At 39.2% G+C, this 72,089-nt stretch overlaps 1 long non-coding RNA gene across 3 annotated transcripts; it reads right to left on the bottom strand.

Moving 5' to 3' along the window:
- Window positions 1–15,267: 15,267 nt before the first annotated feature.
- On the bottom strand, window positions 15,268–66,316 carry LOC114233719 (uncharacterized). Of its 3 annotated transcripts, none has more exons than XR_003619874.2 (4): window positions 66,227–66,316; window positions 65,321–65,407; window positions 36,784–36,935; window positions 15,268–15,397 (listed from the first exon to the last, which is right to left on the bottom strand). It is a non-coding gene; the product is annotated as an uncharacterized LOC114233719 (long non-coding RNA). The 3 variants fall into 3 exon arrangements; XR_008558567.1 differs by having other exon boundaries at window positions 36,876–36,935; XR_008558566.1 differs by lacking the exon at window positions 15,268–15,397 and adding an exon at window positions 31,725–31,879 and having other exon boundaries at window positions 36,876–36,935.
- Window positions 66,317–72,089: the final 5,773 nt, after the last annotated feature.

The raw sequence follows: 72,089 nt of genomic DNA, 5'->3' as shown, positions 1-72,089 counted from the left end.
AGGTCCTGGCCATCCTTCTTACATCCAGACCCCATTTGGTTCCAAAAATGGGTCGGCCAAGGTTGCTGTCAAAGGTGCCATTTTCTCATCTTGAATGACGAGAGAAAACTCTGTCCCAGAAAAAGTAGATGGGGGCTTTGAAAACTGGGGTGTGTAGAATGACTGTAGGAGCCTTCTTCTTTCCTTCCTTTCCCCCCCCCGCTTTTACCTTGAATAAATGATCTTCTCTACAAAAGAGCTTTGAGTTTCTCACACAAGGGAAGCAAAAGACAGCTTACACAGCAATGGCATTGAAAAACTCCTTAGCCGCTCCCATCTGTCTTGGTTAGTATGAATACTTAGGCATTAAGTGGAGAAAAGGAGAATCCATCAATAGTTAATAACTGACCTTAAGATGGGAATTCAAAGTTCACCACAATTACACCCAAGTGTCAGAGAACACACATGGGACATTATCAATATATTTGACTACAAGAGCCTGGGATGGCAAATTTAAATACCATCAGAAAAAGAACTGGACATTCCTTTTAATGAGAAAATATTGCTACCATACTCGGCAGCCCATACTAAGATAGTCAAAACCAAAATTCTCCGATGAGAATGGATGGGGAAAGGTAAGCATAATCTAAAAGAGCAAATAAGAGTCAGGCTGAAATTCTATCATGTAGTCAGTTTGTAAACAAATTGTTTCCTAGGTTCAAAGGGAGACTGTATTTTACAGGTGGAAATGAGGTTAGGCAAAAGACTAAAAGAAAATATGTTTGGCCCTGGTCGGTGTGGCTCAGTTGGTTGGAGAGTCATCCAGTGCACCGGAAGGTCACAGGTTCAATTCCCAGTCAGAGCACATACTTGGTTTCAGGTTCTGTCCCCCATCAGGGCATGTGTAGGGGGCAACTGATTGATGTATCTCTCTCGCATCCATGTTTCTATCTCTCGCTTTCTCCCTCTCTAAAATCAATGCAAAAAAATAAGTGAGATTTAAAGAAAAGAAATATAGTGTGTACCAAAAAATGTATACACATAATTTGAATAATTATAAAGGCTGTGTTTTTTAAAATACATTTTATTTTCAAAATTGAGCTATCAGCTATTGAAGTGTGTATACATTTTTGGGGGCACTCTATCTGTATATTTGTGCAGGGATGCTTAACATGGATTTTCATCAGAGGAATGCAACTTAAAATCACTACACTAAAATGGCTAAACACACATGGGACATTATCAATATATTTGACTACAAGAGCCTGGGATGGCAAATTTAAATACCATCAGAAAAAGAACTGGACATTCCTTTTAATGAGAAAATATTGTTACCATACTCAGCAGCCCATACTTTAAAAGGCTGCCAACCCCAAATGCAGGACAACTGGAATTCTCTCATACACTGCTGGTGGGAGTATAAAATGGTACAACCTGTATGGAGAGCTATTTGTCAGCTTCTTAAAAAGTTAAACACACATATACCTTATGACCCAGCTATTTTATTTCTTGTTATTTATTTTGAAGAAATAAAAAAAATCCATATGTTTATCAAGAGATTTGCACAAGGATATTCATAGTAGCTTTATCCAGAATGGCAAAACTTTAGCAACAACTTAAATGCTCATCAAAAGGAGTGATAAACTTTTATGTCACATTCCTAGAATGGAATACTGATCAACAATAAAAATAAATGAATCACAGGTACTTATGAGTACATGAATCTCATAAATATGTTGAGCAAAATAAGCTGCACTTATATAAAATTCAAGAACAGGCAAGACTAGTCAATGGGAATAGGAATCAGAATAGTGATTTCCTTTTGGTGAGGAGTGGGACAAAAGAAAGACATGAGAACATTTTCCAGGGAGAAAGTCATGCTTGGTGTTGGTTGTTAGCTGCATGGGTGTGTACACACAAACTCAACTTTAGACTAATTTCTGCTCATTTGATATATGTAATTATAGCTCAATTAAATAAAAAGAAAATATGTGTAGATTAAGAACTATGAGGCTAATTATCTTCCTGATATTTGCTGTTCTAAATCTTTACTACTCAAAGGGGGGTCCACAGGGTAGCTGCGTCAACTGAGTGATGCAGGATTCAGTTCAGCTGTGTCAACTGAAGCCACAGCCCAGAATATGCAATCCAGTGTGAAGCCCAGAAGAGTTATATACACTAGTCTCCCCTTAATTACAAGGAATATGTTCCCTGGTAGGTATCAAAATTGATAGGACTCAACCATCCATCATCATAGCCATGGTTACAAAATGAAAATGAATTATTTCTATATGTTAGAGGGGGTCTTTTTTAAAAACAAGAAGCAAGGTACAAAAATATTCTCAATGAAAGGGAAAAATGATTGCATGGCAGATACTACCAGTTGCCTATCCAGAACCCAGTCTTCTTTTCTTTCTTACCAATAGAACCTGGGTTTATTCTTGCCCACAATGCATCCAGCTAAAATACTCTACTTTCCTGTCTCTCTCACAACTACTGATGTGAGTGAGATGTGAAGAGATTATGTGGGGGTTCCTGGAAAGTTCCTTAAAGTTCTGAGTATGTAGGTAGTTCACACATTTGTCTACAGCCCCCATTTCTCCTTCTGGGCAGAACATGGATGTGATGGCCTGAGTGCCAACTGCCATCTTGAACAATGTGGAGCTTTTAAGGCCTACCAACCCTGGACAAAATTATGAATTTCTATTCTGTGTGGGGCTCTTCTGTTAGATACAGCTTAATCTAATTATAAGTGGCACTGGTAGGTTAAAAATAAGCAACTATTTAGATAGATTTACAAGTCTTTAACATTTCTCTCTGTCATAGCTCCTGGTTTAGAGGTTTGCCCCTTAGAATCATACAAGTTTAGAGCTGAAAGAAACTTTAGAGAACATCTAGGCAAAATGTCTCATATTATAAGTAAATCAAGAGAGAGTTTCAGTGATTTGGCCAAGACTTTGCCAGAAGCTACTTATCAAATATTCATTACTATTAACATTTATTAAATACACATTGTTATGCCTGTCAGTGAGACACTTTCCAGTATCCAGAAGGTTAGTCTTCTTTCTAGGATACCTCATGTGCCCCTCAATGCATTGCCTTTTTTTTTTTTTGGTTTAAATCTTAAAGAAGCAGAGATTAATATATACTTTAATAATAAAAATATTAGGGAGAGAACCTTGTCTTTTAAAGCTCTCCCATATCTCCCATAATAAATATGGGCTGACAGAGAGTCAATGATCATTTTTTTCCGTGTGTGTGTGTGTGTGTGTGTGTGTGTGTGTGTGCGCGCGCGCGTTTCCTGGAGAGAGTGATAGTGTGAAAGCCATTTTTTAGAGAAAGCATCTCAAACTGCTGAAGGAGAATGATGCCTGACAAGCATTTCCTTTATTGAATAATCCAGTTTACAAATGCTTCCAGACAGACTGAGGGGATTTGACTAGGTTAAAAATATGACAACCACAATCAAAGCCCAGATGAAAAGTGTGCTGTGAATCATAAAAGTAGGGACAAGAAGTTTCTCCTCAATGAACTCAGCTATTTGAGTAGATCTTCTGGTCTAGATATACAACTATTCTCCTTTATAACAAAATCCCATTCAGGAAAAAAAAAGGAGAGGGTTGAATTGTTCTAAGTACTTTGCAAGATCTGCTACTTGGGTGTGTTTGGAAGATTCTAAAGCATTGCAACCTGTGCAGACTGACAGCTGAAAGTAAATCAAGGCAGCATTTGGGGAAAAGGCACTTGAGTAGCCAACTTGGCTGTTTCATAGATCCTTACAGGGAATATAGGCAGGCTGGGGCATTTTTGTCTTAGCAATTACTACTGAGATTCACCATTGCAGTGATCCATGGGGATTCGATGAAAAGGTTAATGGCATCTATCAGATTTACAGGGTACAACAAGGAAGTTGGCACATTCCCCCGTGCGAGGTGTAATGTCACCTGTGTGGGCTGAGCAGTCCACATTCATTACCATTCATTGGCCAAACGGCCCAGGTTTTAACCAGCCTTGGAATGCAATCCATCAACAGTTGAGCATTCAGAGCAAGACAAGTGGCAAGGGAGATTGGGAGAGAGATGACAATAGAACAGGCATATTCCACTATCAGCTGATGGACCTTCTGAGAAAGTTAAGAGAGATCGGTGCCTGCAATGAAAAGTTGAGACAGTGTAAGATCAAGGAGAAAATAAATATCCAGACCTGTAACGCAACTCTTTTAAAAATAACTCCGTTAATGCACCCACAGGCATCCCACTAGAGCTCCATGTAAAGCCGTTGTTTCCCATCCATTCGTTCTACACTGAGTTTTCAAAAAGCTGTTTATATGTGACTCTAATTGGCTTTCCAATTTCACAGCTTATCAAAGGCAGAAAGGGGGGCTCACCGACATTGCAAAGACAATGAGAACATTTGATGCAATGGTCTATGATTCTCAATGTTTTTAACCCACGATTGGAGAAACAGATGGTTAGGTCTTCAAGGAAGCTTAAAACAGAAACTGAGCTTATACAAAACTGCTCAGCTATCAGACGGGGCAAATCTATGCTGTCTTCTTTTTTTTCCACCCCAAATCACAACCCATCAGAGGAAGGATTTAGCTCCACAAAAAGATATTTACCAGGAAGCCTTCTGCAGAAGAGGACATGCTTTGTTAAACCAGATGCATGTTATTTTTCCTGAATCCAAGATTTATGAAAGCAGTATGCTCATATTTCTCCATATACAGTAATTGGAACTCATTATGCTAATTGTATTTCCATTATCACTAATTAACAATCAGAGTGACCTGGCCCACAGTCTAATTTGTCTTTAATCTGTTTTTGTATAGGGAGTTTTACCCTGTAATTTCAAGGTGATAATTCTATTCAGTGCAACATTATGAATTGCAGAAGGTAACACTTTTTTGATGCTTGATGCTATCTTCTTGGAACTGTTCAGGGTAAAACGGAAAAGCAAATGGATATACTTGCATATGCCCTCTCACTGATGAAGTAGATGCTTAACCCATGACATTAGGAGTATACTTCATAATTTTTGCTCAGATTGTATGTCTGATCAAAGTAATGGGATAGTTGCCCATACTCAAACTCTAGCTCTCAATTTAAAATATGTAGTACTGAGTCTAAGAAGCAGTTGACATTTGCTGTCATCAAGAAGGAAAAAGCGTGTTTCAAATAACTTTTAATGATTAGTTAACACCTTATAAATATTTTCATGTGTCAAATCTCTTGTAAAGAGAAAAATAAGAGAGCCGGATCATCCAGAAACTTGCTTCTCATAAAAATGAGATATTGAAGGGAGAGATGAGATACATTTATAGTACCCCCTCTCAGAGAATATGTTTATTTATTTTTTTATCAGGCAGATTTATAGTAGTGGGATGGTATGGGGGAAGGGAGCTGAATTTGGACCCCAAGGTTCTGAGTTCAAGTTCACTTTCAATGCTTAATAGAAAGCACCACTCTTTCTCTGAATTTTTGTTTCCTCATCTTTAAAATTGAGATAATACATTTGAGGTAAATCATTGGGACATCATTAAGCAGGTTTAAGAGTGAGGACTTGGGAATTAGACTGATTCAAATTTGGACTCCACCACATATTAGTTTGTAGCCTTAGTAAAAGCCTCAGTTTTCAAAATATATTTAAAATCAAGCCCAATAATAGTTCTCTCTTCATATAGATGCTTTGAGATTAAACTAATAAAGATTAATCTGTATAAAATGCTTTGGCCAATCCTGACTCATGGTTAGCATATAACAAAGGCTAGCTCTGATTTGGGGGATGCAGTCATACTAAAGTGATTGGTAAACAAGAGAACATTCTACAGGGGTTGGTGGGCTTGTGATGATTCTGATGTGTTACTTTATTCTGGGGAGTGAAGTGAACATTATCACTTTAATCACTGATCCATTGTGAATAAAAGACTTCTTTTGGGAATGAATGAAAATCATATTGGGAGAGGGAGGGATAAAAGAGAGAGAGAGCACTAAGAAAAAGGCACATGAGAAATTAATTTTAGAAAATATCCCTCTACTTATCCTAAAAAAACCTCAGAAATTTCAGATTTACCTTCTCATAAGCTGATTTTTAATCTGAGTGAGCAATGCCCTAAATGACCTCTAGTCCTGTGGGTTCCACCAGGTCTATCTTCTTAGCCTGATTGACATGGTTTACCTTTGGGTGTCTTTCAGAGAACCACTGAAGTAGCAACTTTGAGGTGTTTTTGAAAACAAATAAAAAAAGAAGTGCTTCTGTGATATTCTACTCCCATGGCCTCCCAGCCCTCTGCAAATACTTGGGAACCAGTTGGATCACCATGCTTCTTCTTACGCATTGAGTTTTCAAATTCTCAGGAAGTTCTATTCCTTGATTTGGCCTCTTCTTCTACTTGACAGGGAGATTTTTCCGAATCCCAAGGTCAGATATAATTGTAGCTCTATGGCTTATCCTGGTTTCACAGGCTCATAAAAAACGTATTTGCTCTTCCTTGTCCATAGTATAAATCACAGAATATCACCTAATCAACAAAATAATCTTAATCAATGCTTTACCGTCTGGCTTTCCAGAACAATTCCAAATCCCTGTCGGTGTTTTCTATCTTCCCTTCTGTTAGACCAGATGGTGCTTGTTCTAGCCTCTTTTTAAAAAATCTTTTTCTGACCATAGTACTCTGTCCAAGGATCATTGTAGGAAACCCGTCCTGCTATCTGTAGCCGTAGCCCTGTCCCACCTGTTAAATATTGCAGCCTTTGCTAATGACTATCACTTCTAAACCTGAGCTTTCTTCCAAAGTCACTGACTGGCTAGTCCATAATTATTTGATAACACAACCACTTTGGTCTTCACAAGTCCAGTATGAGCTCTCTTCTTCAGGTAGAAGCAAAGTCCAACTGGAGTCTTTCCCATAAGGCACGAAGCTCTCCAACAAGGAGAGTATGCAATCAGCACCCAGCAGTAGTCAGGACGTCTTCCACCCTATTGTATTAAAAGGGAAAGGGATCATCACTCTACACTGAAGTAGCTGGACCATTATGTTTTCCTCACATACAACATCATCACTTTAATTATTTTAATCTTTTTGGAAAACCGTCTTTCATTTATCTTTCTGTATAAACCATAAAGCAAATTTAAAGAGGAAAAAGCAAACAAAATAATTGACATATCTGAGCATCAGTGGCTCCGTGACTTGAAAAGAAGACAAGAATCAATTAAATCTATGGATCATTTTAAATAGTGGTCATCAAATCTCTCCTTATCTTGTTGTGTGTTTGTGTGTGTGTGTGAGAGTGGGTATGTGAAAATAGCAGCACCAACAACATTTCAAGATAGCAATACCTTCTTTATGGAAATAAATTTATTTATTTATTTATTTATTTATTTATTTATTTTTTAAATATATTTTATTGATTTTTTACAGAGAGGAAGGGAGAGGGACAGAGAGCCAGAAACATCGATGAGAGAGAAACATCGATCAGTTGCCTCCTGCACACCCCCTACTGGGGATGTGCCCGCAACCAAGGTACATGCCCTTGACCAGAATCGAACCTGGGACCTTTCAGTCCATAGGCCGACACTCTATCCACTGAGCCAAACCGGTTTTGGCTATGGAAATCATTTTAGAAATCACATCCTCAAACAAGCTGTTTTTCTGGATGTTATTCTGAACTTTCCAAAAAACACACTCTCATAATAAAATGAATAGGAAACATAGCAGATACACAGAGTAGGAAGAAAGCATTAGTATCTAATTTCCAAAATATACACATCAGTCACTTAGTTGATAGATATACTAACTTGGCACCATTTTTCGATGGTATCTGACAGAACTGAAAATCAGCACACAGACTTTGTCACAAAGGATTTTCAATTTGTTGTTTAAGAAGATAGATCTACAAGTTTCCTCTTTATCCCTAATGACTATAGAATGTAAATAATCTCATCATAACCCTTTTTCATGTAAGTTATATTTCTGGATGAGGTAGACTTCCTTTATTTTCTTTTTATTTTTTTTCTCTGACCAGCAAATACAATGTGTGTTTGGTCCATTGGTTAAAATGGAGCCGAGTAAACTCAAAGCTTTGCTCATTGTGGGCCACCTGACCATGGACACATCAACTGTATTGTCTTTTCAGAATAAGTCTCTTACATTTCCATCCTCACTACATGTAAAGGATTTCCTAGAGCACACATAATCCACATTTAACTCTTAAAGCATCTTCCAAACCACAACAAAAGATATAGTCATTAGGCCATTGCTAAAGCTTCCCATTTTCCACTTACCTTCATGACCATAATTCAGTTACCTAAGAAAAAAAAGCAACAAACTTTGTTTTTTTCCTCTCCAGAAATTTAGGCCAATATCATAGAACACAAATTTTACCCCAAGCACTCTATCAGTAGAGGCGAATGTGGCTAACTTCTTCCTTGAGCCTTCAAGAAGACTACATAAGTCTCACTTTACTGGTGAGGTTTCTAGTGTTTGGGACACTTTCAGTTCCTCCTTTTCTATTTACGAGGAGGAAAGGAAGTGTGTCATTCTGCTATTGTTGAGTGTATTACTGTTCTCCATTTGCATGCTATCTCATGATTTGCTTGTGGAGGCAGCCAAACTTATTTTTGTAAATAAAGTTTTATTAGAATACAGCCACATTCAATGGTTCATGGACTGTTTATGACCTCTCCCTAGTTACAACAGTAGAGGTCACTAGTTGCAATAGGAACCTTATAACCCACAAGTCTCCAATATTATCCCTGTTCAAAAGTAGTGGTTAAATTCTAACAGACAGAAATATTATCTTAGATCCCATGTTCATGTCCTTGACCTGCTTTTGGAAGTGTACAGGTATGTTTAAATGTTCAATTAATTAATATTGCTGAAGTCTGAAACTAAAATACACACTTTGAAAACAAATTCCCAGATTATATAAATTATGCACACATCAACCTAACCTAAGTAGGGTCCCAAGGCACCCACCTATAATTGAGTCAATTAAGTTCATTGTTCTTAGGGTTAAATGGGCAATAATAAATGTAATCAAAAGTGGTAGTTGGAGGAATAAAGTTGTAATTTCACTGAGATATTAAAGTGGCCAGAGCAAGGAATGCTACCAAATCCAGCCCATTTTTCTTCTTGGACCATATCCTCAGGTTTCTTTTCCTCTTTCCTTTTCAATCCACTCCTAAGGCCACTTTAAATCCATTTTCCTCAACTGAAAGAGGTGGAGGCTAAAGTCTCACTTTCTCAATCTCTTTTATCACTTCCTTGGTGATCATACTTGTCAAATCATTTTGCTCCCCTGACATTAGTTGTTAACTGATAATTTCCTACAAGTTGAATGCCCTGAGGATGCCTACATTATCCTCAGAAATCATTTCCAGGTCTAAGATCTCCATTTACTAGTATAAGGCTATTGCCTTATTTTGACATCTCACAACTATACCTTATATAGTGGGTTGAATGTGTCCCCCAAAAGATATGTGGAGGATGGGATCTTATTTGGAATAAGAGTCTTTGCAAATGTAATTAAACTAAATATCTCAAGATGAGATCAGCCTACGTTAGGGTGGAATCTAAACCTAATGGTGATGTCCAGAGAAGAGGCAGGAAAGGAGACATAGACATGCCCAGGGAAGAAGGCCATGTGAAGACAGAAGCAGAGATCGGAGCGATGCATCTGTAAGCCAAGAAACATGAAGGATTGTCAACAGCCACCAGAAGCTAAAGACATGAAACAGATTCTCCCCCAGAGACTTCACGAAGGAACCATCCATGCCAATATCTTGGAATCTGTCTTCTGGCCTCCAGAATTGTGAAAAAAATAAATTTCTGTTGTTTTAAGCCACTATGTTTGAAGTAATTTGTTATGATAATCCTAGAAAATTAATACACCTAATTAAATAATTAATTCTCTATGCCACTGAAAATGGAGCATTGTTACCTGCTTTATTTTTTCTGGGGTTGATATAATATTTTGGGATTATTTGTTAAATCATAAGTCACAGACCTTGAGGAAACACTATTTCCCCCAAAGATTATTTTTATTTCTTACTAGAAAACATATTTTTTTCAATTAAAAATGTTTTTTGGAAAACACATCCCCAACTTCTATTAGAAGCTTTTAGACTTACCTGCCAAAAAATTAGCTGTGTACCAAGATATAATTGTTTTTCAAAATCCTATTCTGGTGCATGAAACACACACTTACTTCTCAATATAGACAATTAATGCCATCTGCTTGGTTTCTGGACTCTAAAACCAAATCACTCGTGTGTTCAGACAAACTTTCCCCTTTGGAATTAAGGTTTTAAAATAAGGTGTCTTTCTTTTAAAAAGAGGCCAAGTGTCTGGCTTTATTTTAGAATTTAAAATGCCCTGTTTATGGATGTTAACTCACATTTATGAGCAAGATTTCATCAATTATGAATGGATTGCTAAATGTCACTCTTGTGCTTTATTCCTAAAGTAACTACAGTCTATATGCTTAGGAAAATACCATATAATTATAAAGTAATTCTATGTTCTAGTAGATTACTTAGTAATTATACTTAATACTGTAGTTCCAATAGTGATTACTATGAAAGCTCATTAGAAAAGGCAGAAATAGTCACATATGTATTCTAATTATATCTGCCATAATAGAAGTTAATGTTAATTGAAGTGATTTATAGTTATTATGGTAACTCAATTAAAAGTATATACTAGTAGTGATAACCAACCTTCAAAAGAACAAAGTGTTAAATTAGTATCAGAAAACTTAAAAGAGAGTCACCTTTGACCTAATTCTGTTTGGTTTCCTTTGCTCAGAAAATGCTTCCACCATTCTCTTCTTATGAGCGTATTCATTTCTCTCTCCCTAGCACCTGGGTCAGAACGTGGCATGTGGAAATATTCTATAAATATGTACTAAATAAGTGAATAAATTACTTGTAATATTTATTTTGATCCATCTAAAATTAATGGTGAGACCTATCTAAAATTATTTGCAGGTGGATTTTGAGATTCTAAATTGATGCTTTTGATATTTTAGGTTCATTGACTCCTTGGAGAATGATATAAAAGTTTCTCAGTAAAGTGTGTATAAACACAACATTTTCCAAGCACCTGCAGGCTGTTCAAGGAACCTCTGAAGCCCAATCATGGAGTCAAGTTGGGAACAGTGGCTCTGGAGAAGAGCAGCATTTTATAAGCCGTTCTCTCTACCATGAGGGGCTTGGGACTAGGGCCATTCCCAAAGGAACCGATGATGGATTGCTCTTAAAGAAATATGTGGAAGATTAAATCATGGTTTCACTCTCAATTTATTTTGCTTCACATTCACTTTTAAATTGTCCAGCATAAGAAATTATACAAAAGCTATCCCTTTGGTAGGAGATGACAAACAGCATACATTTCCAAGCACAAATACACAGCCCATTAAAAAGACAAGTGTGAGATGAAAACTTTCTGGTTCACATGAGATATTCAGCCCTGTTACTGACACTTTGCTTGTCACACATTCCCAAATGCAGATACCAGTAAGATGTCACTAGTGGTAAATCATCACCCAAAATGATGGCCCAATGGCCTACACAATCCTGGGTCAGAGACTGAGTGGACCTTGGAAAGGCCAGACAGAGACAATGCCCTTGAAAAGCTTACTATTTCACCCAAGAAACAACAGTAAAGCTCAGACAATAACGCATGAAGACATCGAAGTACAAAATCATAAATGCTACTGAATCCAGAGAAAAGCCATGTTGAGGATCAAAGTAGTTGGTCAACTTCTGAGCTAAGGTGGCCAAGAATTATAATCTGCTTTATGTCCTCCAACTTTGTTTCAATGTAGACCTAAGAGTGTGAATATGGACAAGAATAAAAAGATTATAAAGGTCCAACTGAGATCTGAGTTACAAAAGCCTAAGAGAAAAGTCTAAGAGCAGAAAATATTGGTACCAGGAGATCTAAAAACCTTACATATTTTGGAATTTCTCTGAGAATCCAAATACCTGGAACCTCAAAGCATTTCTCATGACCTTTCCCCTGCATCTTTGTGTATGACTGGGGTGGGCCTAAACTCGAGTTCTGAGAGAGTTAACCTAGAACAGTGCATGCCTGTCATGTTATTCATTATATTAACTGGGGATATATTCCCAGTCCCTATTTTTCAACGGTACAGAACATTTCCTGCATCTTTGCTAATCTGCATAATCACTTGTCAAGATGAGTGATTTCTATCCACTTGTCAATGTTGCTGCTTTTTTTTAAAACATTACCTGAGAAATTGGTTTAACATATTTTAACTGACATACTTTTCTATGCAACCGGATGCCATGGATAGATCTACTCAATAGTCATTTCTTTCTTCCCCCACTCCCTAAATGAATTCAGTGCTCATGAAATGAGCTGAATTTCCCTAGAGAATGAAATTCATTCCATTCCTGCCTCACAGATATGGCTGATACCTGAAGACACATATCCTGACTTAAACTCTTTCGTTGTACTGAGGAAAGCTATTCTAAGATGAAAAAGAAGTCGGTTCCTAGTGATGGGTGTGCTGCTTACAATGACTTTTCATCCCAAGTAGAATATTTTATAAAAACCTTTCACCTATGAAACATCAAAATATTAGAGAAAATAATTGATATTAACCAATGTTCTTAAATGTTTATGGCCATTTCTCAGCCCAATGGTGAATCAAAAGCGTCTGAACTTGGAAAGTCAAATTCAAATGTACTTTCCTGTCATTTGACAATGAGAGAGATACATGGGTTCCAGTCACTGACTCATATTAGCATTGGAATTATAGACCAAATCCAAATACATTGCTCTTCCTTTTATTTTCTATTTTCATGTTGGAACTATTATAGTTTTATTTCCCCATGTTGGTTCTAATTTCAAATTCCCAAGGGCTTGAAGAATACATGCAAAATTAAAAAAAAAAAAAATTAAATATATATATATACACACAGATATATATACATACACACATATATATATATATATGCAAAGTATTTCATGCGGGGCGGGGGGGGGGGCAACCACCCAATAGCATCTACCCTTCTTCACTTGATCCTCCCCCAAGATAAAGTCAATTAACTTCCCCCAACCATAGCTCTTACCTGCCCTGATAAGAGGCACATCTAAAGGAATCCAGATAAAACATGCAAGTAGTTCCTCCTGTTCTGTGGGTAAAATCAGATTTGGGGTATTTGATGGGTCCTGAATAGTCAGACAGTATTTTCTGAAACTGATCCAAGAAGTTACATTTGATTTCTAAGTGGATGACAAATAATTTCTGCTTTTAGGTTTAAAACTGTTATTAAGTTAAAGTAGATGCTTCATTAAAAAACAAAACAAACAAACAAACAAAAAAACCCACAAAATTTTCTTTCTCCCTCCACCCAATATTTACATGTAAGATCATTTACACAGTGATAGAAGTTTTCTGAATTCAATTATTCAATAAATGCTCATTAGCACTTAGTTGGTGTCAGGCTGAATTCTTGGCACTGGAGGTGGAGCAGGAAATATAATCAAGAAGGCAGAGTCTGAGGAGGCAGAACCATCTGAATGACAAGACCAGCCCAGCAAAGCTTCCTGAAAAACCCATAGCCATTGTTTCCCAGGTCAAAGAAGACACAAATTCTTGAGGCCCATTTATCAAACTAGAAGTCTTAGGTGAAATAGCTTCATTGCATGTCTTGCTTTATCTGAGAAAATCTACATCCTTATGCACATTAAAAGTTCTTTCTGGCATCATCACTTAAATATTTTTAAATTTAACTTTAAATTAAAAATATATATAAACATATTTTATATATAAATATAGAGAGAGAATACATAAAAATATTGAATCAAACACTGTTTTCACTCTTTTTGCTAGCACATAGAGAATTGTTTCATTCTTTCTTAAAGCTGCATATTATGTCATTATATAGATGTACCATAAATATTTGTCCATCCCCTGTTGATGGATTTTTTAGTTTTTCCCCCTAGCCTTTTGCAATTAAAACACCACCAAAATGAATAACTTTGTGCATATGTCATTTCTTATGCATGTAAGTATGTCTGTAAAATAGATTACTGTAAGTGAAATTTCTGGGTCAATGGGTATACTCATTTGTAATTTTGATACATATTGATAAATTTTCTTCCATAGACTTGTATTTGTTTACATACATACCATTATGTTTCTATACAGCCTTACTAAAGAGTATGTTGTCAAACTTTTAGATTTTTGTCATGCTGGTGGGTAAAATGTTACAACAAGGAAGTTTTTCTAAAATATATTTATATTGATTTCAGAGAGGAAGGGAGAGGGAGAGAGAGATAGAAATATCAATGATGAGAAAGAATCATTGATTGGTTACCCCCTGGGGATCGAGCTCACAACCTGGGCATGTGCCCTGACTATGAATCAAACCCTGATCTCCTGGTTCATAGATTCACACTCAACCACTGAGCCAAGCCGACCAGCAACAGGGTAATTTGAATGTGCATTTTTCTTTTTATAAGCTATAGGGGGAAAAAAGAGGAACATTTTATGATTTTGAATCTTTCTAATCAAGAATATGCTATGCTTTTTGGTTTGCTCAAGTCTTCTATGGAGGTTGTTAGTAATATTTAAAATGTGTCTTCATAAAGGATTGGACCATATATTGTTATTTTTATTTCTTGGTATTTTTATCTTACTCATTACTTTTATAAATGAGACATTTTCTTTCTGTCTTCTAACAGGTTTTTCTTTGAAATCAGTCTAATTCATGAGAGATGCAATAAGTATGTACTCTCAAGAAGGGATTGGTAAATAATTGCTATCTCTTACAGTTTTGCCTACAAAGTTGTAATTTAAATAATAGATTTAATGCCAATATAAAATTTATCCCTTATTGTAATTATAATTTATGCTCTAGACTTGAAATCATAAAGGTTTAAAAATGATAAATGGATGACATTGAAGCAATAATGTTCTATAATATCTGTCTTGTATATTATTTAACTTTAGCACCAATGTATATATCTAATTTATGTACATGTGAATATGCATATGTGTGTACTCACACATACATATATCTACCTACATATACAAAGCCTACACAGGTGTTTCTAGAGCAAACTATCTTTGAATTAATGTTCCTTTTGTTTTTGCTGATAGATGTATAATATGTTATTTTAAAATTACATTTGTGGAGCAAGAGCTGGTTTGGAAATAACTTTGAAACCTGAATCATGAAGACTTTCCTCAGCTGTGTATTTTATCAGCAATTGTCTTTTATTTCTGCATCAACTCATGGTATAAACTAGATACTTTTTGACTTTCAAAGAAATGGCTGATTTGTGTCATTCATCCCGCAGTCTTCATGACAAATTTTGTTTATTCTCTTTCTGAGTAATGCCAGCTTCACTTTGTATTCTTCTTGAAGATGTGTGGCTTTTCTAAGCAAAGAGGAAATAGGCAGAGTAATTGTTAGCACTTATATTTCAGAACAGATTTGCTTGCCACTATGGACTCATATCACACACAAAATCTGGAATTCAGAAGCTCAGTATGGCCCTCCAACAAAGACAGCTTTATTTGCTTGTTTATTTGTTTCTTTATTTACTTAGTTTATTTATTTGTAGTCACCAAACCAGCTCAAAAGCTGTAAAATATAACTTTGCATATATTTATGTATCTATACATATTTGTACATAGATATAAGCAGTTTATAAATTAAACAGAATTATGTGTAACACAAATAAGCATGCAATAAATATTTGGCAGGAAAGTAAATAAGTGAATTAATGATTCAACAAAAAGATACACTTTCAAAATCCATTTTAAAAATGTTTTAAATTGGGCTTTTTTATCAACACAAAGCACTTCTATCTACTTCTTCTAATAAAATCTGAGAGGACAGGAGCTATGCCATCCACCAGTATTAGCCTTTAGGGTTTCCACATGTCTCTCTCTCCCCGTTTTGTTTGTTGACCATGATGGATGACACTCCCATTTGGTTATGCTCTCTTTGATGTGATGCATCCTGCAATGTCCAAGAAGAAATTCTCAAATCCTGGAGGCAGTGGAAGCAACAAACTGATGGAAGAACATCTGGAATGGTGGATTGGATCAGAGTGGTGGTGGTCAAAGAACAGTCATCAAACTGTCACTCACTGCAGGAATATGGCATAGCCCTAGGTTGACAAGCACATAGTAAACTTCCTGATGCCATATTGGGGAAATAGAGGCTAAATCTTTTAGTCAAGAGGAATATTATCAATGTCTACTTCACATTTTCGCTGAGAAGGAGTCAAGGAAGCAGTGCAGTCATGGTCCTTGATCCTCAAAAATTCAAATCTGATTAATAAATAACTAACAGACATAGACAAAAATGTATAGAAAATATATATAATTTTTAAAAGGTATAATTCTACCAACCCATAGTTATTCAAAGATAAAAATCTTACTAAGACATTGAAAAGCAGAGACACATTAGGCACTGACTTTCATGGCACAGTTATAACTGAATGACTAACAACGCTGAGGGTCATGGTTTCTGTTTGTCTTCTGAGAACAACCAGTATCCCTCCAAAGTCTTGAGGTCAGGGTACTAACCAACATATCTGGAGCACTTACTGTTCACAAGACACTGCACCAATCATGTGACATACATCATCTCATTAACCTCAAAACAGCTGTAGGAAATACTTCTTCTAATTACCCCTATTTTGTAAATGAGGAAACAAAGGCAAAGAAAGACTCAGAACGTTGGACACCAGTCAACGTTTGATATGGGACTTGAACCTCAGCTCTCTGTTTTAGAGTCTAAACTCTTAGTTATTATTTAACTTTTTTTTCTGGAATGAATTTGAGGACTTTTAAGCAAGATGAGACAGATAAGGGAACTTTCACTTGAGAGCAATTTATTTTTTTTTCTCACACCCAGTGGAAACATCCTCCCTACCTCCTCCCTCATTCAAAAAGCCCTAACACAAACTGCAACAAAACCATTTCATCACAACAACCTGTACCCTCTAGGTTAATTTTCTTGCATGCCTGCTCTAAGAAGCACACAATGGTGGGCTATGAAAGAGGGGATCAGCTTCCCTGGGGCAGCTATAAGGACGCTGCATGCCAGGGCTTGGAGGTCAACTGAAATGCTGTCCCTGAAAAGCAGAGATGACTGATGGCCTGAATGCACAAGGGGCTCTGGAATGCTCTTTTATCTTAAGTCACAGTGCTCCCCCAGCCCCCAGCTCTCCATTCCTCCCATACCTTGTTTCCCATCCCTCATGCCTACGGATATATGCTTCTTCCTGGCTTTGATTAGCCTGCCCCACAACCAACCTCCACTCTGTTTCCCTGTCCTCCTTAAGAGCCAAGAAGGCTCCGACATGAGGGAAGCACTCCATCATCATGATGGGAAGTGTCAGGTGCACAAGATGAATGCAAATTTCATGGCACCACTGCCTCATTCAGCCAAGTTTTATGAGACTGAGAAAACTTGGAACCTTATGCTATGGGGCCATTTGGTTGGCAGAGAGCAGAAGAGACTTTATCCAACGCCGTCTGTTGGCAGCTCTGGTGCTAGATTTATACAGAGAGGTGGAGATGGCTCTGGCTATCGAGCCTGCTGCTCAGCCAGCTGGGGGCCTCTCAAGTGAGGGAAGAGTAATGGCATGAATCCTGGGAGAGAGCGTTCCACCTAAGCGCTCCCAGTGGCATCTTCAGGGCCCTACCTCAGGCTAGAGAGGCAGACCCGGATGAGACTGGCCCCATGCACAGAGGCAGAGCATTCTCAAATTTTCTAAGCACTCTTCTCCAGTGCCCGCCACACTAATAAAACCTGGCATCCACAGCAAAGCTGGAGCTGGAAAATAATGTCTCTGGAGAGAAACAAAATCTGTTTTGTTATTTGTTTTTGTTTGAGTTTGTGGTTTGTTTTTTATTATATAGGACGCTGCTCCATCTGCCTCCAAATTTATTATCCTGGGGGAGTGTCCACCTGAGAGGAAAAGTTTGACACAGGCTGTGACATAATGGCAAAAATGCCCCGTTCTGGAGCCAGACTGGCTAAGTTTGCATCCAGCCTTCTTTCCTTACCAGCTCTGTATGACCTTGGCCAATTTTTATCCTCTTTATATCTCAGGCGTCTCTCTGTAAAGAAGGCATAATAATAACAGTGCTTACTTCATAATGTCGTTGGGAAGATTAAGTCAATAAAATGTAAAAATATAACACATTTAGAATAGGGCCTGGCCAATGGTAACTTCTCAATGAAGTTTGGCTATTATTTTGGCATATGTACTTTCCCACTTCTTGCACAGTTTGGTTTTCCAACTTATAGTTCTCAAGTTGAAAACTTGTGATCATGATGAGACATTTCAAAAGGGAGCCTCAACTCTGCCTGCAGGTTTGCCTTGACTACCAGGTGGCACCCTGATGAACTCTGATCCAGAGTCTACGCTGTCAGATGGCAGGCCTGAAGAGGAAGAAAGAAATGTGAATAGCTCTGTAATCTTTTTTGGGAATTACACAAACCTGTCATCTCCTCTTCACGGATAGACTAGACCTGTGATTGGAGGGGAAAAATATAATCATCTTTTCTGATCCTCAGATATACAATAGTAGCTGAGATAAAGACCAATTCTTATAAAGTGGAGTAAAATTCTTTGTGGAGAAAATGTTAGATCTTGAGGACCTCAGCAGTTATTGGGAAGTGAGGAAATTGGTGTCTAAAATGAGTGTGATCTCTGGTCTCCAGCCAGACAAAAGAGTCAAGATGAGAACTCAAACTCTAGACTTTTAATTCAGTGCTCCTGTATTGCAGTGGCTCTCCAGGTAGTCCTTGCAGGAACTTCTGCCACATTCCAAAATTTTCTTCACCAGAATCCCTTACACGTCCCTTCAGGGCACACCTCTCTAGGTACTGGCTCTGTACTTGGTCAGTGATTAGGGGAGAAATCTGAGGAGGCGATGCAAATCTACATGTCAGACACTGAGCTAGATATTTTGATGCTACAGAAGAGCATTGACCATCATCCCTGCTCTCCAAACACCTAATAACCTAATTGGCCAAACACCATGGAAGGGCCAGTGGTGTAGGGTGGGGTGGATAAGGGCAATAGTTGAGGCCTTGACAGAAGTGGGAGTAGGGAGGCTATTTGAGCAAATTGGACCTATGTTTATTTAGCATTCTTCCACATAACCTATGGAGTTAATGCTTTAGTAGCTTCTATGCACTAAAAATCTATTAAGATTTTTATTATATGTATTTTGAAAAGAATCTTCAGAAAGGCTCCTACCTTCCCTAGCCCAAAGATTGTTTTAACTCTGTAACTTAAATAACAACAATAATAACATTAATAATGATCAGGGTAGTTCTCATTGGTTGAACACCAACTCTGCACCAGACCCGTAAGTGAGCACTCTGAGTTAACAGAGATGCATTATGTTGCAAAGTTCAGAGGGAGCCCTGTCTTTCATGCGTTTTGGAGTTCCGTGCAGGGAGGTCTCTTGTTTAGCCTTGCTGAACTTCCAACTGAGGAGGGGGCTTGCCTCAGGAGTCCCAAATGAGTGATACAAAGCACAATTCATAAGCTTGTCCTACAACTTCCTGAGGAAAGAGCCTTCCAGAACTCACACACCAAATAAAATAGTTAAGGGGAAAATGAGGGGGAAAATGTGTTTTTTTAATCAATTATACTTTTAAATGATTTTCTTCACAGGATTTATTAGAACAAGAAGAAAACCCCCTAAAGTTCTGAAGAAATATTAACATAACATGCCTGTAACTCATGCTGTGTTTAATGAGAGGTGCTGTTTTTCCTGCCATGGGGGCCATAGCCCAATGAGTGATGGCTCTGAAAAGGGTCACATACATATTCATCAAATTCGACATGCACATGTAAACTGGTTTTAATAGGCCATGACAGCAGAAGTTGTGTCAGGCAAATAGCTGCACATGTGCTCCTTCCCTCAACTGGCATATTTAGCCATTAACGCTCTGGTATCCATGGATGAAATATTAGCTTGTTCACTTAAGACCATTAGTTGTTGTTGATTCTCAGTGGCCACTGAAGGAAGAGAGGATCTCAGCTACTTTATTAGGGGTGAAGCAGAAGCTTCTAGATACTCATTTTACCTTAATGGTGCCATTAATACCATTCTGTTCCCTGAACCTGGAGCCCAGAAGTTGCATGCAAAGTGTTCTGACCAAGATTGACATTGCACCCAGTCTAAATGGTAGGCGATGCTTCTGGCTCCTACTCTGTCACTCTCGCAGATGGAATGGTGTTTAAAACTTTTTCTTAATATGTTTCAATCCAAGATTCCTTTTATTCAAGTGTCAAGCAGTTGAAGGTTGTGGAGGCATGCATGGTTGCTTAAGCAGACATTAGCAGCAAATATGAACTCTTCTAAGATTCTCTAAGGTTATCTGATGAATACCTTGACAAGCTTACAAGTGAATTAAATTTTCATGAAGCAAATAAAACTACAATTGATTCATGAAAAAAGACTATCAAGAAAGTACAGCGAGATGTTTATGCAGTGCAGAGGCTACCTTGCAACACAGGACCCCAAAGCCCATTTTTTAAAGACACTCAGATCCTGAGTTGGGGTGATAAATTGTCTTATTGTAGCCATCTGGAGGCCCCTGGCCACCTAAAACATCAACTTCTGGATACCTATATTTGGTTAAACACAAGTATCTTTAATGAACCATGGACATTTGGCCTCCTCTGTCAGTCAAGTTGCTTCTTGGATTGAATTGGTGTTTTGTTCTACTTTCTGTAAAATAAACAGCTATGCATTTGAATTGCCTAAAGATTTGGTCTAACCTAAGTGATTTGGGACATGGCTATGTTTAAGTAACATTTTTACTAAGAGTTTCATTGCCTGAAAACAAATCTATCATTCATAGTCAATCACATTTGATTATTGCCCTTTCCCCGCCTCGTCCTCATTTTTTTTCCTGTCTCTTCAACAAGTTAATGATTGATCTTTGGGAAACAATGTTTTGCCTTTTATTAAAAAAGAAAAAAGAGTCCTCAGACTTCACAAACTTAAACTAGAATCAAATTTAGCTGCCAAGAAAGTAACCAGCATAGTAAACTACTTTATCTATATATATATATATATAAAAGGCAAATATGCCAAGTGTCCCCTCGGGAGTTTGACTGGGAGAAGAGGAGTTTGATTGCTTGCTATGACGTGTGCTGACCACCAGGGGGCGGCACAGAACATGGCAGGCATCCAGCAGCAGCAGAGGCAGGGAGGCAGGGGGTGGGGGGAGGGAGGCAGGGAACCTGATCGACCCTGATCACCTGCCAGGCTTGGGGACCCTACCCATGCCCAAATTTCATGCACCGGGCCTCTAGTCCAGCGGTCACCAACCTTTTGGACCTCACGGACCACCAGTGGTCCACGGACCACCCGTTGATGACTGCTGCTCTAGTCCATTAATAAAATTACAATATATGTGAGGAAATATGTCCAAAGAGCAATTAGTTGAATAACTTCACTGCTATTGGGCTCTTTCTCATGAACATATTTTCTTGGACAGAAGGAAGTATACATACAATGCCTTCTCTTCATTTTCCCATGATCAGTTGTGAATAAAAAATATATGAGATCCAATCCTATGAGTATTGTGGAGGCATCAATTATCTCAAAAAAATTATATACATACTTTCCAAGGTAGACATGTCAAAGCAATTCTTGGCTTTTCAAAATAAATGTGTTTGTCCTCATTTTCAGACAGGATGTGCCGGGGCTGACCAGCAGACCCTGAGCGATGGATGAATGATTACTCTGACTCAGGATCGCTGTGAAAGAGAGGGCTAAGGGACTGCCTGGCTAAAGGAACCAGACAGCCTCGATTGCCTGCCTCTTCAGGCTTTTATTGTAACAGCAGTTTGAGATAAAGTTTATCTTTTAGATACAATCAGTAGGGTAAGTAATCTTGGGAGGACATATGTGTCTGCAGTGTCCTTTAAGCAAGGACACCTAAAGATTAAGCATAAAGATTCTGGTAAACACCCGGGAGCTCAGACTTGTTTGGAAAAGTCAAGGCAGGATCTGTTGCCTTTGGCAAGGGCCCCCTAGAGGCCCCTGACCTTTCAGAGATTCCTCCTTATAGACTTTCCAACCAAGCCTCCTGTGCTCCCCCACAAGGATGTATTGGGATAAGATAATTTAGGAGAGAATATGATTGCCACTGGCCAGCTCTTCAATATATTAGTGGGCTCAAAACAATTTATCTGAATGTTGCATTACAATGCAATGTTTTTAATGCCCCACATCCCATATGTTTAGGAGTTGTTAGTGATTTTTACATGTTTTGAGATAGTCTCAATTGAAAAGATTATTGCCATGTGTATAGGTGATGTGATGTGTGTTCATTATTTTTTCTGTTCTGGCTTTAGCTCCAAGACTACTGGTGCCAAAGAACATAGCACACAATGTGCTTGCTTTCTGCTTTGTTTTAAAAAGAGAAAGACCTTCATTTCTAACTATTTTAATTACATTTAAGTGCAATTAAGAAACACATCCCTAGAAAGCATGGTGGTTTCAATGACTGGTGAGTGGAGAGAGGAAGTGCAGGGCCAGCTCTCTTTGGCACCGCTGCCCATCACGAAGAGTCAGGAATGACTGGTGCACTTGGCTGATGCAGAAAAATGCCATCTGGTATAGATTTCCTTTCAACTCATTGGGAGGAATTCAGTATCATGGGCAATAATTGAAAGCTGTTGTCTTTAGGGTGGTATTTTATTTAGCTCTTTTTTTTTTCTAGTTAGCTTCTGGAAACCAGGCTAGCTGAGCTAACACACATCTACTTATTCTACCTGTATTCACACTCCTGACAAATGCCCCTTAAGCTGAGAGTGTGCACCCATAAATAATGTGCAGTTTGCATTTATTCTGCTCCAAAGTGCCGTAAACATCAAGGCCTACTTATCGGAGGTGTATGCCTGGTAACAGAGGGTCATTGAGAACTAGGGCCAAATGAATTGAAGTAAGAGAAATGAATGGTGCTGCCGGCCATAACCGAACGCCGGGTCTGAATTGAGGGCACTCAAAGTAGATCACATATGACTTTAATCCACTGCTCTGCCCAGCTTTCTCGGGGGATAAATCTGTCTCCAGTTTTTATTTACATATTATCATTTTACCGTATGTCACTGTCATAGTTTCAGACTTGAGTAAATCCACATTTAAATAGCGATTTGTCTCCTTTTGATAGTAAATATTCTCCTAAGTGGTGGTTAGGATTAAAGGGAATTTGTCGACAATAGGTAAAGGGGGCTATTCAGGATTAAATGAAATTATACACTCAGCCAAGAGAGCCTTCAGTGGGAAGCTCAGTCCAGCAGGTGCCGGTTGTCCCACAAATTCTGCCTTTGAAAGTACAGTGATAATTCCCTGAAAGGAGCAAAAGAAAGGGAGGGGGTGGAGAAACAACACAGACAAATGTTCTCAGCTCTCCAGACTCCCTGGGAGGGGGCAAATCCTGCCTGAAACAGCCCTCAAGACGCCACCACTTAAAGGTTAGTAAAGAGCTCTTTTGAGGTGACATTTAAACCTTTAATAGCTCCCAGCCAGTTTGGGCAGGAATAATTTCCCCTCGCTGGAGGCCCCAGAGCTGGGCACTGCTCAGTTACCTGTCTGCAGAGGATGCGAGGGTGTGGATGAAACCCAAGGAGGGTGATTTGGGAGCAGGGGGTGGAGCCCGCCAGTGTCTGCTGGCCTTGCCCTCCCACCCTAATTGCACCAAAGGATGAAAAAGCTTCAGGTTGCACATTAGGCCCTTGCTGAGATTAGTAATTATAATATCAGTTTCCCCCAAACAGCCTGACAGAATAGCTGGGGGAGCAGAGGTGACTCAAAGTTTAGTAAGTCTTGGGGAAAGTTTACTGGCTCCTGCTGCTTTCTGGCTCACAAATTTGGCCTTTCTACTCCCCAGCACTGGCCACAAACAGTAGGAACCCTTTTCAATCACTATTAGCAACACTTCATTTCTGTCATATTTGACCCTTGGCAAACTGCAACTCAGCTAAGAACATTCTTTCCAGAAAGGAACCAGACATCCTTCAGCTAGAAACGATTTACTATGGGACACGGAGCTGGATTGCTTTTGTCGTCCCCCTGGAGTGACTCAGCCCATTTAGATGAATTGTCCCTTTGCACAGCGGTGCTGGTGGGAGGTTCTTTCCTGAGAGACAGCAAGACCGGGGGGCCACCCCTGGACCTACTGACTTGTCATCCTGCCTCGCTGCTCTGAGCCAGGATCTTTGGAACGTCCTGGCTGCCCACGCACTATGTTTTGTGGCTTTGCTTGAAAGCAAGGCATATGTTACACAGTTGAGAACAGCCACTTTCTCCTCCACATGAGGGCCAGGGGTGGTTCCCTCTAGTCTTTGCTCATATTTAATTTGCCTAACACAAAAGAAAAAAGAAACACACTAACCAAAATACTAGAGGACTGAAGATTGCTTACATCAGCTAATAGCACAATGCACCCCACCTTTTCTTTACCTATTATAGGAGAGAGCATTTAGGACTTTTAGCTTATTATTTCCTCCCCACCCAACTGTCTTTCATGGGAATTTCTAAGCAGGGCAAAGAGGACTGTGACTCAGACATCCTCTATACCACCTGGGCATCTTTCATTGTAATTAATATTAATCTTATTTGGAGGAAGGGGAGCTATTATTTAATGGTGCAGAGTGCTTGGGATGGATGATGAAGTTTTTTACTGATAGTGGTGATGTTTCTACAGCATGGTGAATGCATTTAATGCCACTGGATTGTACACTTATGGATAGTTAAAATGACAAGCTGTAAGGGTTGTATAGTTACCACAATAAATATATTAATCTAAGTTAATCATGAATAATGATCAATTCAGAGTAAAAATGGCTAAAATGTCTGATCTGTGCTTTCTATCTTAGCATCTTCTTCTAAGATGCAGTGTCCACAGGTGGACCAACCATACTATGGAATGTTAAGCCCAGCACAAAGCACAAATCTTGCCCTGTTTCAGATAAAACTGGAAGCAGAGATGGACAAGCCAATATTAGAGTACACATAACAGGGCAGAAACTGGCATAACCCACTTAGCACATCACTTCATGGGCGTGAAATACTCAGATGGTTATAGGGCTGCAAATTAGTAACAAGATGGTCCCAGGTAAAAATGATGGAAACTGTCTTCTCCTAATGACCCACAGACATTTAAAGAGGCAGGAGATATGGATTTCCAGAAAACCACATATATTTGGGGGAAAATAGGGGTCACTCTCCAGAGGCTTTGATCTATTAGTTGGCATTTCACAGAAGGCGGCCAGACTGTGTTGATTCGACAACAGCAGTGCAAGCTGGGACCAATTAATTTACACGGCTTCATGCGGGAAAGGCAGCAAAGCCTGATATGTCCATTGCTGGTCTTAGCAAAAATAATTGCGAAATGTTAAAATAGTTTATAAATGTATGAAATTAACAAGTGATTTGATCTTCTGTAACCACCCAAATCCATTGAACAAATGTTTGGGAATTCCCCTGGTCAATCTTTGTGATCCTGTGTTTTATGCACCAAAGACAGTGTAAAACTTGAAATCTGAGCTATAATTTCCTCCCCTCCTCCACATAAGCATTTAAGCATTGGACTGATTTTAGGCCTTAAATTATCATTGATTTTAAAGTCATTCATTAATGTCTTGGTTTCATGGGTATGGTCAAGCACTAGCTTAGACCTTCTAGGAGACTTGTTAGTTGGTTAAGACTCATTATCTGGAATTGTAAACTGGATTTTGAAAAGGTGGCCTTATCTGAGCAAAGCCTTCCATGGCCACTTCAGCCTAGACTTCATTATTTTTCTTCTCTTTTCCAACATTTGTTGGGTTTGGGCCATTTAATAGCAATTAATCTGCTGAATCCCGGGGACATTCTGAGGTAGGCCATGCAGCATATTGAAGAGCAATCTGGATTCCCTAACGCAACAGTGAGCTTAAGGGCCATGTCAGGAAGCCGTACCCCTCAAGCTCCATTGTTCTAAGAGTTCAATAAATTGCCTCTTCCTACCTGAGATAGAGAAATGAACAAATGTATTGTGGAGTATGATTTCCAAGGGGCACTATATAAAAGACAGGACCGTATTAATAGCAGGCACACTTTACTCAAGAGGAAGAACAATCTTTCCTCTATACCAGCAACGTTAAATTACTCATTTCCAATAACCCAAATGAATAAAAAATTATACTGGGACTCTCTCTGCCTTGATCTTCACCGAGACCCATATTAGCTAAGATTAGATGGAAAAGCAGGAGATAGAACCCATATTATGTGCACACTTACAAAGGGAATGACCCCAGAAATTATTCCAGGACTCTCTTCATCCTGGTCAGATACAGGAGATAATAGGGAAAAGAGAATTTGGGTGAGGAGAGAGTTTGGCCTGTGTATCCTGACTAGTGTCTAATTCTTGGAACAGTGAACTGGGGTCTGACTTAAGTCTCAGAAATATAGAGCATCCAGGAAGGTGTGCTGCCTGCTTCAGTAGTGCAAAAGGAGATAGTGGCTTGCACTCCTTGAGTTGGCAGGACAACATGTAAGAGTATTTCCTGTGGGTAAGTACAAAGGATGTATGGGAAAGAGGGCCAGTGTTATGGCAAGAGAGTGTCCGTAAGAGAAAGAATCAGCCCTAACTGGTTTGGCTCAGTGGATAGAGTGTCAGCTTCCAGACTAGAGGGTTCAATTTCTGTCAAGGGCATGTACCTTGGTTGCAGGCACATCCCCAGTAGGGGGTGTTGCAGAAAGCAGCTGATCGATGTTTCTCTCTCATCAATGTTTCTAACTCTCTATTCTTCTCCCTTCATCTCTGTAAAAAATCAGTAAAATATACTTTTTTTAAAAAGAGAAAGAATCAGTTTAACAATCTTCCTGGTCCAGGGAGCATGATACTTCCCATCAAAGTGGTGAAGTGATGTCTCTCTCCTTCTCTTACCTCTCCTCATTCTCTGCCACTCCCACCTTTAACTCTTAGATGAGAGAAAAACTATAGATGAAGAATAGGGGGCTGGAGGTATGCTGGGACAGAGCAGATGACAGAAAACCAACTGCCCCCACACCCCCTTCTCACCGCAGGTTTTCAGCCTTAAATGAGTTCAAGCTAGAGTTGAGGAGCAATTTAAAGCTAAGTCAAGCTTTGGAGTTCAAATAAAATTGTGGTTTTTTTAATTACTTGACTATGTGACTTAAAGACTTGGGGTGACCCAAGGAGTCTTTATTATCAGAGGGTGGCCAGAATTATTGCAGGTGGTCCATATCTTCATCCAGCACAGAAAAGTGAAATAAGATTTAATGGAAACTGCCATTCCATTTCAACATACCTATTTTTTACCCATGGCAGTACCGATAACAGAAATTCTTTCCAATGAGGATGTTAGGGTCTAAGCCAGTGACTCAGGGTATGACAAAAAAAGGTGAAAGAAAATACAAGAATGAGAAGCAAAGCACTGATCAAGCCACAAATGGCTCCTGGTTGGGGCGCATACAGGAAGCAACCAATCAAAGTTTCTCTGTCATATCAATGTTTCGCTCTCTTCTGCTCTCTCTTTGTTCTGCTCTCTCTAGAATCAAGATAAAAATATATCTTCAGGTGAAGATTAAAAAATAAATAAATAAAATAATTTCTTTTTTTTTGAGTGGCAATTATGCCATTCAAGTGTGGTGAAATAGAAATAGCTTGGACAACAGCTGTCTAGCAATCCTAGTGATGCCAGTTAGGGATGAACCAAGGGCCCACCTGCCTGATCTGGGTAATAATGAGCACTTAGAGGTATTATCTTTCATATGTATCTGTATCTAGTCATCCTAACTCCATTTCATGCTTTGTAAGAAAAAGAATCATGCTTTATCCTTTGACATTTAATAAATATTTGTTAAATAAACAAGTGAATAAAATTGGTAGTCAATTTGGCATATCATTTTGATTCCCATCCTCTGACAAATCAAATCTTATTTTTACCCAAATTACCCAAATAATTGCTTCATTTTACTACCAGCTAGTAGAACACTGGCTACATAAATGCTACTATTTAAAATTTATTTATTTGCCAATGATCAATTTTGTTATATTACTCCTGTCTTTAGTACTAAATCCCATTGAAATAAATTCAAGCCACAAAGCCATCTGAAATGAAATGTGAGTAAACCCAATAGGAATATCTTAGCTAATTATTATATGGGAAAGAATAATGTGACTTGGGCGTGAAAACTATAACCATTTGAAAATTTAAACATTTTTAAATTTTTGAAACATTTGAAAATTTCTGTTTACTACTTAGAGCTAGAGTGACAGTGCTATCAGAGGAGTACAGGAGTGGGGTTCCTCCATAGTTTGTGGGAGAAGGGTTCTAGGGGCGCTGCTGAAGCATTTTCAGAAGCCCCCATGGGAGGATGAGAGATGGTGAAATACTTTATTTGTGTGGAATTACATTTCTTAGTTTCCAATGTCCCACCTCCCTTAAGCCAGCCCTGAATGAGGGGCGGCTGTGGGTTCAGCAAAGCCAAAAGCAAGGCCAGTGTCCAGAGCTTTCGTTCCATGCTGCAGGCTGTGTCGTTCACCATTCAGTACAGATCCAGCCCATCAATCCATTGTGTAGAGTCCCACCTGGCCATGAGCCACGTGTGTCCTGCCACGGGAGAGCTAAAAACCTGCCAGAGAGAGAGAGAGAGAGAGAGAGAGAGAGAGAGAGAGAGAGAGCTGCTCCTTTGTTTAGAACTTTAAATATTCAGGCTTCTCAGGCTTGCAGTGGCCACACTCACCCTGGCCACTAATTTGTTCCCAGGTGTGACTGGCAGACAGGTAGGCACCTTCCCAGATCATTCAGACCTGGGCATGTGTCTAAACTGCCTCTGTCCAGTTCCTTCCTCCATCAATCAGCAGAAACAGACTTGGGAAGTGTTAAATGCATCTGTTTGGTAAAGCTGTATAAATGGCATGCCTATATTATCTGGTTTCTTGTTAGATAATAACCAGGCTATTATAGCACTCTCAATAGGAAAGGTAGAGAAATAATTCACATTCCCAGGTGACATCTTCCTAACCTTTGGAAACAAAGAGGAGGCCAGTTTTCCCATCCTCTGGACTAACTAGCCTCTTAATGGCAGGAGAACCAGAAAACAAACCAGTTGCCTGTTATCAGATCAGTGGATGATTTCGCATTCTCAGAGATGAGTAATATTTATATGCTATTTTGCTTTCTCTGGTGGGATTTTCCTTACACAGATAATTCGGCATCTTTTTTTCCTCCCCAGAATAGGCCTTTTCAGAAACAAAATATTGAAGAAAATAATAAAAACCTACCAAGTGTCATTCCTGAAGAATCGTGTTAGTCTCAGAGAATTGTTTTTCTCTCTGATCTTTCTCGGTTGTACCATAATGGTTTTGTCAAAAACAATACTGGCTAACAACTCTAGGAGTCCTTTTGAGTCACCAATAGCAACACTTTTGTTCCCACCAAGCTTGACCACAGCAGGTTGCAGCCCCGCTCTCCACATGCCTTAGAGAAAGCGACCCGACATTCAAGTACCACAGATTTATGGTGTGAAAAATGGCATTTTTAAGGACCTTTGAAAATGTTAAAAATGAACATGGTTTTGCTGTTTTCCACAGCGGGAATTTCCATTTATAAATATGACTCCTAATCAATTGGGGAGCTGCTCATGGAGCTAGCAGGGAAAAAAGGTCCACGTGAACTTTAATCAGTGATTATTATGTTACAACTGACTTTCCATATCAAATCCTTGCCGCTATAAATGTGCATCTTTCCACACACTTTTGTTTTAAATTCCCAAAAGGGCCTGATGCCATCCTATGGCTAAGAGCTAACACGTTTGTGTCCAGGACAGAGAACTGTTTTATCTTCTTCAAAGCAAGTTTTGTTGCTATGCTGTGTGAGTGTAGATGATTTTTTGATTGGTATTGAAAGCCAAGAAATGTTTTAAAGCAATTTGTTTCTTAGAACATTTTGTCCACCTCATCACAGCGATGTTTATTAATGCTATATTGCAATACTTAAAAAGATCATTTATATTCTATTAGTACCTTTATTCTTTTCAACCCTCTATTACCCAATGAAGGTGAAACATTTGGCACTTAAAATGTTTAGCACTCAAAATTTTAGATGAAATAGTGATAATGTGACTTAAACAAGGACATTCTTTCGAAAAGGACTCAGAGAAAAAAGAAAACTTTAAAGTTTCAGCAACACTTCATAGACATGAAATTGACCCTCCAACCCAAACAACTCTATGCTCCATTATCATAGAGTAAATTTCAGAGCTATTTAGGTAGAGCATAAAGTTCAGAGAGTCATGTGACCAAAACCTCCAAGAGCAAGTAAATGTATCTGGGGCCAAAGGCCACAGAGCGGAGAGAAACATCTGGATTCCATCTTTTGAACTTTTAATGGAAACACTGATCACTTGGCGCACATCTGGGGCTTTTGACAAGAAGAAAGGGTATTTTTTAAATGGGGGTTTTCCTCTAGTTCACTATTCTTCACTTGTGTTAGCTATGAATCTCTTCACATACTGTTAGTTTAATATTTGAGATATCTTGGACTTTTAGTCAATTTATGTTGCTTGATTATTTCTTTAATGAGGTAAGGTTTTGCTTTATTCATCTCTTTCTTTGAAGTTTTTATTCCAAAGGATTATTCCAGGAAAAAGTTAGGGGGCCCACTTAGCTATGCAGACTGTACTTTCCCTAGGGAAGCTGTTCTTATCATCTTATCACTCAGCAGGGAGAACCATTTTTAAATCACCAAACTGTAACCAAGGAAGAGGCCTGTAGCATTTGGCCACGCTGGCTCACTGCCTAAAACCCAAATTAACTCCCTGTGACATCTGCATGTGAAATACGTCCCATACGCAAAGCCTTGAAGGGCTTTTTACAGCAAATGACCTGGTTGTTACCACATTGTTGCTGGCTGAAAAATGTGTCTCAGGCTCACATAAAAATCATGCAAATCTTGTTGCTGGAGACTAGTGTGGTTTAGATTCAGATCTACTACTAGTTGGGACACCGTGGGCAAGTCACTTACATGCTTTGGGCCCTAATTTTCTCATTTGTAAAATGACAGTCCTAGACTATTTGTTTGAGACTAGTTTGTTTTCAGCAATGTTGTTTTATATGTGTTGATTGTTGTCCTGGATGGAGCACTAAAAAATTCTCAAAAGCTTGATTGTTTAAACTGTGCTTTTCAACTTCTGCCGTATTCTCACCGGTCTTATTTCTCTTGAACTTGTGAGGCAGGCGTGGCGATTATTATCCTCCCCATTTCCAAATGAGACCACCAAGGCTCAGAGAGGTCAGGTGCCTCCTTAGCAGCCACGGAAAGGCAGGCCATTTCCTCTCAGCACGGAGATTTTCCCTGCAGTCTGGAGACTCTCCTTCCTTGTGATTAATTCCGTGAAAATGAGATTCCTCAATCAGCAAGATCCATGTCACAGAAAAGAGGGTCGATGGCATGGATAGGAAAACAGGGATGTGCTCCCCAAATTCAGAGTAAAGGAGCCCATTTCTATGCCTTAGCAAAGAACTAAAAAAAAAAACCACCAAAACGCACAGGATTTATAATCAAGCTGTAATACACATTTCTAAACTGGAAAAGGGCCAAGTTTTCAGATAAAAAAGGCTCACCACGTGCTAATCAAAATTAATGAAGAGACAAATATCTAGATGTCATATGGATTTTTCTTTCATTTTTAAAGTAAAGAAAGAATCCCATATATGTACATGTGTTAAACTAACAGAGTTTAAAGCAAATGGGGTTAAAGTTCTGGATTTGGTGTCAGAAGCATAGCTTTGCCACTTTTCTCACTGAGGGGCCATCAAATTCTTCAACCTTGCTAAGCCTCAGTTTCATCATCTGTATAATAAGAATAATAAAAAAAAAACTTAAAGATCTGTTTACAAGATTAGATGATAATATCTCTATATAGAAATATCTATCTATCTATCTATCTATCTATCTATCTATCTATCTACCTATCTATCTAAAACCCTAATATGCAAATAGACCGAATGGCGGAACAACCAAACAACAGGTCACTCTGACGTGCCCTGATCACAAGGGGGTGCATGCAGAACATGGCGGGCATCGGCCACGGTGGGATGGTGCAGCAGGTGATCGGGGGCACCAGACCAAGGTGGGGCAGTGGTCGTTGTCATCGGGGCGAGCCTCTGGTGGCAACTGAAAATTCTTTGCTCCCATGCACTGTGGTCCCTCCTGGTGCTTGCACCCACTGCCAGTGCCACAGCCACCGCTTGCACCCACTGCCAGTGTCCAGCGCCAGCCCCGATCGCTCGGCCTGTCAGTGGATATGAGCGGTGGCTGCTGGTCCGGATTGCCCCTCTAGGGCTTCTCCACCTCCCCCTGCTCCTGAGGGACAATCGGGGCTGGCAGCCGCCACTTGCACCCACTGCTGCTGCTGGCCTCAACTGCTCTGCACCATCAGTGGGTGCAAGTGGGGCCGGCGCTGTCAGCATGTGGGAGCAGCGGCAGTGGGAGCGTTGCTGTCGACAGACAGGAGACTGGGGGCTGCAGTGGGAGGGGCCGGGCGGGGGCATGGAGGATGGGCTGAGACCCGCCCCTGTGCCCACCACAGCCTCGCGGCCCACAGTTCCTTTCAAGGTGCACAAATTCGTGCACTGGGCCCCTAGTATGTGGCCTTCTTAATAAATACTAAACATTATTATTATTATTACTACTATCATGAAGCAAAATAATTGCATTGAGCTCTAATTTCTCCACAATAACACTGGTTTTTAGGAGATAAAAGGCTAGGTGATTCAATATTCCTGTCATGGTCATGCTATTTTTCAACTATGCAAGTATCCCAAAAGCGTGATATTGGTATACCTTTTCTCAAAAAATAAATTGTAAAGTGTCCTAAACAAATGGTTGAGTAGTATTGTAGAAGGAGTTCTGTGAAATACCAAAAACTATTTAAACATACATTAAGATGAATTTGTGTGTGTGGAGTACATACATTCACCAAAATTAATATAAAGGTTATAAAGTTTTTTAAATATAACAAGATAATTAAGAAAATTATTTAATAATAATAAAGTAGGTCTAAGTCCAGATTATCTCAACAAAGATTGTAAAATGAAAAGAAAAGGGATTGTAAGAATTAAGTTCCTAGTAAATTCCTAACTTTGATAAATGAAAGACTATTGATATTGGGATTTGTTTTGTTATTTAGAGAAATATACAGTTTTAGAATAATTTAAATAAAAACTTAAGTGTAGCTAGCAGTAAAATAGAAAACACCAAGCTTATAGCACCATTAGAAATCAGTTAAAATTATGGGAAATACAGATCAAAGGAGGAAAAAAGAGAGAAAAAAAGATCAAACATGTCAAGGCAATAAATGTAAATTAAAATATCTTCTAATTTAAAAACTCTTAAAATGAATCAAAAGGCAAGATTCATCTTTATGTTGAATATATAAGAAATGCCCAAACCAAAATTATTCAGAAAAGTTGTAGATAAAATTATGTGAAAAGTTATAGATAAAATGATAGGCCAAACTATATGTAAAAAACTGACAACATCATAAATGAGAAAAAAAATGCACCCACAATAATATCTAGAAAGATTCACTAGAAGTGAAAAATATGATTTGTGAATTTAAAACACAATGGATGGGTAGGTGGGAAGTAATCAACCAAGAACCTTGTATGCATATTGGCCCATGGCCACAGACAATAGGGCGGTGAGGGCCTGGGGCAGGGGCGAGGGCAGGCTGGAGTGGGCCAATGGGACGGGGAAAGGAGACATATGTAATACTTTCAACAATAAAGAATTATTTTTAAAAAGCTATAATCTGTAATAAAAATTATTTGCAACATATTGAAAGTTGAAATTTCAATGGCAGCATTTATGTACATACATTGATAACTGAAATATATGTTCAACCAGACCAAATCAGAAATGACAGTGAAAGGTTAACATACTTTCTTAATTTTTCATAAAATACATATACAAAATAAAATAATGAAGTGATTTGAATAATCTATTACTTATTTTTATATCCTTAAATCTAACTTTTAGACATCAAATGTCAATGGACCTCCAGAAAATACCGGTAACCAATCTTGGCTCTGAAACACCCAGGAGGAGTTTTCTAAAGATAAACCGGTATATTCCTATGCTTCTCTACCAGAGTGGTTTCATAGGAGGGTCCTGAATGTCCCTCCTCCCATAGATGCACAGAATGTAAAGCTGTGCATAGAACAATTCCTTCTGAGAAAATCCCAGAACTAACTGACTCCTACACATTCCGCAAGTGAGAAAGCAACTACATCAAAACGTGAAGGAAAGACTGAGACACACTTGTGCCATATACTCCGCTGCTGGCACAGCATCACACGATGGAAAGGAACCTTCCACTCCTAGCTTCTCCTTGAAGATTGAAGAATTTGGACCACATAACTAGTCCCCCAAATTTAAGGCTCCAATTAGGGACAGGCCCCCAAACACCTAGTTCTGAAAGCCAACGGGACTTTTGCTCACAAGTCCCACAGGACTATAGCAAACAAAGAAGCAGTTATTAACCTTTTGCACTCGGATGTCGAGTGTGACTCGACACGGTTAGCATTAGAATAAAGAAAAAAGCAAGCGAGTGCAAATTAATGGGCATGTGAGATCTCACCACAGCGACCCACCCAAAGCTCAGTGCAGAGGGGGCAAGGAAAACCACCAACTCCTCAGCCTTTCCCTATGGGCTTGAAGACCTGGAAAAGGCTTAGTTCAACCCAAATTAGAGTCTTCCCTGTGGAAAGCTAAAGGATTGGCTTGAGACTACGTTGGTTTAAATTCAGATCCTCAAACAGATGGAAAACGTAAGTTTTATGGACCCACGGGAACCAAAACAGAGCGTATGTGCATGGGACCTTGTGAGCTGACTGCTCATTTTGTCCAGCATTAAAAATATACCTGAAAACAATACAAAAACTGCTGAAAGTAAACCACAATTGAAAAATTCAAATTTAAAAGATATATCCCTTTAAAAGCCATGTCCTTTCTTAATGTTCTGAAGGTTAAGTAGAAGATTTGGGTATATGCAGAGGGTGCCAAAGTGTTAAAGAGTTGATATTTTTATTCTAGAAAGAAAAAAATAAAAATGAAGTAGGAATTCTGGGAAAGTGAGGTGGCCATCATGCTTTCTATAAACGTTTAATAAAAATTAAAGATTGGCTAGTTGAAAAAAATAAAAAGAAGTCGTTATACAATTAGAAAGCTAAAGGTCACCAAATTTGGAATGTTACCTCTAAATTTTAAGGTATAGCTCCACTAATGAGAAAAGATAATATGCCCTCTGTGTGTGTGTGTGTGTGTGTGTGTGTGTGTGTGTGTGTTTTCCAATTGTCTCTTTGGGCTGACTCACTTTTTTATGATTGCATAGAGCATAGTCACCCATGGCTGCAGCAGAGGCAATAGACAAAAGCCCTGGGAGGGAAAGCAGGAAAGAAAGTAAAATCAGATGCAGGACTGCAGGGACTCCCTTCTAAACATCCCATAAATGTGCATTTAGCTCACGTTTATTTTTACATACTTCACCAGAAAATAGCAACTGCAACGTTTCATTCCTGATGGTAGCTTCAGGCAAAGAGGAGGCATAAAATGAGAGAGATGCACAATAAACAAACAAGCAACAAGCCCCTTCCACACTATGCAGATTTCAAAACTTTCCACTCCAGTCCTCAGCCGGCCTCACAGCCTATGAGACTCAGAGCACGCTCTGGGTGAATGTTCATGCTTTTCCTGAATGTCAAGTGTGAGTTAGGATACATTTTCGGTCACTTATCTAAGAAAATAGAGTACTGTTCCCAACCCTAAAATATATAATTTTTGCACTACACTTTTAGGAAGTCTCTTACGATGGAAGGCCTATGTTTCTACTCCCATTGATTTGGCTCGATCAATTATTGACTTTATTTTGTCAAATTATGGGGAATATCTTATTCCCATTTCACAAATAACAACTTTGAAGCCTGTATCATGGGAAGGTAGACACACTTCACCTGATTCCAGCTACCACCTATCTCTTACAAATTTTCATTCTAGATTATTCCTTTGAACAGGCAATACTTGTACATGTTTGATGGCTTCTCTTGATATCTCAAAGACATATCAAACTCAAAATGTGAAAGGCTAATCACATGATGCAAACTTCCACAAAAAAGATCCCAGAAGAGTGCTTCTAGTTGTGGGAGTAAGACACCGGCCCCCCACCTCTAGAAAGCCTGGGGAACATCCTTTGGATCTCCCTTAGCTCGATGCCTTCATTCAGCACGCTGCATTACTCCCGGTTTTACCCCCCAACTATCTCTTACAGCTTTCCATGTCTCCCCTCCTCTGCCATGATTACTGCCATAGCTCCTAGTTGATGTCTCATATCTGTTCTTATTTATATCCCCCCCACTTCCCCAACGGCAGAAAACAGTATTTTCAAAATAAAAAAAAAATGCATCATATATCTCCTCTATTGAAAAGCTGTATGGCTTCGTTTGTTTGTAATAGTAAATAGGTATTCTGAGGGAGTTAATCCCAAATGATGATCAGAACTTTATAACATAACCCTGGTCTGAGTCCTCCACTCCACCCTGTCCTCTGTGGTCTTACTGCTCTTGTTTTCCCCCAGTCCCTTAAATGGGAGGCTCCTTCCTGCCACAGGGCCTTTGCACAAGGGTATTGGGAAGGCCACAGGAGATAGTTTGCAAAATTACCAATTAAACTACAAAAGGATAAATCAATACTTACACCGCTTTGAGTGGAAGGGACAGCCAGTAATTGGGACGAAATCCCCAACCCAGATTTGTTGGTGGTGGTATCTTAACGTGAGGATGAGACTCACTCTTTGTTCCATTGAGTCGCTGTCATAGGTTCCTTTGCCTTACAACTTCATCCTTTATGTCTGCACAGTACACATAAATGAAAGGAAAAGGGAAAAAAAGCTGGGTTACTATTATTGACAGCAACTAACATTTATTGAGTATTTCCTATCTTAGGAAGCTAAGCACTAGACACACATAGAATCAACCCATTAGTACTTAGAACATCCTGCGTGGTACATATTACAATCCACAGCTTACAAGTGAAGAAACTGGGGATTGGCAAATGGCAGTATCTTGCCCAAGTCATTCACTCATACATGGTGGAGGCAGTACTCCAACTCTGGCCACGCTAAAGAAGGCCGCCTCAAGGAGGCAGCAGTATGGAAGACAGTTTTCCAGATAACCGAGGTAAGTGCTTCAGATACCAAAGTCATTTTGGGGGTAAAAATCCACTTTTCCCCTCACCATATCCAAGAATATGCTTTGGTAGAAAGGTAGCATCAAACAATTGTTTTTTTCTGTTTTGATGGCAGGGCCTTAAAGATTATCTTATCTAAATCTTCAGATGACATGACTGACACAAAGGTCTTTCGGTTATGATATAAATCAACTCTTCCCCCCGAGGACTAGAGCGATGTGTAGGAACTTCCCCACACGAAATGGCAACACATTATTGTGTTTTATTTCACTCTAATTATTATTTTTTTTATGATTTCCTTTCTTTCCCTTTACTTTCAGGTTGTCGGGCGTCACTTGCTCTGGCCCAAGAATGTACCCTTCAGGAAACACCCCTTTCAAACATTAGGCCGCGCTGCTTATAATTTGCTATGAGCTAGGGAACCAGGTAACTCTCTAAGATTGGGTGTCAAATAAATTCTGATCGAGGACCTAAGAAGAACTCTTGGGTGTGTTTTAAATGGGAGAAGGAACAGCAGAAGAGAGAACTGGCCTAGAATTTTAAACAGGGGCTATATCCAGGGAAGGGGTCTCAGATCAGAGTTGTCTACGCTGACCATTGCTTCTTTCCCTGGCATTACCCTGGCTTCTCTGTGTCCTCAATATCTTCTACCACCCTTATGCCACTCTGTTTTTGACCTTGGCTCTCTTCCCAGCTCCTGGCCTTTTCACCCAGGTGACGGCCCACACCAGGCCCTCTACCTCTGTTCTCTTACTTCTCCCAGCCACACAGAGGAGCTGTGTCCCAATTAGAAGATTAACCCTGAATGGTTCTAAGAGGGAAGTCCTGAACCCCTTGGCTCCCTATTCTGAGAACTATGTCTGATCCCCATGAAAGAGGATAGAGCTGAGGGTAGGTCACCAGAGATTTTGTGAATAGATGCAACCTCTATTTTGGTGTCCCTAATGGTTATCAGCTGCATCTTGGATAAGTGGGTTTGTCGGAGAAATGAATGCCATATAAGTGTGGAGTTGAACACTTTGAGACACACATCTCCAAAGAAGGCATAAGTCAGACTTTCAAATAAATCTATTCCCTCTTCTAGGTCCCCCGTAGCGATCCTCAAAGCTAGCCAACTACACCTGCTCTCCTTACATTACTCTCCCCCTATCTTTTTTATAAATATAGTCAAATCATCCTTTACCCTTTACTTCTGTTGTCATTTTCCAGCTGGAAAACAGCAAATTTGATCATTCAAACAGAAACAGCGTCTGTTGCTAACCCCTCAAGCTGGTGTACGAGTTTCATTTCTTGCAACCAAACATTCAGTAACATGTGTTTATATGTATATCTTTTCCTTTATATTAGTAATAAGAGGGTCATTAAGGGCTGTATAATGAGAGAAAGCAGTTTTCTGGCCTGATAAGTCCCTGGGCTTCATTACCAAATTCATCTTACACGTCAGACATTAAATAGCATGGCATTTTCCTCTCTCATCCACGCAGTATCATTTAATTTCATCTAAATGGAGTTTTCGCTATGGTCATAATCATCATCATCTTCATCGCCACTATCATCAAGAAGCATTTATTACCTGCTGCAGTGCATATGGTGCTATATTCAGTATGGTTCTGCACAACTTCATCATTATGGCCTCACCCCTCAGAGGCCATGAATTACAAGGAAGTTATTAAAAATAGTGAGATTTGAGTTCAAGTCTAGACCTCATCACTGAACAGCTGAGTTAGCTGGGCCATGCCTCCTCTGAAAATAAGACAGATGAAGCACATTATCTCTAAGATCTTGTCACACTTTGATGTCAGGTCCTCTTCCAGAATCAGCTGCAGGTGTTTAAAGTGGGAGAAAGACCAGCAGAAGAAAGAATTGGCCTAGAATTTTAAACAGGGGCTATACCCAGGGAAGGGGTCTCAGATCAGAGTTGTCTATGCTGACCATTGTTTCTTTCTCTGGCCTTACCCTGGCTTCTCTGTGTTCTCAATATCTTCTACCACCCTTATGCCACTCTGTTTTTGACCTTGGCTCTCTTCCCAGCTCCTGGCCTTTTCACCCAGGTGACGGCCCACACCAGGCCCTCTACCTCTGTTCTCTTACTTCTCCCAGCCACACAGAGGAGCTGTGTCCCAATTAGAAGATTAACCCTGAATGGTTCTAAGAGGGAAGTCCTGAACCCCTGGCTCCCTATTCTGAAAACTATGTCTGATTCCCATGAAAGAGGATAGAGCTGAGGGTAAGTCACCAGTGAGTGTCCCAAGTACTGAGAACTAAAGTTTATTATACAAGAAATTAGCTTGGGCAAAGAACTAGAGGAAATGTGAAGAATAACACAAAATAGTTTCAGAGAGAATAAAGGATGAAACTCAGAGAAATGCAGACAAGTCTAGATGCTGATTATGGAGACAGAAGTGGAAGCAAATACCCCAAAGTCATTCCTGGGCTTGGCTGGATACACACAGGAACAAAGAATAGGGAGGTGGGTAGTATGAGGGGAAGGGGCAGGATTGAATGGGATCCAGAGAGGAGTTCTGTAATTTCTTCTCTGAAATGTGCCTACTGGTCAGGAGAACCATCACATCCCCTCCCAGCCTGTGTATTAATTAGACTGAGTCAAAAGACATAAAATCAGACAGGTAGGCCTGGTATTTAAACAGTCATCCAATAATCTCTCTAATAATCATAATTATTTGTATTGACTTATCATGACTTTGTGCTAAGTCCTTGTCATGCATATTTTCTCGTGGGACCTTCCAAACTACCAATTTTTGTTGTTGTTATGGTAAAATATACACTAACATGAAATTTACTAGTTTAATCATTTGTACAACTCAGTGGCATTAAACATATTTACAATGTTGTGCAACCATCACTCCCATCCATATTCAGAACTTTTTTTTTTTATCATCCCAAATAGAAATCTATACTCATTAAACATTAACTCTCCATTCCTCTCTCGCTTCAGCCCCTGGTAAGCACTCTTTTACCTTCTGTCTCCACGATCCAACTATCTTTTAAGAGTAGCCATAAAGTGGAGTTACATCTTACCTGGGAGTAAAATTCCAAAGTTAACATATAAGGCAAAAACAAAAAACAAACAAACACCCACAGTCTACATTCTCACTGAAAATACGTGAGGAAGGAAGGTCCTATATTAGTGTTAGGCATATCATCTCTCAATAACTATGACCTAATAACTCTGACCTCCTTCACTGTTCAGCTGAGCTCCAGATGAAGTAGCAGGATTCTATTGTACAAAAATAAGTACTGTTTCTTTAAATAGTGGAAGTAATAGGTTTATTGAGATGTTCACATCCTATGAGGACCTCGGGGATTAAGACCAAATAAAGGAGGGCAAATTCATACCCCCCATTTCATGTTTACCGGGGGAAATATTCATTGAGTGAAATGGCAGATAGAATCATTCTTGCAATAAATTATTTTTCTCTTTTCCTTCCCTTTTAACAAATGCGTAGTGTTGAATTCTTATACACTGAGCATGTATGATACAATTTCTTCCTAACAGTGTCCTCTTTAAGATGATGAGGCATTGAGAAGTTAAGAAACTTGTATCATAAGCTTTATGAGGAATTGGAATTTGTGCTTTTTAAGCATGACCCAACAACTGCTAGGCAAATGGTTACTCCTTTCAAGCAAATTTTTTCAATATAAATTATTTTCCTTTTCTTTTTGAGATTAATCAGAATGTCTATTGGCCAGGAAAGCTCATAAGAGGCACTTTGGAAGGTTACTCTAAAATCTGAATCCACTTCTTTCAAACTACACAATATGTAAATCTCTGGACTCCAGGGGCCAATTGTAAGTTGGTTTCAAATACCACAGAGCACATAAATCTTTCTCCTTCCTTCTTTATCCCCCTCAACCCATAATCTACTCACTCTTTGACCTCACCACAAGAAGCATGACTGCCCTGAATTTAGAGTTTTCCTTTCTATTAGACAATGCATGTTTTTAACCCTAATCATATTTCAGAGACGGACTCAATCAGCCTTCTTAGTGAGTTTGCTAATGCCTCAGGTGAGAAGCAGCCTGCAGAAACAGAACTGCCAGGAACACGCTACTGATGGGCAGTTGGGAGTTCGAACTCTCAGGAATGATTTAGGAACACAGACCAGTTTTACTCATTTGAACTAGCAGAGGGGAAGGTCAGGCTGAAACCATGAAAAAAAAATCTAGATAAGGAAATGTTTTTGAAGAAATATTGTTTTACGAGTCCCAAATACCTGCAATAATTTATGTTTGTCTCAGAGTTTATCCATTTATCCTATTGCTGACTAAAGGCTCTTAAGGACCTGCTCTGAGGAATAGATGAGACCAGTTTCTAATTAGCATAACTATTATAAATAACTGTAGGTTATTCAAGTGCTTGAAAACATTTTTTTAAAGTAATCATGTGTACACCACTAATCCGTATTTCTTATAAGGAGAGTATGCTGAGTAAAGGTAAATTCTAGCCAAAATTAATGTAGTTCCCACTCCGCACTATAATTAACTTTAGCCCAGTGTAAATTAGCCTTGATTCAAGTTTCAATTATGTTATAGCCGAAGTCACACAAATAAACATATGATTAATTAAATAGCAAAATTCACTTTCATGAAATAATGATTTTTTTCTGGAGGAAAATAAAACAAAAAGAAAGGTTGTTCATGGCATGGTAAGTACAAAATACTTAGAGTTAACAATTAAAAAATAAAACTCTCCTTTGCAAAACAAGAAGCCTATCAAGAAGCCAAAATGAGAACAATATAAGAAAGTTTAAGCATATTCATTATTTTCCCATTTGGAGAAGTCCTCTCTTTCATATTATTTATTCTATTTGGAAATGCCAAGCTCCAAACATAAATGTGATTTTCACTGATGCTCTTCCACTTTGTCAGGCTACCCAACCCCCCTCCTCTTCCTTCCTAAATTTAATTAAAACCAGCATTCAGCCATACTGGAGAGAAACTCTATTTACATAACACAAAGAAAAACAATTTTTAAAAGCCCACATTAATCATGAGCTTTAGAAAAAGACACCATAAATAGGATGTATCTAGCCGAGCGACAAGCTCCAGCCACTTAAGAAAAATATCTTTCCAGCCGAAAGGATACCAGTGTTACTTATGAACATAGCTCTTTTGTTCCACGAGCTCCTCATTTTCATATGAAGTTACATTATTTGCCTACCCTGGTAGAGAATAATGCATATTCAAGTTTGCCTCATCCACTCCTGTAATCTAGTGAAAGCTAAATTTGTTGTATGGTATTGCTAGGAGTAGAGGAAAATCAAGTACCTACTACAGGCCAAGCAAAATGCTCAGTGTTCTGAAGACATTAGTTCATTTGATAGTCCTGGCAGCTTCATGAAGTTACTTGTTTATTCACCTTGAGCTTGAGCTTGAACTTTTAACCCAGAATGGTCCTCCTGTCATGGAGCTCCCTACTTCTCGCCCACAGAGATGCAGGGACATATTCAAGACCATCAGACATCCACTCTCTTCTTCTGCACTGTGCACACATTTTCTTGTTTTATTTCAACCATTTCACTAAGAAACATTTTGATCAAAATGAAAAGAAAAATATATAAAGATTGCTAATGGCAGAAACCTCAAGTGGGTGACCAAAATATTAAGAAGAGTGCGTATTAATCAAGGTTATTACAGGAGGTTGTCTGATGAATTATTCACCACCAAAGGATTCACCCAAATTGCTCTCCACCTCAGTTTACCTCAAATGCCAAAAGGTAATAACATAGTCTATGCTGTCCCCCAAAAAAGTATAAAAAAAGGTTATAGATTTCTTGTAGACAACTATGTTTAGAGAATATAGAAGAGAATATAAATTACTGAATTTTTACTATAAGTCAGCGCCTTGTAGAGGATTTTGTATATATTACTTAATCTGCAGCACAATGAGATGGGTATTCTCATCCACATTTTATAGATAAAGAACCTGAAGCAGAGAGAGTTTAATCCCTTTGATTAAGGTTAGGTAGTAGATGGTAGAGCCAGGATCTTAATTCAGATTTCTCTGACTTCATTTCTCCATTTCCACCTGCTCTTTCTCTCATCAGAGATGGTGCTGAACAGATCCTTATGGGTGGAATGGACAGACTGGCCTGGATTCTGTTGCTGACTCTCACCTATGAGTCATGCTTACTCTGTCTCCTGAAATGCCATGAATAGATTATCTGTTTCCTTGACACCCCATTATATGTAAGCTCCAAAAGGGTGGGGACAGATTATTTATTTAGCAATGGTTTTGCTTACTAATGCATCCCAAGCACTGAGAACAATGTCTGGCATGTGGTAGAAGCTCAGTAATTTTTTTTTTTAATGGATGGAGTGAATGAATTCTTATTCTGGCCAGAGCTCTGTGGTATCTGTTCTCTCTGATCACCCAGCCACATACAGTCTGGCCTTGAGATAATGTGAACTCAGCCACACAGTATGTCTCTATAGCCTTGGTGACTACACAAGTTGGAAAATGACTGGGATTACTATTCCCTAGATAGTATAGAGACTCCTACAGGGAGAAAATGGGAAGAAGCTCCCACTAAATTGCACAGAATCACATCTGGCTTTCCTTGATGTCTCTTTCTGCTCAGGCCTCATGGATTTGTGGGATCTTTTTGTGACCCTTCGGGGACATTGGGTGATATGTCAGCCAGATTGCTCTGTTTGCTTTCCTACATTATCCTGGCTAGTTCCAATCCCAAGTTCAGTACTTACTTTTCCTCATTTTATTTTTGGATATGTATGTCGAGTCAGGCAGGTTCTACTCTGGCACAAGTTCTCTATTTGGCATTTCCAAAGCCCATTCCTATGAGTAAAAACCTATAGGTTTCCCAGTGGAGATTATGAGTTGCTGTGTCACTTGTGTTTAGTCAGTCATTTTAATCCTCTTTCATTATTGAAAATCAACAGAAAGATAGTTTCTGAACAGACAACCTTCCAAAGTGGCAACTTCCAAAGTTACATATTCACAGCTCACTGATGGTTGAGACTTCAAAATCACCTGATGGACTGTGATGCCTGGGATGCTTGTGTCTAGCAATATTAGACTGAAAAAAAGTGTGGGGGGGGGCAGTAAATGATTCTTGCCAGGCTTGCTTCCCCCCTTTACCTGCACTTCAGTGATTTGCCCTACAGATGTGCTATTATTGAGAGCCCCAAACCAAAGCTTTTGATTGGTCTCACACCTTACTCTGAATACCAGAAATCAGACTCAATTGTCCTGCTATTTCCAATAACTACCTATAAAATAATTGAAAAATTCCTTATTTGGCTGGTCTAAATTACACAGGTAACTGATTCTTTATATCTGTGATGATCTGTAGGCTTGATCTCTGAATCAGGTAAGCTATTTTTCATTAGTCTCTCTCTTTCCCTGTTTCTAACCTTCCATACAAATTCCATCAACCTTGAACTGAATGTTTAGGATGGTTGGAATTTCAGATTCAAGACCGTACTTGTTAATATTCCTTAGCAGTCTTTGGGGACCATGTGTCCAATGGGATAAAAGCTTCCCAAGGATGGATGCACATCCAAGATTTACATATAAAGGTTAAGGGGCCCAGATGCTGCCTTGGGTGAATGCTGCCTCATATAAGTATTATATAACTAACGGGATACTAACATTCCCTAAATGTAAGCTCCTTCTCTTAAGACTTGTAGGCCTCAACAATGACAAATCACACCATCTTTGGAGAGCAGCTAAATAGCTGGAACCCTGAACCTCCTTAGATGCCCTCCAAAACTTAGCCCATTATTTCAGATTCCAGCCAGCCCATTATTGATCTCCTCTAATCTTCCTTTTCCCAGCTGTCAGCCAGCCAGCCACAAAGTGCCAAACTCGCCAGGCATGAAATTTCCCCTATCAGTGCTGTGAGACAGTCCCTTGTCATTAGTTTTCAGACATACACTGTCCCACATTTATTGTCCCACATTTATCAGCTTGCCAAACATTCATGTGTTTGCAATGAATAGTGGAGGTAAAAATATTAAAGCTAATCAAGTAAAGAGAGGCTGATCTGACATAGATAAACTCTGTCCCATGGTCATGTACTTGCACCATGTCAACTTTACTATTTCCAGTGTGGAAAGCACTGTGTATAAACAAATCATATAAACAGCTAGTACTTAGTGTGGAGCCTGGCACACAGTAGGTGCTCAGTAAATACCCGGTTCATGAATTTGTGAAAGTCAAAATATTTGACCAATTTTGTAGCCCATCAAGACCAACATTACATGTTCTATTTGTCCAAGAAAGTGGTCTCCAAACTCTTTTGGTTGGACCCCCAACCCATACAATGTTTGAACATGCAGTGTTGTATGTATGACTGCACAAAAATATATCATATTTTTATAAAGCATATGCAGAATAATAAAAGTAGAGTAGGATTTGTAAATATATAAATAGAAACTCTAATACTGGAGTCAATATATTCATTGTCATAAATAGATGAAAATGGGACACCAATGTTATAGCCTCAAAATTCAGTCATTCACTGAATTTCCAAATCAGTGAGGAAAAACATCAGAAATCTAAGGTATCAAAATGACTAAACATATCATAGTTTGTTTTGGATTGTTTTAAAGCTAGCACTTATATTATGAAGATAACTTGGAATTCTAGAAATTTGCCTCAAACTAACTAATAAAATAATATTGTGAAATGTTAATTTAGGAAGGGCTGGGAAACTGACCATTTTCTCATTTTCCTCTATTTGTTTATCTCCTTAAATCTCTAATTTTGTTTAAGAAACAGAAAGGTAGGAAAAGCAAAATATATTTTTCTTCAATTCAGTATCTTTCTAGTATAAGTCAAACTGGTTTTTAATCTACCTTTAAGTATGGTGGAATTCACAGCCAACAGAATATACAGAGGAAGTGGCACAAGTCATATGTCAGAGGGCAGCCAATTATCAATCACTTCAAAAGCCAAACCTCCCAGGACTCCATAGGTCATCAGAACTAAAAGCACCTTTAAAATAATTTGGTCCGACCCCCAGCCCTTTCTAGAGATCGAACAACCAAATTCCCAAGCAGCTAATGGACAGACACACTTAGTGATAGACCAAGGATTAGAACTCACATGACTGATTTTCAGTAGAATTCACTGTATCATGCCATCTAAACAGTGACTTGCAAAAAACTAAACAGTGACTTGCTGAAAACAATTATCCTCTGATTTATTTAATCTTCTATTAAGAATTTGAGATGGTCTTATAGTCAAAGAAATCTTCTACTTATGCATGAGTGCCAAATCTTCTATCTTTAGCTTTCATCTATTAAGCTTAAGGCTTGATATAAATATTGGAGCTGAGGTAAGGGTTTCCTTATCAACTCTTCCTTTATTCCTTAATTTGAATTTAAAAAGTATGGAACCATATTATAGGAGGATATTAGCTTTGCCTACATCCTTGGGAGCTCCAATGATAGAGTAAGAAGAAAGTAGAAACCTTAATATGTGGAACAGAGAAAAGAAGGCACTCAAAACTCTCATGCTCACAAGAAATTTATCTCAGAGTATTAACTCAATAAAAGCCATCTTTATCCCAAAGAGGATAATATATTCCAGAAAACTAGGAAGTTTGTGTGACAGAGCTGTCTATAGCAGCAAAACAGCACAGCAGAGGATCTCTCAACATTTGGCATCTCCGTAGTTGACTATTTCTGAATAACCATGTGTATAATGGTTATTATGTTTTCCCCAAAACTACTACAAGGCGGATAAAAAAATTTGAGTGTTGTTTAATGCTTTAATTATTACTCCAAATGATTCATCTTGTAGCTGAGAAAACAAGAACTCATGGTGATTGAGTGACTTGCCTATCTCCAGACTCTGAAACCAGTGTTCTTCCATGGCATCGGGCTCCTTCTATAAAGTAGGCCATACAACTAGCATGTGTGGCTTTAGGTGAAAACAATAGAGGTCATTAAGAAAAACCTTGCCTTTCACTGGGTTTCTCAACACCTGAAAGAAGGGAAGTTTACTTTTCTTCACTGTTGAAGATATTGAGACTCAAAGAGATGAAGTATCTGTTCAAGTTCACGGGGTAGCCACTAAGTAGTAGAGCTGAGAGGAATTTGAACTTGGAGACTTCTCTCCAACTCAATAGTCCATGCTCTGTCTACTCCACAATACTGCTTCTGCTAGGTATCCCTTTGTCTTCCCATTATTTTGGGGCATATTTTCCTTTCATAATCACATCTTTAATTAGAGGTAAATGAAATCTAGTTCTTAATTTTATTTTATCATAATTATCCAATAGACTTAGTCTCTGTTTTTAAGCAGGATTGTCTAAAGTACTCATATATTTTATGTATCTTCCTCAACATACCAAGAAGTTTTAAAAACTTAAAACATTTTTAAGCATCATTGCCACTTTCATGCCTAATTATGGCCCTGCTTATGGTGGTCATTCGCTCTCTCTGGCTGCAGCATTAACTGGAATGGAGATCTGTGAGGGAGACAGTTCTTGGAAGAATTCTGGCATGTACAGAACTGGGAAATGACTCAAGGCCCTGGATCGCCATCCATCATCGCCACTTCTGAAACCAAAGTTGCAAAATCTAAGGGTGGCACTATCACTGAAATTCCACTGCTTTCCCTCCCACTGTCACACCTGCCTGTGTGACACTGTCAGCTGAAATTTGGACACCACAACCTGGCTCTGAGCAATAGCATAGTGTAAACATGATCTTTGCAGCCTACTAGATGCAGAAAGATTAAAAAATAGCATCCAGACACCGGTACTGTACTCCCCTGCCTTCTGCAAGCACTCAGCATGTTAAAAGAAGACCAACTCATTGTTTACTTCAAGTAAATTTTATAATTGATTTCACCGCTGATGATTCTGATAAACAAGGTCCCAATGTGTGATGAGCACTTGTCCAAACATCTTATTATGTCAGAATGGGATAAGCCTTTCTCCAGTGCTTAATGAAGAAAATACTGGGGGACTGAAAATCAATTCCCCTTTCTTATCAACTAGAAAAATTATTTTGAAACCATTTTTTCCTTTTCTTTTTAATTTAATTTATTGGGATGACTTTGGTTAAAAAAGTTATATAGGTTTCAAGTGTACTATTCTATGAGGCATCATCTGTATATTTATTGTATTGTTCACCACCCCAACTCAAATATCCTCTATCACCATCTATCCCTCCTTTTGCCCTCTTCTATCTCTCCCATCCCCTGTCCTTCTGATAATCACCATACTGTTGTCTGTGTCCATGAGTTTTTATTTTTAAACTGTTTTTTTTTAATTCCCAGCACCGATTCAGTAGCTCAGGGACCCCTGAGAAGAGGCTGAGAGAAAGATTTGGCCTCCCAGGACCCTAGGGAGAGCAGCTTGACTTTTGATGTTCTACATAAGATTCCCTTTGAATAAAGAACATGGCGGGGAAGAAGGGTGAGTAGGCAGAGCACAAAAGGAGTCCAACTACTCTATATGATACTATAATAATGGATTCATGTCATGATTCATTTGTCTAAATCCATAGAATGTACAACACCAAGAATGACCCCTAATGTAAATTATGGACTTTGGGAGATAATGATGTGTCAATGTAGGTTCATCAATTGTAACAAATGTACCTCTCCTGTGGGTGGTGTTGATAATGGGGGAGGCTTATATGTGTGAGGGTGGGGTGCATATGGGAAATCTTTGTACCTTCCTGTCAATTTTTCTGTGAACCTAAAGCTTCTCTGAAATATAAAATCTATGAATAAAAAAAACAATATGGATACTTCTAAAAGTGTCTTAAAGTCTTCATCCCCTAAGCAGTCCAGTTGCACTTTTCCTGTGCCTGACTCTCATCTTTAATGCACTTAGCACTGTCCTATATTCATGCCCCTTATGAGGAAGCAGATGTTGGGCTGGCATATGGTGCCTACTCATAAATTTCTCTAACCTTTCCCTGGTGTATAAGCCACAGGCAATGATGGGTTCCAGTGACCGGCATTCTTAGCTCTCCCTGAGGAGTTTCTGAAGCCCTGGTCCCATTTGTTCACCTCGGGTGGGTGAGCCAGCATAGTGGGCATCCATCCACTGACAACAGGCCCAGATGCAGACAGCAAGAAGCCAGCAGGTTGAATCAGGCTCTGAGAGCTGCACCTAGCATCCCTCCTGGGAAAACCCAAGCTGCAGGAGCCCGTGGTCCTCCGTAGCCTGCAGGTGGTGATGGGAGGGGCTGAGCCAAAGATTTCAGCCGCATGGGGTACTCGGGGTGAATTGCACTGAAGATAGATGATGAGTGGCAAAGACTGGAGGCTCACATTGGTAGATGCTGATGCAAGTTTTCACAGGTTAGGCTATGGGACACCCAAAGGTGTCTATGAAGGTCAAAGAAAGAGAGGCCTCTCCTGACATAAAAATAGCAGTTTGCCCTCACCCAGCACCCTTTTCTCCTGAGGGCTGCAATGGCACAAATGGTCTGATTGCATGTGATTCTGCATTTGCACATATTTTGCCTGTAGTTGATTGGCTTTAGTCATGACTCATGAAAGATACTGCAAGTAATTTGAGAACAGACACCACCACTGACTTTTCTCACAGCAGCGGCAGTAACTAATACTGATGTGACACTCTGTTCTGTTCATATAGTCACAGTGGATTATTTGCTTTCATGGGCATTATCTACTGTGTTAGATTATTATGCCTATTTTATAGAAAATAACACTGAAACCATTGTTTAAAGCATTAGCCCAAAGCCTTAGAGATTTTAAATATAAAAGGGCCCTAATCAGTTTGGCTCAGTGGATAGAGCATTGGCCTGCAGACTCAAGGGTCCCAGGTTCGATTCCGGTCAAGGGCATGTACCTTGGTTGTGGGCACATACCCAGTAAGGAGTGTGCAGGAGGCAGCTGATCGATGTTTCTCTCTTATCGATGTTTCTAACTCTCTATCTCTCTCCCTTCCTCTCTGTAAAAAATCAATAAAATATATTAAAAAATAAATATAAAAGGATATAATTCATGTTTCCTGACTCAGATTTGAGTTGTAGCTGAAGTCGACCTGAACTTTAATTGTAGAATAAGGTACAGTAGTTGTTGTTCCTTTATTTATTTATTTTTTAAATATATTTTATTGATTTTTTACAGAGAGGAAGGAAGAGGGATAGAGAGTTAGAAACATCGATCAGCTGCCTCCTGCACACCCCCTACTGGGAATGTTCCAGCAACCAAGGTACATGCCCTTGACCGGAATCGAACCTGGTACCCTTCAGTCCACAGGCCAACGCTCTATCCACTGAGCCAAACAGGTTAGGGCTGTTGTTCCTTTAAAAAGGAAGTCCAGGCAGGTAAGAAGTCACACGTATGTATTTCAGTGGTAGGGCAGTATTTTAGCTATTGTTGAAATTAGGCTCCATTGAGTTGAAATTAGGCTCCACAGAGTTGTAGCAAAGGAACAACATAAGCAAGAGGCGGGCATGAAAGAACATGGCATTTTTGATGAACTGCGGATTTATTACCATCCCTCACTGTGCTCTCCTCCCTCTTTACCTGTCAATTCTTCCTAAAGTTCAATCAGCCGACAGGGACTTATTGGGCATTGTTTCATGCCAGATATTGCCATTTCTTTATCTCTCACCTCAGTTTTTTGTTACCTTACACCTGTATAACTGAAATTGTTTTTCTTCAGTAGACCGCTGCCTGTGGTCATTCAACACTGATTCAGTGAGTTATGTGGGAGGCACTGTGTTGGGGGCCTGTAAGGTATAAAACTACCTAAAGCAATAACCCTGTCTTCAAGGAGTTTGAATTCTTGCAGGGGAAACAGGACAGGTATGGAAATAACTATAATTTATGGCCTAATATGAGTGCTACAGAAGTGCTGTAAAATGAATTATAGGCATTTGCACAGTGTAATAGAACTCCATTATGACATGGTTCATTAGTACATGCGTTTGGATATACTATAAATCAGCTCTTGATACAAACAGAAATGATGAGCGAATCAATTAGAAGGAGCAAGCTTTTTTTTTTTTTTTTTTTTTTTTTTCAGATGAAGCCTAGATGAGAGAACTAAGACCCAGGTTTCAGGTTCACCATCATCTTTAATATCTTTATAGCTCTCCTTGAGGTCCAGGACAATAAGATTGTTTCACCTGACACTGGAAGAAAGAGCTGAAAATAGGGTCAAAATCCGGCAAGTCATTGTCAAAGGCAAGGTCAAAGTACTATGTAGAGTTTCCTATAATCTCACATACAGAAGGTGGGCAGAACACTGTAAAACAGACCACCAGTTCAGATGATGGAAGATAAGAGAGTGTTAAGGTACAAGGGAGCCAGGATATGGTCAGTCAATCCAATTAACTTTAGTGCTCACTCACATCTCCCTATACACACTCATGGCTTCAGTTACCTTCTCTATATAACCTACCTTAACGTCCTTCCTTTCTGAAATCTAGGTTTCAATATCTGCCCGTTCAACCCCTCCCCCTGGATATCCCCCAAGACTACAGTGATCCTCCATTACCCTAAGCCTGCTGTCCTGTATTCTCTAATTGTTCCACTGTCTACTACTTAGTTATAGAGTGAGATACCTAAGAGACATCTAATCACTCACACTGCCTTCTCCCTCTTTCCCTATGGCCAAACTATTACCAAACAATGTTAATTTACTTCTGAACTGTCTTTTGATTTTATCTGCATGTTTTCCAACTCAATGGCCACCCCTCTGGTCTAGGAAGGCTGAACTACTGTAGTTGCCTTCTCACTGGTCCCCTTACAGCCATTCTGACTACTCCACTGCTGTCAGGGTAATCTTTGTAAAAGGGAAATATGACTATATCACTTCCCCGGTTATGACATTTCTATTGTTTTCCATTGTCTGAAAATAAAACCAAAATCATTCGCATACCTCAAGGATCTTGATTTATCTAGTTTAAACTATCTCACTAACCTCATTACCCATCTTTCTCCCCAAACTTCTTGTAATCCAACCACAATGGCCTTCCCTTGGAATCAAACATGCCACTATCACTCCTGGTGCAGTACTAGGTTCAGGCTATTCTCTCAGACTGGCATGGTCATCTCCTTCCCCCTGTAACTATTTCTCATGACACCTGGTTCACCAAGACCCATCTTTGAAATCTCAGCTCAAAATTCCCTTCCCTAGAAATGTTTCCCTGACTTCCATATTCATTCCTTATCTTCCATCAAGGGTAGGTTCTTTGAATTCATGTTCTAGGGCTGTGTTTCTTCTTCAGCACACTAATCTCAGTTTGTAATGAAAAATTTATCAACATTTATTTAACTAACATCTGTATTTCCATGCAGAGTGTACTCTGTATGAGAACAAGAACTGCATCTGTTTTTTCTTCCCATTTTATCTCCAGTGAAATCACAGGACTCTGGCACATCTGAGGCACTAGTGAATATCTATTAAACAAACGAAGCGCAGTGAGTGTAGCCCAAGAAAGAGGAGACTAGGTGAAGTCAGGTCAGGTGGGGTGCAAACAGAAATGCATCCAGGAGAGGATGGGCCTGATACGGGCTCCTTTGAAAAGAGGTGCTGGATTAAAAAACTGTGGTACACCTACACAATGGAATACTATGCTGCTGTAAAAAAGAAGGAACTCCTACCATTTGCAACAGCATGGATGGAACTGGAGAGCATTATGCTAAGCGAAGTAAGTCAGTCAGAGAAAGATACTAGTAAAATCACATGATCTCACTCATTTGTGTAATATAATGAACAACATAAACTGATGAACAAAAACAGATCCAGAGACAAAGAAGCATTTACCACATGCTCAAATCTCAGAGGGAAGGTAGGGGAGGGTGGGGGTAAGGGGGAGAGATCAACCAAAGGACTTGTATGCATGCATATAAGCCTAATGGACACAGACACCAGGGGGGTGAGGGCATGAGTGGGGAGGAGGGGTGGGAGGTAATGGGGGGATAAGGACACATATGTAATACCTTAATCAATAAAGAAAGAAAAAAAAAGAGGTGCTGGTTTCCTCCTTGTACTGCTGTCATCTTCTGTCATAAGAATAGTTCCTGAAAAGTTACTTTGAGAGTGGACTCCTGACAGCCACATTTTATTGGACATGTCAATGTACATAACTATGATTGTGTCCAAGATGTTGCTGAACCTAGTTGATGAGGAATCATGGGTTCTGGTGCTTAACAGGGAGAATGGAAGCAATTGAGGCAGAGGCCATCAACACTCCACTTAACTATCTCTTTATCTGAATCAGAAGAACCTTTCATGAAAAGACACTTCCTTTGTCTTTGTATATAAAAACTTACTATTTTATATAAAAATGATACATATTGATTATAGATAATTCAAACAACAGAAACTATAATAAATGGGGGGAAATCACACTGCTGAGGGATACTACTAGTAATGTTTTGGTTTAACATCCTCCCTGAGGATATATATATATATATATATATATATATATATATACATTAGAGGCCCAGTGCATGATTAAATCATGCACGTATAGGGTCCCCTACATGCTTTCGCTTTCGATCACGGGGGAGCTGGGTGCCTGTCTGCTGGTGCACCAGGCCTTTCAGAAGCCTCCGGCGCAGCAGAGGCTTCTGAAAGGCCTGGTGCCGGAGCTGACAGGCACCCAGCTCCCCCGCTTTTGATGGTCTGCGGTGGGACGTGAGCTCGCTGCCCCAGAGGCCCCTTCTGTGCCGCAGCACAGCCATGGTGCAGACGCTGAGCTCGAGCTGCTGCTGGCGACGAAAGCTCAGCATCCTGCCGGCCCAATCGGCCCCCCCGGCCCCCCCCCCAAGTCCCGCCCACCACGCCTCCTGGCCAATCATGGGCATAGCGAAGGTACAGTCAATTTGCATATTTGTCTATTATTAGGTAGGATATATATATATATATATATATATATATATATATATATATATAATAAGTGAAATCATTTTACATCAAATAATCACACTCACAAGTGGAAATGATTAGTTTTAAATGTAATGGAAATAGTTAGATGTGATGGAAAGATATAGTGGAAATGTTTCTTGAAGTTGCTCTGTCATCATACGTATAAACATGATTGAGGAAACATTTTAGTCAAGACGAGGAAGTGATAGATTTTCTGATGATTCTGATTCAAACTCACCAAATAGTGTAACTCCTAAAGCATGCCAAACTCTTCAAAATGGAACCCATCCTGAAGTAGTGTAAGAGATCATAGAAAGGTAGAAAGAATAAGAGTGTCACCTGTGACAGGTCTTTTGTGAATTCCTAGACGGGAACACCAAGGATGGGCACAGATGATCAGGAAGGCACAGATCGGAACAAAGTTCTGTGTGACATTCAGTGTGGACATTCCCCATGATCACAGCAGAATTTTTAAGGCGAGAAGCTCGAAGAAAGATGAGCAATTCATTAGTGGCCAAGTTTGAAACGTCACTGTAGTCACTTTCTAATGAAGCTTCTCGTCCAAATCTCCAAGAAAGAAACACACATCTCCATTAGCTGGTGACAAACACCCCGTGCAGCTCGGGAACCAAGGTTTTGTTGATTGCTGACACTTGAGAGAGGGTAGTGATTCATGTTATGAAAAGAACTCGATTTTTTTTTTTAAAGAGATGCAACTTGGTAACTAATTTTTGTCTCTCCCTGCCAGTGTAACCGTTTGAATGTTAATTTAATTTTACAGAATATCATTTATGTAAATGTAATTAGAAGGGAAACATGATCTGGAGATGCACAGCACCAAAGAAAATTTATTACTCTAAGGGGTATTGCTCTAATCATTCAACTGCAATATTGAGTTTCCCCAGATTTAATCTAAAAGCAATAAATTACAAAAGGCTAATGCCCTGCCCAACAACAAGCTGTCATGAACCCAAGTTTCAGGGAGGGAAACCAGAGGAGGAAGAGAGGGGGGAAAGCCTGAACTTTATTTCGGCAACAGGCGATCGTCAGCTTCAAATTTCCTTCCATAAAATTCAGTAGAGACAACATAAGTAGGGAAACATAAAAAGCTTCGTTCACTAACCAAGAATAAAGTGATCACTTCCAACCTCCTACTGCTTTTCCCTGCAGAAAGCTGACCAGGGCTCTTTACTTGCTGCTAAACATTATTAGAAATGTTTGAAGTTCAGGACTCCATGCTCCCCAACAGCAGAGAGAGAGAGGAATCCAGCCAGGATACAGCAGCCCTGTCTCTTCACCTTATGACTGGGCTGTGCTTTTGCAAAGAAGAGGAAAAGTCACAGCCTGATTAACGTCAAGGTCCATATTGCATTCCACTGTGTGCATGCCCGGAGGCCAGTTCTCCCGGGGCACCTTGCCAACACAGAGAAGCAAGCCTGCTAAAAGGAAATACTCTTCAGTCTCCTCCTCGTCTCTTCATGCTCAGTGAGAGGTTGTGATGGGAAGAACTTGGGGTTGTAGGTGGTCTCTCCCTGTTGCATACACCCCATACCTGAACTTGAACATGGCGGAGGCTACCTGGCCCTTTAAAGGTGCTCAGCAATTGCCATGAGGAAAAGAGGAAAGTAAGTAAATGGACAACCTGGCTCACAAAAGAAACCCTGGGTGAGGTATTTAAAAATGCCGTTGCCTGGGTTCCATTGCAGAGCAATTAAATTAAGATTTCTGTGGTTAGGATGCAGACATGGGTATATTTTAAAAGCCTACCCCTCCTCCCACGCAGCCCTGGGTGATTTTAATGCATAGCCCACAATGAGAACCGCAGCCGTGGATCAAGGTGATGATGTGCAATGGAATATCTGTGTTCCACGGGTTGCCTGGTCACAGAATCATTCTAGTGGATGAGACGAAGGGGAAGGAGAAATGTCTCTACTCATAGAGAATAGAGGACAATTGCAGCTGGCCAGGTAGGCAGCGGTGATTATCAAGTAAAACCATACCTCAAGTAACTGAGCATTCAGTATGTTTGTTTTGTTTCCTCTACCATCTCCAAACTCTCCACCTTGCACATACAAGCACACAGTTCACTATTCGAATGGACTTGACTTAATGTTCCTCTCCTTCCAAAATTAGTTTAGTGAAGACACTTTAGCAGATTCTTTAAAAGATAAAGTATTTGTCGATGATGTCCTGAAGTATTTTAACAATGGACAAAGGCTTAGTTATTCATTACCTTTATGCCCATTGGGTTGAGCACTCACTTCTCACCTCACTGACTGACAGGCTGCCTGGGAATCAATAACTTTGGGGCACAAGAGAAGACAGAATTGACAGAGAGAAAAAATGTTCATTTCTGACTCCATTTCTAGGAACAATGTTTTAGCTGATTCTGTTACTTTTTAATTGCACTTGCTAAACAAAGCATGCTGATGGGTCAAACAGAATTCAATTGCCCAACCAGCCAGGCAGAAGAGCATCCCTTTTTACCTGGTCTGTGGAGGCTGGGCTCTCAGTCGCTTCTCCACTCGTGAGCACCTTTTTCTGTGGTAAGACCATTAGATCTCATTTCTCACTAGACTTTTTCTTCCAAAGCAAACATCTCAAGAGTCTTAAATTAAGCAATTCATTATCACAGCCCCCTTGTATTATATTACAAAATTAAACAACTAATTATTTTTTTTCACAGTGTAGATATTTAATTATTAGCTGGTTCCTCTCTCAGGGAGTCAACCAGACTACATTATAGTACAACTCATCTTTCCCTTCTTGTTTCAAAAGGTGCTAAATAATTTCATTGAAAATTAGCAAAAACAAAATAAACAATAAAACCTGGTTTTAACAGTCATATCATGAGGCCGTGATAAAAGTTTCAGCCACCTGCTTGGGTAGGAACAACTCATAGAGAAGAACTTACAGTTTTTTCAGTTTTATTTGGTTCACATATCAGATCACAGCTAGAAATATAATGTTCTCAACATCACCAACCAAAGGCACCAAACAAAGTCACCAACCAATGACCAACAAATTCTTTCGCATTGAAAAATAATTTAGAAGAAATTCATTCCTAGTAAGAGTTATACATCAAATTCTCAAATTAAGTTGATCAAATATTCACAATTCTTATACATTTCCAGGTAATTATGCACTGAGATAAAATGAAATGCTATGGGATTATTAGAAAACAAAGCAACATGAATCTTTTAGTCAGGAAAATATGGCCCATATAGTTATAACTCCCTTTATTTCCAGTTACAGTTATTTGCCTAGAATATCTAAACTTTGGTCTCAATCCCTTAATTCATTTAACCCATTGAGATACAGCTTTTGCTGAATAATATGTAAGTTCTCACTATTAATTTATGAAGAAGAGAAAGAAATGGTTGTGGCCTAATAATAAAGTGTGAAGAAAGAAAACATAGGAGTTAGGTTGGTCCTAGAATCAAATTAGGACCATTGAGAGCTAAAAGAAGAAATATCAAGGTATCACAAATGGAAAACACCTGAATAATGTAAATAAACTTGGTTGCCTTAAATCCTTTTGGAATAATGAAGGGTAAACACAAACCCATTCATTCACACTTATATTCATACTCAGAGGTTTAATACATTGCCCAAGTGTACAGCTAGCAAATAATGGATCTGAGGTTTGAAAACAAAGAAATGCATCCATCCAAAAACCAAAGTAATTGAAAAGTTTGAATGGACAATCAGAGAGGACGGCTTTTGGTCAGATCCTTCAATGAGAGGCCAGTCACATGAAGATTTGGGGCTAGAACATTTTAAGCAAAGGGAGCTTCAAATGCAAGGGCTTGAGGTGGGAAGAGGCTGAAAGTGAAGGGAGAGAGAGAAAGCCAGCTGGACTGGATCAAGCTCCATTTGTCAATGCCATTGTTGTCCACTTGCATTAGAGCACCAGAAATTGGTAATGGCCACATCCTCCAAAAAGCACAGGTGAACACTTTTCATTCCAAAAGGAAAGGCCTTTTGATTCTTTTGGCATTTCAATCGTTAGTGTGCAAGGTAATTACTAGCTGCCTAACATTTGAGCAGGATTGATAGATTCCATTTAGGCCAATGTGCGGCTTATGCTTTCCCACCCCAGGAAATTCGCCAAGGTCAGTAGGTTACAGGGCAAATAAATGTCACGATATGTCAGAATTTCTTATTCTTGTTGCATTCCTCTGGCCTTCTTGTTGCAGGTACAGAGCCAGGCTGGAGCGCTGATGGTGCAACCCCAGCACAGGGCTGCTCGTAGAAGCATTTATTAACACTCGGTGACTGGATCAGGTAGAGTAGGTATTTGAGGCAACAAAAGATTCCTCCATTTTATTTACTACCAGAAATGAAAAGTTAAAAGGTACAAAAAGCTGTGTTTATTTTATAAAGTCTACTGGGTTTTTGTTCTCTTTGTATTGAGGTACGATTGACATACAAAAAAAGCTGTACATATTTAATGCATGTATCTTGATGAATTTGAATATAAATATACAATCATGAAACTGTCACTATCTAAAATGCCATAAAGTTAACCATCATCTCCAAACGTTTATTTACTCCTGCTCTTTTATGTTGATAAGCATAAGTAAACGCATTATCTTTTTTAAAGGTTGAAGTAATAAAACAAGGTGTACTGGGGAGAATGGGGTTGGGTGGGTATTCTGAGAAGCAAACTAACCATTTTGGTTGATTTTTTCCTTCTATTAAGTAGATGCATTTTTTGTATCATATAGATATAGCCTTGAATTTCAAAATATGGAAAAAATTAGAAACTATTGTACTTCATGGTTGATATAGGCAATGTATTCAATTTGGGTCATAAGCAAGTTTATTTAAAACTGTCTACAATCTAAACATTCTGCTTGGCTTTCTAGAGCTTGTTTTACCAGAATTCAGAAAGCCCAGTTCTACTAAAAAGTTAAAAATAATTCTGAAATTCATGTGCAATTGTTTGAGTCTAATAAATCTTTGTAAAGTTATGAAGGTAGCTAGGGGGAATGCATTTGACCCAGGTCTAGCAGTTATTTACTAAAACTTGTGCCAAACACTGTTGTTTTCATTATCCAAGGGCCTTCCTATAGCATAGTTATTTATTACAATTTCTTAATTATTCATCCCAGCAAGGTTTATAATTATAAGCCTGCCACCAATGACAAGGTAATATGTAATTCCTTAGAAATCTCATTTTTTATCTCATGTTAATTAATGCCCACTTATAAATTGTGACTTAACCATAAAATCCACTTAGTACTTGAATTTAATCTTTCATAGTCATTGAAAAACCAGAAGAAATCTGCTCCAAGGCACCCAGGTAAGCCCGATGAGCTGGTTTTACAAACAGTTGAATATACAACAGGCTTATTTCTTGGTGTGAACTATGTGAATTCCCACCGTGAGTAATATTTGCAGCATGGCATCAGCTAAGAGTTTGAAGGGGGAGGGGGATAAGAATCATTCTTTTCTTCACTCTAAGAGGCAGCTCTCTGTCAAGATTTCAACATTTTTAAATGTTGACAAGCATGTAGACTCTAAGACGTGCTTTTCGCCTGGCTGATTATGTAAATTATATTCATGGAATGCGTCACTTGGGTATTCAGGTGCAAGCCCATGGTGTCTAATACATGTCCTCCTTGTCAGGAGCAACAGCACTGTACATTTTCAGTAAAGATAACTGATCAGGGGAAAGAAAAAAAATAACTGCTATTTTCAACCAGAACTATAGAAAGTGCCCTTAGTCCAGAAAAGATGGGATAGCAAGCTAAGGCTGTAAAGTACAGCTCTGACCTTATTAGCCAGGCTCCTGTGTTAAATATAGTGGCTATAATAGAATTTGTATGCCCTAGTTTCCGACAGGTTGAATGTTGCTTAGTGATCCAGGGGTGGGAAATGGCTGCCTGCATTCAAGGGAGATCATAGATTACAGACATTGCCTGGGCATTGCAACCAGAGGATGCTGTTAGAACGGCTCACAAAAAGAGAGACAGCTTCTTAATGCCGGTAATTGGAAGGAGGCTGAATTTGTTATCTATTACAGAGTTATGAATTGCTCCAAAACTATTTCTTTTTTTCTTTTTGTAAAATATATTTTATTGATTTTTTTTTTTTTACAGAGAAAAAGGGAGAGGGAAAGAGAGTTAGAAACATCGATGAGAGAGAAACATTGATCAGCTGCCTCCTGCACACTCCCTACCAGGGATGTGCGCGCAACCAAGGTACGTGCCCTTGACCGGAATCAAACCTGGGACCTTTCAGTCCTCAGGCCGATGCTCTATCCACTGAGCCAAACCGGTCAGGGCTATTTCTTTATTTCAAAACTATGTATCTGTGGGTCGGGAAACTGGGCTGGCTTGGGTGGCTCCTCTGCTTCAGGTCTCCCAAGGAGAGCAAGCAAGGGGCCAGTCAGGGCGGTGGTCATCTCAAGGCTCCACAGAAGAAGGGTCCTATCACTTGCATTAGAAGCACATCACTAGGCTCAGCCCACATGCAGGGAGGAGGGATTACACAAGGGTATGGATACCAGGAAGCAGGCAGCAGGGATCCTTGGTAGAAATTTTATAAGCCCTCCTACAAAAAAAAAACACCTGAGGTCTCTCAGGCACCCAAAATATCTCTCCCCTATAATGACATACGTGTCGTACTTCAAGCCAACAAAATGAAATGGTAGCACTTTGGCTCTCCTCCTCCGCCATGGTGACTGGCAGGAAATATAATGGTGTTATTCACAGGTAGTACATGGCATAGTGCAAAAAGCAAACATTTTCCATTCCAAATACAAACAGAAAACCATTCTTTCTGGGGTTAAATGGGGTTTAATATCCTTTTCCTTCATGTCTCCAATACACACAAAGCCCCTTCCAAAAGTCCGGAGGAGAACCTTATGCTGCGAGGAGGAAGGCAGACACAGCAGGGTACCTGGGAGCGCCAGGGAGCTGCAGCCACCCGAGCCACCCACAACCAGCCTTGCACAGAGCATAATGGATAGAAGCAAAGCCTTTGGTGAAAATCACTTGATGACCACTCTTAGCTGATGACTATTCTTGTCAAGATCCTAAGCCATGCTAACACTTAACAATAAAGCCATTGAAACCAGAAGCGGACTTTGCCCAAGTGAGAGGCACAAATGATGTGTGACAAGAACCACCTTTGGCAAATAAAGGGGAGCATAGGACAAACCAGAAACATCTCCTTGGCCACACAGGCTAAAGGTTATGACTAATTCTAAATACTGAGCAACTGGAAGACTGGCACCAGCATCCACTGTGTGTTTGTTCTGTTTTGTAAGGTGATGGGTAGGATTTTCTGTTGAATCGCCTTGGAACTCTCTCTGTTTGCCTGACAATGACCCAACAGGGGCCGGTTGCTTTCTTCTTTGGTGGAAAGTCTGAAGAACTTTCCATTGGTGCATGGAAACAGGATCTACACCCAAACCACTTTCCAAGTGACCAGAAACGAAGATTTTCAGTTGTTGGGCATTTGTATTTCCTCATAACAGCCTTGAAAAATTTGTTTCCAAGCTAAGACTTCTTAACAAAGCAAGCCAAATATACTGATCTCTGTTTCAAGTCTACTCTCGCAGCCTTACAAATGGGATACCAGCGGAAGTCCAGGTTCCTTCCAAGGAGGAGTAGCCTCAGAGTACACCCAGTGGCCTCCCTGTCCAAGCACACTGACCTACAGGATGAGCAGAGAACTGAAGACCCCCTTGTCTGCTGCCCCTTCTGCCCCTGAGTTCCAGCCACAGCGATGTTGCTGGTGTCCACCTGAGAACCTTGCCCTGAATAAGTGGATGTGTATCAATACTTGTAGAAAATGTCATATTATTTTTATTATAGGGTGACTCACTCCTTTTGCTAGTGTTGTCTTTATTTTATACAGCCCAAATTTAAAGAAGCAGCTAAGTATCATCATAGAGAAAGCCATGGGCTCAGTGTGGAAGCTAACTATGAGAATGAATGTTCCAGTGCCCAGAATGGATGACTTCCGGTAAGTTTGCTTATTTCATAAAATGGCATCTTAATGGGCTTATTTCAGCCTGGGTGTCTTGTGATACCACTGATATTCAGTAATTTATTGGTTTAGGGGTTGTTTGTTTTTTTTTTTTTGTGTGTGTGTGTGTGTGTGTGTGTGTGTTATTTTTTGTTGTTTTTTTTTAGTCAGTAAAGCTTGAAGGTTGTCTTAGCCTGGATTCCACAAGAAGCAAAATCTAAGGAAATGGCCATGTGTAAGTGGTTTATTTGGGAACGTGATGCCAGGAACCAGAGGGAAACGGGAGGAGAGAGAGTCTGTGCAAGGGCATCATATGGGTGACTAGTGGCTCAGTCTTGTGGGATCATCTGAGAAGCAACATGAAATGCATCTCAGGAACACAGGAAGAAGCATTTACCCAGAGACTCCCAGTCCCTATGGTGAACATTTCTCCCAACCTGGGATTAATTCATCCCACTTCTGGGTTGCACATTCTTGGGCATCAAGTGAGTTCCTAAAGCATCCAATTCAGTGGCTCCAACAGAGAAGCTTCATGTCTGTGAGAGCAAATGGTATACAGCACTGGCCTGTGCCTTCTGGAAACTGGTTGGAGACCGCACAGAACTCTTGTTTGCAGTACTGGCTGACATAGGATATAGGTGTGGCTCAGAAGATTAGAAATGGTGCTTAGGAGTTGTCTAATAAAACAGTGTTCAGATAGAAAACACACACGGCGAGATCATCCATTCACAAAGGAATAACATCTCAAGTGCTTAGTAGAAATTAAGAGATAGTACTGAAGCTGTGAGACACAAGAATTTATCTTCTGAAGGGAGAGTTTGGCTTGTAGTTTTCCCTAGGCACGGTGATAAGTATGTCATTGTAACAGAGGGATATTTGCGGCCCCTGAGAGATCTGCTGGGTTCCTTAGATAGGATGTCTTTAAAATGGCTCCCCAGACTGGCCAGTGTGGTTCAGTTAGTTGAGCATCACCCATGCACCAGGAGACACTGGTCCAGGCACATGCCTGGATTGATGGCTCGATCCCCAGTAGGGGGCTTGCAGGAGGCAGCCAATCAATGTATCTCTTTTATTGATGTGTTTATCTCTCTCCCTCTCTCCCTTTACTCTCTCAGAAATCAATAAAAACATATCAAAAAAAATAAATTAATAAAATGGCTCCCCAAACTCCCACCTCCTGGAATTCAGGCCTTTATGTAAGCTTCTCTCCTTGTTGGTAAGGTTAGACCTAGTGACTTGCTTCTAATGCAAAAGAAAAGTCATGGAACATTGAGGGGAAAAATTATTTCATTTAAAAATATTTTAGGCCTCATCTTATGAGAATGTAAGCTCCAGGAAAGGTACAATTGGGCCAACAATCACATCACCAGCCATGAAACAGTGTTTGGAACATAACAGAAGCTCAATGAGCACTTGTTGAATGAATATAACTAAGTAAGGGGAAAAGGGAATAAGTGATGGTCAGTATTTAAATCAAGGAAAGATCAAGCCTAGTGAATTTTCAATTGCGTAAGTAATCAGGAATTCTCCCAATATCCATAGTGAGAACTTAAAAATCCCCACATTACACTGGAAAATCCTGGGACACATATTTGGAAAAAAATCTATTAGCTTTTTCTCTGAATAACTCTGAGCTTTGTTTTCTTTTCTCTGTCAGAGAAGATGTTAATAATCATGATCTTACAAAATTGCGAGAAACCATATGTTTGCACATAAAAGTACTTTGCAAATTCACAAAGCAATAAACAAATATCTGTTATTATTTGTCCTGCCTTCTCTGATAGTCACCTGCAAGGCACCATCCCTTTCTTTTGAGTTAGAGCTACAGTGAAAAATTGTAAGTCTCAGAAACCATTTCTGTTTTTTCCTCACCTTCTAAATGAAATAGTTTGGCTTTGCTTCCAAACCAATGTGAAAGCAAGGTAGCAATGGAGTAGAGAACAAGGGGGAAGAACAGACGGAGGGAAATGTAACTTGCCATGAGGACTTACCATGAAGATTTTAAATGTTACCAAGAACAAAATGTGATATTTTCTCATGTGGCATGTTTATGGATTAATTTCTTTGTTTTGTTTTTTAATTTACTATGTGTGTGTTTTTTATTTTTGATAGTATTACAGATGTCTTCCATTTTCTAATATATTTTTTTTTGGTGTGGTTTGACAGAACCTAAGAGAAAACACGAAAACCTTTTCATCCAAGTTCTAGAATGTTTGAGATGCTTAGGATTTCACATTCCTCTGTGATTCCAACTGACTCACTCAGCTACAGGGTTAGATTGTTTCTAGTTTTCACCTAAATCATACATGTAAGAAGGAAACAGGCCTGTAGGATTGAAATGCTTGGAGAGAGCTATCAACTTATTGTCTTAGAGGGAATTCCTTGAAAAGCAGTAGGAAGAAGGCAGCTCATTTTGGAGTTAGTGGGGAAAGAATTGGGAGTAGGAACTATAGGAGAAATAAGGGAAGGCCACCAATCTCCAACGAGTTTTTTAAAGCAGCTCAAATTTGAATGGTAGGACCATACCTGTTGTTCAATTATTGAAATATAGTAGCACTACTTGGTGAGTACCTGCCCCTCCATCAAATCTACCTGGCTAGATAGTCTCACAATCCAGCAATTGGATGGTCGATGCCAGGGCCAGCATGGCACCTGCTGAACCCTGTCTAGAGGATTGACTTATTTTTGAACTTGTGCCAGTTGCTCAGGCTGTACCATGTCAGTGTTAAAGATGTTGATTATCACTCCTGTCTTGATGCTATTTTATACTTTTTCCTTATCCTGGTTCCCAGTCTCTGAACATAGGTGAACACACAGGTGCACACACACACACACACACACACACACACTACATATGCTTGTATGTACATGCTCATTAGTCCACATAATGCCCATGTACACACATGTGCAAATGTACACATACCTGTGAATACATGCACATGCAGACATGGACAAACACACATGCCTGTATACAGACACATGCACACACACCTGCACTCACTTTACCCAGCTTCTCCACCCTCCTTTGCCCTTGTTCTGTTAGCACTCAGCTCTCACACCAGGGCTTAGTTCCTGAGCCTCATCTTCGGTGTAATGATGGCAAAGGCTAAAAATAGTCACTCACACCATTGATGTACTTCCTCCATGTTTACCTTACACCAAATTGCTCCAATATTCCTGGAGATACTTAGCATTTACAAACTGTTTATTTTCTGAGGCATGCTGGAGTCTTTGTAAGCCTCACTCTTCTCTTCTGTAAAATGATTCCCATCATATCTGGCTCACAGATCTAAGAGGAATATGTAAGGCAACGAACGTAAAGGATTAGCACAGGGCCTGGACATAGTTACAATAAATGCTAATTGTTGCTATCATGGTATTTATTGTTCATGTTTTTATCATTAGGTTTTTGAGTTCCATATACTTCTAATTAACCCATCACCTTTTCAAAATGGTATCTACAATAAAGGACAGAGACTATAAGTATTTCTTCGCTTATTTTGTTTATTTTTTACTTTAATTGGTAAAAAAAAGGAGAGAGGCAAGTATGCTTAGAAGTTTAGGATTAGATTTATATGAACTTCGCAGCTGATATTTCTAGAAAACGAAAATAAACTAAGACTCTTTAAAAGCTATTTCTTAACAATATCATATTTCAGCTAAATCTTGACGAACACAATAATTCTGAGAGTTTCAGTTAAGGGGCAGGAGGATTCAATATACAGTCTCCTCTCTGGAAGATCAGTACAGATTGTTTCTTGCACTGCCCTGTGCAATGCAAGGGGCATATAAGACACCTATTTCACATCCAGGGAGGACATTAGGAAAGTGCAAACTGCATCCAAAGTACATTTTACTCCTAATAATTAGAACTGGATGAACAGCTAGAAAAAAATATGAACCTGCTCAAATGAAATCGGTTTAGCTCTAACTGCTATAATGCAGTTTTCCAAAGAATAATTGATATTATATAATCATAACTGCCAGTTTATGTCACAAAAGTGACATCTGACACGTTCCTGCTAACCAGCCTAACATCATCAATTAAAACATCACTTGTGTAATGACATTTCACCAGTCCGTTTAGCATCATAAATTATGACATCACCTCTTTTATGAAAACTGAAGATTGGAGATTGAGGAAAGGTGATTGGGAAGATATTCCGACTGAAAAATGGCACTCAGCTTTGATGTGCACTTTCAGATTCTTTCATGTGTTTAATCATGTTGCCAGGATAATTGTTAGGTAATAAATAAACAACATCACAGTGGAAGTCATAAGGACATATTGTTCCTTCTCTAGTTTCCCTTAGTTATGGTTCAACATCCCTGGGTGGTGCTAACAGGATTTTATTCCACAACTGAACTGTAAAATGGTTATTCTTGGAAATCCCTGGGAAATAGGAAACAGGAAAGAAAATCTTTGAGTTTGAGCTTGAGTGTGAAGTAGTATATTCAGTCTCACCAAACCATTTAAAAACAATTTATATGTCAGGAAAGTTGCATGTTACCTGTAGGACTTCCAAAGGCTAACCACTTATTTTTTATTTGGGGCTCATAAGCGTGTGCTATAGAAAATGTGATGGGAAATGTGCAGATAATGTTTTGCTGAGTTGTACACTTGAAACCTGCTTGATTTTGTGAACGAATGTCACTCCAATAAATTCAATTAAAAAAAAAAAGAAGAAAAACCTTGATCCTAAAGAAGTAACATTTACTTTATTCCATCTAAAATGATGGATTTTAAGGCAAGAAGGAGTTGCTCCTTAAACTGTTTATTGAGCACCTCTTAGGCCACTAGCTACATGAATAAGGAAACTGAGTCCAACAGGAGGGGAAGAAATAGGCCTCTCCTTCAATTCCATGATCTTGCCATGATCAAGTATGAAAAATGCCAGACATGGCACCTCATTTATAAGAGCTAATAAACACGTGTGTGTTGCCTTCCTACCCTCCCCCTTTTATTTCCAATTTGGTAGCAGAAGGGCAAAGGTGACTCTTCAGTGTTTTAATTCATCATTAAAATGATGTAATCAAGCAGACTCCTCCAAAGTCATTTATATAATTATGTGTATAAATATCGTAAGAATTTATGGAAAGTTTATGGTTGTTTTTTTTTTTTTAATACCACGCAGCTGAGCAGGGAATACTGTGAGGACTAAGGTAGACATTCTTCACTTCCACTAGCTTTTGGTTTGGGGAATGCTAGAGTCCCACATCTCCTTCCAGGCTAACCTATACCTAAAATATAAAAGAAGTACTCCCCAAAAAGTGCCATCAGGAAGATCATATTAGAAGTCTCAAGGTTTTACCTCGTATTTTGGGGTTTTAGTTTTTAAATTCAATCTTTGAACTCATTGGATTAATGGCATTGCCTACATCAGCCAATGGTAAAACAAAGAAAAATACAAACAAAGATGAAAGCAAAGCAAAAAGTTACTTGTATTTGAATATTTTACCTAGTGTGCACAGAATTAACAAATTCTGCTTTATCCTATAGGATATTTGACTAATTCTGACAAGCAAGTCCAGGCCTTGATGGTCACTGGGTAAAGTCCCATGACACCAAGCCACAAGGCTCACACTATTTGATGATTCAACACTAAAAAGTATCAAAAGTTCTCGTTCACTTTGAGATGGTTCCTGGTGGATGTCTCACCCTCACAAGGGAGATTTTTCATAGTTTTCTGAAAGCTAAAGAAGATAAAGAATAAGACTTTGTGTCATAAAGAATCTTCCTCGATTTGTTTCCTCTGAAATTGTAGTCACGTCATGAGATTTCTGTATATTGATTCTTGAAGGAAAGGTTATCTTTCTGAAGACATCTTTGAGTTAAGCAAAATAAAAATTAAGTCTGATGTTTGTGATAAAGAGAAAATATACTTTTATTACTAATGAGTGGTTGCAATTTATAATAAAACATACCAACAGTCCTTATATATTTACCCACACACTTGGGATGAGGGGGTAGCATTATTAACTTTGTAGAATTTACTATAACTTATAGAATGCCTTGGAATCAATGTCTGAGAGTTGTTTCGCTCGTTTTGGTAATGCATGAATTCAATAGCAGATAAGGACAAACTCCTAGTGTTAAAGTAATTTTATGTAAGTTGAGGCACATTTGGCTGCATTGGAACATAAATAAACCTTTGAATTTTTTTTAACATCACAGTTTTGCAGAAGGCAACAAGTGTTCTGAGGAATAAGAGTTTGAAAGGTTCCAAGTGTACTTGCTTTCTTCATCAATGAGCGAAGCATGAATAAAGTGTGCAAATGTTGGAACAAGGGTGTGTCCTTTACCAGGAAGCGTTCTTACAACACAGAGTAAAATTTTGAGCAAAGCTTTGTAAATCGTTAGAGCATGTCCTAGTCATCTCTATAGGGGCTGTGATTTACTTAGTGTAATTTCTTGCCTTTTTTTTTTTCCAGAAGTTTTTGCTATGAATATTTATGTCTAGACTTCATTTAGTGACTGAATTTCCACTCGGTTGGAATTATGCATCCCCAAAGTACACCCAAGAAAGGTGAGCAGTTAGAGGTGACGAAAGAGATTTCCTGACCTTTTAGAAATAGCAAGCTACACTGGATTAAGTACAGCCTGCGTGAGGTTACTTGTGGGTTGGTGGAGTATAATTACCTTAAAATTATCTCAGTGAAACAATTAGTGTGCAACAGAGCCAGTGCCAGACCGGCCATTGTTCTGAACTTTTGTTAAAGCATCTCACTCCGTCCCAAAATTGGGCAAATTATAATTCTCACAGGAGGTGCTAGGGAGGGACTCCACTTATTCCTGTGCCTGAGTGCAGACCTGTTTACAGCTGGTGCTTGTCAAATTCGACGATGTAAAGGCGAAGGTGCTAGACTTGATGGGATGGAAGTGTTTCCTTGGTGATGAAGCGTTCCCTCGACAAATTTCCCGAGTCATCAGATGTGCAGACAGCAGCAAAGCCCCCTCTCATTACCATCCTCAAGTGTTCAAGTTAAAGGTGCTGGACTCGGCTCTCAGTCCCCCACAGCTGTGTCTTTAAAAATGGATCTTTAGGCCAAAGGAACTCAAGCTTCAACACATTGCAAAGTGTACATTTTTTTTAAATTTCCCCTTTGCATTTTGGCAAAACTGCCTCAAGAAGAAAGGACAATTTTATTTCATCTTATTTACTGGTATGTTTCTGATAAAGTTTAGGAGGTGTTGTTTTAGGTTAAGCTGTCATCTACACTCCAAAGATGGGTTAGTCACAGGCAAGATGATTGTTGCAGCTGTTGCTTAAAGGAAGAGTTTGAATTTTCCTTTAAAGAAGCTTCTAACCAGCTATTTTCTTAAATAGTTTAGTTAAAAGTATGTGTGAAATCACAGAGAAATGGGATTATTATTGCAAAATTATTTTTCTAAGTTAATTACATACTATATAGCCTGAAGGTGGTACCAGTGTAGAGTTAGGGTAAAGTGCAGGTACCAAGTGAAGTCAGATTTATACTTTAGAGAGCAGCTGCGTTTTTTTTGCTCAGTAAAAGGAAAACAGTATTTGTCTTAAGTAGTAAATAGATACATACTGATACATAAACAAGAGCTATTTATTCTACAACTGGAATGAAAACCAAGGAATACAGAAAGAGATCACCCAAAAAGGTGTTTGAAGGATTGTAAATGTTTATAGTTCTTGAATAAAAAGACATATAACATTACATATGAAGTCTATTTGCTTTTACTATCTATAACAATGCACTGAATAAAACAATCTGGATGTAGTACAAAGTAAGCAAGAATAGGGAAAAAATGGCTGAAATGAGCATTATTTAGTAAGTACCAAGGACTGTGTTAAGATTTTATGTATATTACCTAATTTATTTTTTTTCACACAGCCATCTTGTAAAGTGAATAATATCATCCCAATTCCTGAATGAGAAGTCTGAGTCTCAGAGAAATCAAGAAATTTGGTGAAGGCCTAGGTCAAAAAATAGGGGGAGGGGGGCAGATATATATATATATATATATATATATATATATATATATGTATATATATAATACTTTCAACAATAAAGATGATTTAGTTTTTAAAAATTTGAAAATGCTACACAAACAATAATAGGGCTAAAGTATCAGCTTATGTCTAATTCTAAAGCTCTAATCACCTTTCACTATTTTATTGAATGGGCAGCTTTCTACCTAGGAATACTGACAGAGAAAGAGTGAGCATTCTGTTAACATCATTTTGGAGGTGTTATAATTTGAGCCTATACCAAATAGGAGATATTGATATAATTTAAAGGTTATTCATAAGAAAAAAAGGAGATGATCATATTGGTGTGGTGTTGTTTTTTTTTTTTTTTGGGGGGGGGGGGGAGGGATGGTAAGTGGCAACATCCACATGCTCAATTAATCTTAATGTTTAACTGTTTAATTATCAAGAAAAACTGAACATCACTCAGACATTGATCTTATGAAAGTCTTTTCATGTTCTTTGCTTTTACACAAAACAGCCTTACATGAAGGATGCAGACTTACTTTATCTTATCTTTGTTTCTGACAAATTTAAATAGGATTTCTCAGGCTAAGCTACTGTCCAATGGAACTCTAAGACCAATGGCATACTGACATGCAATTGCAATTTTTATACATTTTACTTTGTTGTTAGAATAAGACTTTGGCTTGTGTTTCAGTTATGACTTTGCTCACAAATTTCTCTCATCTTTCATTAAAATTGTATAGAAAGGCATTGTGCTAGGAAGTATGTTAAACGTGAAGCAAAAGGACTTTATTGACCCTGGTTCATGCCCTCTTAGGCAAACCATGTTAGTTGGGTTAGACCCTTGGCGACTCCAGACCTCCCTTCCCTCGTTTGTCAAAAAGGTGATCTACAAAACCTCATTCAACTCTAAGTTCCATCACCACTAGAAAATTTTTCTTTTGGAAAATGTATTGGTGAGACTACCCAAAATATTTTTATAAATTGTAACTGAAACCCTAGCCACTGAAGGCTAGACCCTTTTTCATTATGTACAGCCCGTGCCTCCTTTTATTTTTAGTGAGCTTTATTGGGATGCAGTACTTAAATTAGACACCAGTTATCTGAATTATTTTTCAGAATAGTTTTCATTTAGACAAACTGAATTAGGAGTAGCCACTCAGCACTAGTCTCTTCTGTAACAAGCATTTTCTTTTAAATGAATACATGCAAGGTTATTCTGAAGGTGGCAGGCTCGTTAGGTTTAAAAGGTCCACCTACATGCAGAACTAGAACACATCTTCCCAATATGAGATGTTGACATTTCTACCATAGTTTCCAACTTCTAAATGACTTCGGATTTCTGCGCTCACTTTCTGGTGATCTCACCCGGTCTTATTTATGTCATTAAAATGCTGATGACTCCCACATTTTTGTTTCTAGACCAAACCTCTCTCCTGACTTTAGATTACTTAACGTTACTTGATGTCTGTTTATTAAGCTTCTTTGGATGCTGTTATGGGTTGAATTATTCCACCAAAAATAGATGTTGAATTCCTTACCCCTGATATCTCAGTGATTAAGGAAGTAGGGTGTTTACAAAGGTAGTCAAGTTAAAATGAGAACTCCAATCCAATATGATTGGTGTCTTCATGAAAAGGGGGCATTTAGACACAGAAACAGGCACACCCACACCGAGAGAAGATGATATGAAGACACACAGGGAAAAGACAGCCACGTGACTGGGATGATGCATCTACAAGCCAAGGAACACCAAGGATTGCTGGCAAACATAGACGCTAGAAGAGGCAACGAAGGATTTGCTCCTAGAGTCATCATAGAGAGCATGCCAGAACCTTGACTTAAGGCTTCTAGCCTCCAGATCTGTGAGACAATAATTTCTGTTGTTTTAAGCCACTAAGTGTGTAATCCTTTATGCAGCAGCCTTTGAAAATGAATATAGATGCCTAATAAGCATCTTAAACCCTACATGCCCCAAACAGTGCCCCTGCCTCTCCCCACTTC

The sequence above is a fragment of the Eptesicus fuscus genome, chromosome 16, assembly GCF_027574615.1.
Source record: "Eptesicus fuscus isolate TK198812 chromosome 16, DD_ASM_mEF_20220401, whole genome shotgun sequence".
NCBI lineage: Eukaryota > Metazoa > Chordata > Mammalia > Chiroptera > Vespertilionidae > Eptesicus > Eptesicus fuscus.
The sequence above is the reverse complement of the archived record's forward strand: the minus strand, read 5'-3'. Positions and strand labels throughout refer to the sequence as shown.